Source organism: Vulpes vulpes, chromosome 14 (genome assembly GCF_048418805.1).
Source record: "Vulpes vulpes isolate BD-2025 chromosome 14, VulVul3, whole genome shotgun sequence".
NCBI lineage: Eukaryota > Metazoa > Chordata > Mammalia > Carnivora > Canidae > Vulpes > Vulpes vulpes.
This window is the reverse complement of record NC_132793.1, coordinates 108,929,601-108,997,548: the sequence shown is the minus strand read 5'-3', so window position 1 is coordinate 108,997,548 and position 67,948 is coordinate 108,929,601. Positions and strand designations below refer to the sequence as shown.

At 59.0% G+C, this 67,948-nt stretch overlaps 3 protein-coding genes across 13 annotated transcripts in view; 2 read left to right on the top strand and 1 right to left on the bottom strand.

Annotated features, from left to right (window-relative positions):
• The window catches only part of HGFAC (HGF activator), an 8,338-nt gene extending 6,771 nt beyond the window's left edge, over nt 1-1,567 (top strand). For both annotated transcript variants that reach the window (XM_072737634.1, XM_025999256.2), the window contains exons 12-14: nt 98-238; nt 317-465; nt 1,301-1,567. In XM_072737634.1, coding sequence (XP_072593735.1) covers nt 98-238; nt 317-465; nt 1,301-1,483 — 473 coding nt within the window. In that variant the 3' untranslated portion in view covers nt 1,484-1,567. The remainder of the gene's footprint in view (nt 1-97; nt 239-316; nt 466-1,300) is intronic.
• An 8,204-nt stretch (nt 1,568-9,771) lies between these two features.
• Nucleotides 9,772-40,239, top strand: DOK7 (docking protein 7). Of its 10 annotated transcripts, XM_072737630.1 has the most exons (10): nt 9,772-9,930; nt 10,000-10,045; nt 17,669-17,899; nt 19,060-19,260; nt 28,115-28,234; nt 29,916-30,035; nt 31,116-31,822; nt 35,432-35,474; nt 38,995-39,123; nt 39,366-40,239. In XM_072737630.1, exons 1-10 carry the CDS (start codon nt 9,877-9,879, stop codon nt 39,500-39,502), a joined length of 1,788 nt encoding a protein of 595 aa, XP_072593731.1. In that variant the 5' UTR covers nt 9,772-9,876; the 3' UTR covers nt 39,503-40,239. The 10 variants fall into 10 exon arrangements, with proteins under 10 accessions (XP_072593731.1, XP_072593726.1, XP_025855071.2 ...); XM_072737625.1 differs by having other exon boundaries at nt 9,772-10,045; XM_025999286.2 differs by lacking the exon at nt 39,366-40,239 and having other exon boundaries at nt 9,772-9,906; nt 38,995-39,298.
• A 13,999-nt stretch (nt 40,240-54,238) lies between these two features.
• On the bottom strand, nt 54,239-66,274 carry LRPAP1 (LDL receptor related protein associated protein 1). The gene is made up of 8 exons (XM_025999314.2): nt 65,975-66,274; nt 62,149-62,293; nt 59,948-60,072; nt 58,873-58,993; nt 58,317-58,475; nt 57,239-57,321; nt 55,749-55,925; nt 54,239-54,555 (listed from the first exon to the last, which is right to left on the bottom strand). Exons 1-8 carry the CDS (start codon nt 66,203-66,205, stop codon nt 54,493-54,495), a joined length of 1,104 nt encoding a protein of 367 aa, XP_025855099.1. The 5' UTR covers nt 66,206-66,274; the 3' UTR covers nt 54,239-54,492.
• Nucleotides 66,275-67,948: the final 1,674 nt, after the last annotated feature.

Below are 67,948 nucleotides of genomic sequence, written 5' to 3'. Positions count from 1 at the left end.
GTCTCCCAGGCCACAGCCCCTCTGTCCCTGGCGGCCACTCTCTGTCCAGCAGGGATCCCCATGCCCTGGGCTGACCTCTGCTCTCTCTCTTGCCCAGTCTTGATCCGGCTGAAGAAGAAGGGGGACCGCTGTGCCATCCGCTCCCAGTTTGTCCAGCCCATCTGCCTGCCTGAGCCCAGCAGCCCCTTCCCCGCTGGGCACAAGTGCCAGATTGCTGGCTGGGGCCACCAGGATGAGAGTGAGTCTGGTGGGGGTGCCGGGCCCAGGGCGGTGGTCACGGGGAGCCTTGCCCAGCCTGAGAGCACCTTGTCTGCAGATGTGAGTGGCTACTCCAGCTCCCTGCGGGAGGCGCTGGTCCCCCTGGTCGCAGACCACAAGTGCAGCAGCCCCGAGGTGTACGGAGCAGACATTAGCCCCAACATGCTGTGCGCAGGTTACTTCGACTGCAAGTCCGATGCCTGCCAGGTAAGCCAGGGCTGTCCCAGGTCTCAAGACCACCTGCCCCCCCCCCTTCTGGGGGCTCAGGCCTACGAGGGATCGTGACCCTCATGGTCAGCCAGGGAGCCAGGGCAGGGAGTGCCCCTGCTAGTCGGCGGTCTACACCCCCAGGATGGGCACCCACATATTCCAGAGGCCATCCTGGCCACTGCCACCAAACTCCCCTGGCAGAGGAGAGGACTCCCTCTCACATGATGGGAAGACTGGGGCCCAGGGAGGTCCTGTAACTCTTCCAAGGTCACACAACTCAGAAGTGGCAAGGGGATTTGACACTGGACTACATGATACAACAAACACTTTGCGGGGGGGTGGGGAGTCAGGGATGGCTTTCTGGAGGAGGGGGCATTTGCATTTATTTTGAGGGGTGAATAGGAGTTTGCCCGGCAGCTGGGGAGATTAGCCTGGGACATGAGGACCACCTGGTCCACGTAGGGTGTGTGCCAGTGGGTGGCTTGGGGAGCCAGATTGAGGAGCACATTCCTGGTCACGGAGCTGAGAGGAATCCACGGCATAGCTTCAGTAACTGGAGTGAATGGTCAGACGCTGGTGTCTAGGAGGCAGGGGAAAAAGTGGGGTAGCTCTTTTCCTCAGCAATACCTTGGTCATCTGTCCCCAGGCTGTCAGGAAGTCTGCCTTGGGAGTTCCCGGGGAGTCCTCATGGTGGGGGGTGTGCACTGAGACCCTTCTGGGGACATTTTCAAGGCCAGGGTGAGGGAGGCGGAGCAGGAGTGGGTGGTAGAGTGTTCCTGGGCTATGGGGGAGCTGAGCCAGCGCCTGGCTCTGACCAGCAGCTCTGCCACAGGGGGACTCAGGCGGGCCCCTGGCCTGTGAGAAGAACGGCGTGGCCTACCTGTACGGCATCATCAGTTGGGGTGACGGCTGTGGGAGGCTTAACAAACCTGGCGTCTATACCCGTGTAGCCAAGTACGTGGACTGGATCAAAGACCGGATATGGCCCTCTAAACGCCCTTTGGATCCCTCCTGAGACAGCACCCATCCTTGGGTGGGGCATCCTGCCTCTGCCTTCCCACCATTCCTAGATTCCTAATAATAAAGATGCTTCCAAGAACCCGGTTGACTCAGCCCCAACCTCTGTACCCGCTCCTCCCACCCCCACCACCTACCAGGACCCAGTCCACAGGGCCCCAAGCCTCTGTGCCTGCCCCCTGCTACCCACAAGGCCCCTGGCCCACATTTGTAGATGGTGTGGCCAGGGGTGCCAGGGCCAGTTCCCCACCTTCCCTTTCTCAGTGGAGAAGGCAGCCTGCACCCCCATAGGGAGGGTCTGGCCCCAAGGCTCAGGGGTCAGGATAGGGCACCTAGTCTGGACTCTCTCCAGAGCCCCAGCTGTGGTGAACTTACTCCCCTAGGCCCCTTACCCCCACCCTGGGCAGCTGGGGCTGGAGCCCAGGCACCCTGGCAGGGTCTGAGTCCAGCAGCACATGGACCATGAGGACTTAAGCAGGTTGTTTGGAAATAGCTATGGGCCCTCGTCTTGCTTCAGGAAGGCACCCTGACCCAGCATGGCTTCCTAGAAGAAGGCCAGAGAGTCCCTCTCAAAGAAACCAGCAGGCCCAGGTGTCCGGGGAGTCGAGGGCAGTGGCCACTACTGGCGTGTATGTCCCAGAGCCATGCTGCTGCAGCCAGCTGCCCAGCACACGTGGGGGGTGGAGTCCTAGATGCCTTCGAGAGCCCAGGAGTGGGCACAGGGAGCAGCAGCTGCAAAGGCCCTGGGGCAGCAGGGTGTGGTTTAATGAATCCAAATAAGGAACTCTGGCTGGATGCCAGAGAAGGCAGGGATGGAGGTGTGGGAGGGGGGCGCTGCGTGAGGTACTGGGTATGCCCCAGGGAGCCCTGATGGGGCTTCAGCAGGGTGGACTTGTGCAGCCAGGAAGAGAGGCCTGGGCGTGTGGGAGCGGGCAGAGAGGTGCCATAGATAGCTCCCCGTGCCCAGCAGTGGGCGCCTTGGGGAGCTGGGAGGCTGGTCTCAGGGAGAGGCCTGAGACGGCCCCACATTCAGTGCATCCAGACCCACACCCACCCATCCCATTCTAGGAGGGGGACCTCCTCCAACAGCTGCCTGGAGGGTGGGGGTCCTCTGCACAGTCTCCACCCACCTTCCTGCTCCTCCTCCACCCCAAGGCCCCCTTCTCTCCTGTCATCTCCACAGCCCCCTCTCTCTGAGGTGACAGGCCAAGGCTTTCTCTATGTCACTGTCCCCCCACCTCGGAGCCCCCACCAATCCCTGCAGTCGGACCCCACCTGCCTCCAGCCCCTCTTCTGTCCCGCTCTGCCTCCCCCACCCCCAGTCTGTGTTCTGGCCACTCTGGCCTCCTGTCCATGCAACCGACCAGAGCCCTTGCTCACACTGTTCCCACTGCTTCTGGAATGTTCTCTCCCATACCGCCCCTCCCCCCTTCACTTGGCGGGGTCCAGGCCACTCCTGGAGGCCGTCCCATGAGGCCAGTCTAGCGGGGTCCCCTCCTGGTCATTCTCTCCATTGGCACACATGCACATGGCACAGGGAACATGGGCTTTGCCTGTGCCTCAGCTCTCAGCCCGCCTCAGCCCGACTACGTCCGGAAACCGGCCCCGTAGAGCTAGAGCAAGGGCAGCTCTCTCCCCTCCCCTCCCAGGGGGAGTCTGGCGCTCTGCCGCTCTGCAGCTCGGCGACATGGGACTGCCGGCTGCATCTGTTCCCTGTGCAGGAGAGGACGACCACCCGGAGCCCCCTCCCTGGGGTTCTTGCACTAAGCTTTGGGCGGAGGCTCCCCTTCTGCTGGGACAGAGCCCCATCCTGGGGAGGACAGGCAGGTGAGGCAGGTGTGCAGGGTGACCTTGGTGGGCAGTCCCCGTGCCCTGGAGCTGGCTGAGGGCCTCTGGGGCCACCCGGGGTTGGTGCCACTGCCACAGGAGCGCCAGGGCAGAGTGGCTCCCGGCAGCCCCACCCTGACCGCTGGGCCTGCTCCCCCGTGGCTGTGGGGCTGGTAAAGGGGTGGCTGCCTGGCACCAAGCCCACCTTCATGCCTGGAGTAAGCCCGGCATCTGCCTTCTGCCTCTGGGTTTATCTCTGCTTTCTCCACCCTGAGCTCTGCCCCAGGAGGCTGATCTCCACGGACAGCATCAAAGGGCCCCTGTGCCCTTGGGTTCTTTAGGACATCGGGGAACCTCCGCAGCAGGTCAGGGAAGGGAGGAGGTGCGACTGGGATACTGGTTTCCCTGGCTCCCTCCGTTTGGGGTCATCTCCCTGGAATAGGTGAAACTGTGTCCTCCTAAAATTCAAATGTTCAAGTCCTAACTCCCAGGACCTGAGAATGTGATCTTATTTGGAGGGAGGGGCGTTACGGAGGTGATCAAGTGGAGATGAGGTCGCTTGGGTGCCCTGATCCACTAGGACTGTGTCCCTAGAAGGAGGGGAAATGTGGACACAGACAGGCACGGCACGTGGCAGGGCTGCAGGGGAACATGGCCATCGGCAAGCCAAGGGCAGAGGCCTGGGACAGGTGGTTGTCAGTCTCAGGAGTCCACCCTGCCCACATCTGGGTCTCAGCCCTTGGTCTCCAGGATACATTCCAGTCTGAGCTGCTGTGTTCTGGCTCCCACGTCCCTTCCCTGAGGTCACCGCTCCTCCCACGATGGGAAAGTCTCTCTCCTTCGGGGTTCGGTGACCTCTCCCTCGGGCCTAGAGGTATAACCACTCCTCCTGCCCAGCCTGGGGGCCCCATCTTATCCCCAGGGGCTCTGCTCCAAGACCACCTCTCTGAATTGTCCTGATATTATGTCCCTGTTGGGCCCCTGGCTGACCCACGCTCTCTTACTTTGTACAAGCTTTTTAGGATCTGCTTGTGTTTTGTTCAGGGTTTTACATTTATGTTTCTGACTGAGGTTGGCCTTTCTTGCACTCTGTGAATGAGTTCAAGAGTATCCCTACTATTCCCTAGAGGACTCTGTATTACGCTGGGATGACCTGTCTTTGCAAGTTCAGTAGAACCCTCTATAAAATTCCCTGGGCCTGGTGTTTTCTTTCTAGGACAGCATTTAACAACTGGGTGGGTTCCTGAATAGTCATCGGACTCGACGAGAATTCTGTGTCTTCTGGGGCTGGTCCTGGGAAGTTGCACTTTTATGGATGATCTGAGCTTTCACAGTGGGCTGTGCACAGAGGTGCTGACGGCATTTCCCACCACTTCACGCCAGACATGCCAGCGTCCCCACATTCTGCCAGAGACCACTGCCTCGGGCCTCTGGGGCTGCTGTGGAGAGCCTACTTGCACCGGTGGTTCTTTCCTAAATACCTTTTCTCCCTCCATCTCTGCGACGTGCTGTGGGGTCCCCATGATGCTGGTGCCGACGTAGGTTTCTTCCTTCCTCCCACCCTGCCTGCTGTCCCTGAGACTTCTCGCCTGGCTGGGAGGTGGCTGGTGCCCTTCCTGGTGATGACTGGGATCCAGCCTCCTTGTGTCTGGAGCTCCCCATGTCCCATGACACTTGGGGTTCACCCCTGACACTACGTCAGAACACTTTGTGTCACAGCTGACCCTGAAGCCCGACAGCCAGGCACTGAGCTCACCGTTCCGTGGGTTGGCACCTTGGCCTGCACTTGGCTGGCTGGTTCTTCCGGGCCAGGCTGGCTCCTTCCATCGCTGGAGGCATCGGTGGGCCTTGGGCTGTTCTCCTCCTGGGGGCCCAACTGGCTGTCGGCCGGGGCCACATGTACTTCCTCATCCAGCAGGCTGGCCTGGGCTTGTTCACAGGGTGGAGGCCGGGCTCCAGAGCAGAGTGGCTGTGAACCCCTGATTGTGCTTCACTTGTCAGAGCCAGCCAGATTCCAGGCAGAGAGGCAGACTCGGTCTCAGTGGGAGGGGGATATGGCCTCATTTCCAGGGCTGTGGGAAGAGGGGGCATTATCACAGCCATCTTTTCAAATGGTCACCCCATTCTCTATTGGCTAGGGCTGCCCCACTGGGGGTTGAAATTGATTTTCCCACTATTCTGGAGGCTGAAGTCCAAGATCAAGGTCCAGCAGGGCTGGTTTCTGGTGAGGCCTTCCCTTCAGACTGGAGACAGCTGTCTTCTCGTGTCCTTCCAGGGCCCTTGTCCATGTACACCCGAGAAAGGAGAGATGGCTGTATCTCCCCCTTTACTTGTAAGGCCAAAGTCCTGTGGTATCAGGACCCCACCCTCATGACCTCATTTAGCCTTACTTGCCTTCTGTCTCCAAAGATAGCCATATCTTGGAAGTGAGGGCTTCAACCCATGAGTTTGGGGGTCATGATTCAGCCTATGACACCTTCCCATACCGTGTGATGTATGTGGGAGCTCCTGCCGGGCACCCTTGGATGGGTCTGGGAGTGGTGCTCATCCCTTCTGCCCACAGTCCTCTGGCCAGGCCTCCTTCCTGCAGCCCCACCTACCTGTGGGGTGCTGTGAAATGTGAGTGAGTGAGTGGGGTGGGTGGACATGGGGTGCAGTGTCTGCCACGGGCAGGTGGTATGTGTTTTTCTCCAGCCACGCGGAGACCTGAATGTCTGGATTAAGCAGCTGGCCCTGGTCCTGAGCATCCCTATGTGTGTGAAGCCAGGGTCATTTTCAGAGACCCTCAGCCACAGCCTCATACCCTGGCATCATAACGAGGCAAGAAGAGGATATTGACACCAGGAAATCATGTGAAGGTTCAAGTTCACTAGGTGGTGAGTGGCAGGTGCAGAGTCTGGTGGCAGGTGCTGTGGCTGCAGAGCCACTGATGGGACAACGGTGCCCTTTGGCCACAGACTCTGGTAGCAGTGGCAGTGTCCTTGGCCATGATGTCCAGCACCAGTACCCCTGACTGTCTAGTCAGTCAGGGGTGCAGCTGTCATTCATGGCCATGGGCTTCTTGGAAGATGCCAGCCATGTCTCATGGCTGTGGAGTCCAGCTGTGTGGTGGTGCAAGGCCGGGGTGGCATCCGGTCTCAGGAACGTGGCTGTGCTTCCTCTCTGCTGTGCTTCCCAAAATTCCTGCTGGCTTTCCAGCCTCTCCTGGGTTCTACTAGAGGCCTCACATGCTTCCAGCACATTCCTTCCTCCTGCTTCAGTGGCCAGAGTCTGTTTCTGCCATTTGCAACCAGCAACTCTGGCCATAACAGCTGGAGAAAATCTTACTGCAACTGGGCTGCTACAGCAAAATACCATAGGCTGGGTGGCTGAAACACAGACATTTGTTCCTTACAAATGGAGGCCAGAAGTCTGAGATCAGCGGCCCTGCATGGTCAGGTTCTGGTGAGAGCTACTTCCTGGTTGCAGACGGCTACCTTCTGGGTGTGCTCATGCAGCAGAGAGCGTCTCTCATGTCTCTTCTTACAAGGACACTGTAAGGGCACAACAGCTTTTCCTCAGCTTCCGAAGAGATTATGTTGAAAATATCCTGAGTCCAAAATGCATGGAATGCACCTAACCTACCAAACATCGTAACTCAGCCTGGCCCGCTGTCCATGTGCTCAGGACACTCACGTTAGCCTATGGTTGGGCAAAACCATCTAGCACGAGGCCTATTTTATAACAAAGTGTTGACCATTGCATGTGCCTCACTGAAAGTGAAAACTAGAACAACTGTGTGGGTACAGATGGTTGTCAGTGTACCAATCATTCACCCTGGTGACGAGGGGGCTGACCAGGAGCTGCCTGGCCTCATAGAGTGTGCCACAGATGGCTAACCTGGGGAAAGATCCAGAGTCAAAATCCCAAGTACAGTTTTTACTGGATATGTGTCCTTTACCCATCATCCTGAGGTTGAAAAATCATAAATCGAGCCATCTATAATTGGGTCATGGGAACTCCACCCTCATGACCTACTCATGTCCTGAAGGCCCCACCTCCCAACTCCATCCCAGTGGGGCTTGATCTCCACACATGAGTCTGGGGGGACACAAGCATTTGGTCCACCGCAGGAGCTGAGGAGCAGAGAGGCCTCAAGTCTGGGGGTAGGAGGTAGGCAGGAAGCTTTCCCCGCCTTTCAGCAGCCTGGTGACCACATGGAGGGGAGGAGAGTCGTCTGTCCGTGCTCCAGCCTGCATTTTCTGGGACCAGTGTGAGAGCAGGTGCAGCTGCCAGGCGTGGCAGGAGCCTGGGTCAGGGCCAGCACTTGGGAATGCAGCAGGGCACTGCCCCTCCCTGCGGGGTTGACTAAGTGCCAGGCGCCCGGGGCGGCGGATGTGTCTCTGGCCACAACCCCCAGCCACCATCCGGCTCCAGGCCGGCTGTCCCATGCCAGCCCCTGGGGGCCTGAGACGTGTGGGGGCATGAATGGGGCTCTGTGGCCAGGCAACTGCTCTGCAGAAGGCGGCTGGTGGCTGCACAGGTGATGTGGGGGTAGGGGGAGTGGGGGATGTGGGGGAACCAGAGCCGCTTCTGGGCCTGCTGTGATCCTGCTCTGCGTTAGGCCCCAGCAAGACATCGCCCTAGCCCCATATTCAAGCCTGTGGCCCAGCAGGGACCCCCTAATCAGATCCCCAGGGATAGTGGGGAGGGTGTGCCCAAAGGGGGTAAACCTGGCTTTCTGCACCCAGTGTGCACTGTCTGCACTCCAGACCAAGGCTCTGTGTGCCCCCACTGCTCCCCAGTCCACTGCAGGCTCAGCTGACACGGATGGGCCCTGATGAGATCCCCTGCTCGCTCCCTGCCTGCCACTCTGAGCAGCAGGTCCTCCTTTGTGAGAGGCAAGCCCCAGCCCAAGGGTGGAGACTCCTACCCATGCCCCATGAGCATCAGCCTTCTTGCCTGCGCGGGTTTTACACCTTCCCTCTTCTCCCTGATGGAACTGAAGCCCCTCAAGGTTGGGAACATTGAGTAGGACATACTGCTTTTCCTTGTGTTTCTAGGGTGCTGCCCCCCACCTCTGCCACTGTCCCCTTATCCTGCTGGAAGCTCCTGAAGGCATGGGTGTTGGAAGCTGTCTTAGAAATGGGGCAGATAGGGGATCCCTGGGTGGCTCAGCGGTTTGGTGCCTGCCTTCGGCCCAGGGCGTGATCCTGGAGTCCAGGGATTGAGTCCCACGTTGGGCTCCCTGTGTGGAGCCTGCTTCTACCTCTGCCTGTGTCTCTGCCTCTCTCTCTCTCTCTCTGTCTATCATAAATAAATAAATAAATCTTAAAAAAGAAAGAAAGAAAGAAAGAAAGAAAGAAAGAAAGAAAGAAAGAAAGAAATGGGGCAGATGGGGCAGCCCAGGTAGCTCAGTGGTTTAGCACTGCCTTTGGCCCAGGGTGTGATCCTGGAGTCCTGGGATGGAGTCTCTCATTGGGCTCCCTGCATGGAGCCTGCTCCTCCCTCTGCCTGTGTCTATGCCTCTCTCTGTGTGTCTCTCATGAATAAATAAATAAAATCTTTAAAAAAAGAAAGAAAGAAATGGGGCAGATGTCCAAAGTGTAGACCTGTCAGGTGCCCCAACCCACATGTGCTCTGGAAGAACCTGGGGCAGCTGGGCTGGATCTGCAGGGTGGGGGAGGAAACATCCAGAAGCTCAGAGTCCCCTATCTCCTGCTGTGAAGGTGGCTCTGGGTGGGCCTTTTTTTTTTTTTTTTTTAATTTTCAAGATTTTACTTATCTATTCATGACAGAGAGAGAGAGAGAGAGGCAGAGAACAGGCAGAGGGAGAAGCAGGCCCCATGCAGGGAGCCCGACATGGGACTCGATCCCGGGGTCTCCAGGATCACGCCCTGGGCCGAAGGCGGCGCCAAACCGCTGGGCCATCGGGCTGCCCCCGGGGTGGGCCTTTCGAAGAGCAGCACAGCACCTCGCCGGCGGGATGGCTCTTAGCGGGTGTCAGAGAGACCAGACCGGCCGCGGAGCCCCCGGCCCCTGCGCTGGGTGCACACGGGGTCCCCCTCCCACCCGCCCCCCTGCAGCATCCCGCACTGGGCGCGCGGGGAGCGGGCTCCGTCTCCCCTGCCCCGTGGAGGAGGAGGCCAGGGTCCTCCGAGGTCAGTGGTTGTCAGGGTGTCTGCGGGCAGCCCCGGGGTGCTGGGATCCGCAGGTGCCGGTCCAAGACGCACCCGCGGGCTCCTCGGCCGTGGGACGAGCCCCCCCCCCTCCACCGCGGGCTCAGGTGTCCGCAGGTGCCCCGCCCCGCCCCTCCGCGGCCGCCCCGCCCCGCCCCCGCCGCCCCGCCCCGCCCCGCCCCGCCCCCGCCGCCCCGCCCCGCCCCGCCCCGCCCCCGCCGCCCCGCCCGCCCCGCCCCGCCCCGCCCCGCCCCGCCCCGCCCCCGCCGCCCCGCCCCGCCCCGCCCCGCCCCGCCCCGCCCCTCCACGGCCGCGCAGCGCCCTCCCCGAGCTATTTTGAAAGTGACCCCGGCTGCGCGGCGGGGCGGCGGGGCAGCCGGCGGCGCCGCGGGAACCATGACAGAAGATGACCGAGGCGGCGCTGGTGGAGGGCCAGGTCAAGCTGCGGGACGGCAAGAAGGTCGGGGCCGCGGCGGGCGCGGGGCGGGCGGGGGCGCGGCGGCCGCTTACGCTCCCTCTGTCCCCGCAGTGGAAGACTAGGTGGCTGGTGCTGCGCAGGCCGTCGCCCGTGGCAGGTGAGCGCGGGCCCCGGCCTTCCCTCCCGGCCTTCCCTCCCGGCCTTCCCTCCCGGTCTTCCCTCCCGGCCCTCCCGGCCCGCCCGGCCCGGCCCCGGAGCGCCGCCAGCTCGCCCGAAATAGCCGGCGGCGCCGGGCGGGCGGTAACCGGAGAGCCCAGAGCCCAGAGCGCCGAGCGCCGCCTGCCCTGCCCCGGGCCTGCTGCTGCCCGAGCCCGGCCCCGGCCCCGGCCCCGGCCCCGGCCCGGCGCGGGGACCCTCCGTACCCCCACCCCCTGGAAAAGCAGACAGGCCGCAGGGGCCTGCGGGGCAGCCAGGGCCCGGGAGGGACCAGGAGCTCCGGGGCAGGAGTGCCCCCCCTCCTCCCCCAGCCGGCAGCAGGAGCACCCGGGAGGCGCCCCCCTTGTGCAGCTGGGGGGTTCGGGTGGTGTCCCTGAACCCGAATCCAGATGGGACACTCCAGGCCGTGCTGACCCAGTGGCCCTCCCACCTTTGGGAGGGGTGAAGTGCGGGGGGACAGAGGCTACGCCACCAGGTAGGAGCAGTGTGGCTTCTGTGTCTGGGAGGAGGCCTGTCTGATTGTGTGTGGGGGAGCGAGGTACTGGCACCACGCAGCTCCCCTCACCTGGGTGGGCACCTCGCCGCGTGGGAGGAGGCGGCCAGGAGCCTCCGGGTTGGGCATTTGGTCTCTGTGAGCTGTGCTTGTGCATTTGGGAGGCTGGGAGCCACATGCCTGCAGCTGTTTCAGGGGACAGGTGCCCTGGCGCAGGCCCAGGCACCCGGGGTCTGTGCGGGGTGCTGGGGGTGTGAGCACGCACTGCCTCACACGTGTGGGGCTGCCAGAATGTCTTCCGGGGCGCCTGGGGTATCTGTCATTCCCTAGGAAGGGTTGGGTGGGGGCCGTGCTCCCTCTTCCCTCTCCTGGGTCCCCTCCTGCCCTTTGCTGAGCCTGCTCCAGTTTTAATCCAAGGGCCTACGTTTGGTCATGGACAGACCTCCTGCCTGGCCTCAGCTTCCCCCTCCCCGGGGCCCAGCCTCCACACACTGCTCATTCAGCTAGTTACCTCTTCGTGTCCAGACCCGGCACCCAGTGCCCTGGGGGCCCTGGTCCAGGGGAAGGCCTGGTAGAGAAGGTGTAGGGGCTGCAGAGACTGAGAGGCCCCCAGAAGGCAGGAAGCCCAGGCTGAGGGCAGGGGGCAGCAGGGCAGAGGCCCCCAGTGATGTCAAAAGGGCTTATGGCCAGCATGGCCAGAGGCAAGGGCTGGCTGCAGGTTGGGGGTGTTGCTGGGCAGGACAGCGTGAGCCAGGGCCTGGGGAGGCCTCCAAGCAGGCTCTTGGGGCCGATGCCCCACCTGAAGGGCTGCCCCAGATGTGGTCTTTATCCCTCTTATAGGCCCAGGGGGTGGATTTTATCTCAGCATCAGAGAGCTACCTGAGAGGTGAGCTCCCTGCCAGACCCGAGAGCACCTGCCTGCCCAGGAAGGGCCTTTCAGCATCGCCAGGGGTTGGCCAGGGTTCCCGGCACCCAGAATCTGGATCTGTAGGACCTGGTGGTCAGCAGGCTTTTCCTGGCTTTCCCGTGTGTGCAGAAGCAGTAGACAGAGCCGGCCCAGTGTGGGGAGCACTGCAGGAGCCTGGGGAGGGAAGCCTCACGCACTGGACTGGGTTTGTGGGGTTGTTGGAGGGACGGGGAAGGACGTTCTAGGCAGGATCTTGTGTGAAGAAGCCGCAGAGGCCCTGGAGGGTGCAGGGGATTAGGGTTAGGAGCAGTGCAAGGTAGGCTCCCGCCCTACCGCCTCTTGTCTCTGGACCCAGAGCCTCTGCTGACTCCTGCCCTCAGTCCTGGGGAGTAAGGACCCTGCATCACCACTTGCAGGCAGCCTGGTGGGGGCTGTGAGCCCAGCTGCTTTCAGCAACACCTGGGGACACGCAGGCTCACGGGGGGCAGGCCTTGGGCGAGCACCCCATGCGGTTGGCAGCTTCCCTAAGGTGGGCGTATTCCAAGAGGGCTGGGCACCAGGTGCTGGTGATGGGGAGGGTCTGTGTTCCGTGGGAATGGGCCTGACGGCTTAGCCCCAGGCTGGGCAGGCAGCCTGAGGATGGAGTGCAAGTAGTGGCCGGCCTTCCGTCCTCCTGGGGACCTGGCAGAAGGACCTGGGCTCCTCGCAGCGCTGGATTCAGGACTGGGGGTGGGAACAGCCAGGCTGGGATCTCGGTGCTGCCACATGCTCTCTGTGACCTGGACCAGTCCTGGTGGGGCTCGCCATGGAACCTGCCGGGGTGGACAGGTGGCCTACGGGGGAAGGGCTGAGCTCCCCACAGCCTGTGTGCCGCCTCTGATGTCTGTGCCCCGGGGGTGGCATCCCATGAGCCTCTCGGCCCTGCACACGCCCCCCAGCCCCTCACCCCCGAACACTGTAGACTGGGTCAGATCCTGACCGGGCTGGCCCTGCACCCGATCCTGGCCCAGGGTCAGCAAAGGCCCTCCCTGCTTGGGCCTGGTTCACAGCCCCCATCCCCAGCTGCCACCCTCCAGCAGGGTCCCCATGGGCTCTGGCTGCTCGCTCGCTGAAGGCATGGGGTCAAGGTCACTGCGAGGGAGGACCCTCCAGCAGCCACTGGTCCACCCCGTGGACCTCCGTCTCCATCCTCCTCCATCCTCCCAGGCCTCCCTGCAGCCCGCCCTCCCCCAGGCTCCCCGCGGCCCTGGCTGGGAGCGCCTCTGAGGGCTCATGACCCCACAGTTATTTTTACATCTGCAGACGCGCGTCGCGTGTCCAGCCGCCTGCGTGTGCTGTATCCGGTGGGCCTCTGCCACTCACGTGTCCCCAAGGGCCTGGCCGAGCCCCGCCCCTCAGCCCCCTCCCTGGTGCACCACCCCCCCACCGCCCCACCCCCACCCCCCACCACCCCACCCCCGCCCAGGGAGACTGGCTTGTGGGGAAGCCCCTCCCTCGATCTGTCACCATGGTTACTGCGGAGCCTGGCCCCTGCCCAGGCCACAGCCCCTCTGGCTGACCTGCCTCTGCTCTTACCCTGGGCCCAGCGACCCTGACCAGACAGACACCTTGCACCACTCTTCCCCTCCCCCCACTGCACGCAGGCCCTTTGGTTCTTGCCTCTGGGCCTTTGCACTGCCTCCTCCCTCCAGCATAGCACTGATCCCTGTGGGGCTGCCACACTGGGTTCTTGCATCACTTGAGAGGGTCTCGGTGCCCACCTCCCCCACGCTCAGGCCCCCGCAGCCACTGTCATCCCCTGAACACTACTTCCCATAGCAGCCTCCTCTGACCATCTCCTGTCCTGGGTGTCAGCTGTCCTGGGCTCTGTCCTGGGCTCTGTCCCCTGGGCCCTGTGGCTGCTCAGGAGCAGAATGACCTGGGTGGAGGATGCAGGGGAGGTGCCCAGGCTGTGGGGCAAAGCCAGAGACATGGGTGGGCTCTGAGGGATCCCAGCAAGGGGTCTTTCAGGGAGCGGGACTTTACGCAGGGCTGCCAGTTCCAAAATGGGCACCTACCTCTTGGGCCCTGCCCTCACTCACTGCAGGGCACAGACGCTGGAGGGCAGGGGTGCGCTCGGGCAAGTGACCTCCCTGGTGCGGAGTGATGATGTGAGGCCGTCCCAGGCCTGCACTGAGGTCTGCTGGGCTGCTCTGTGCTTGCCGGCAGGGTGGCATTTGCCAGGGGCCTCTGTGTGCCAGGCCGGGGCTGTGTTAGCACTTGGCCAGGGCAGGCTGGATGGTGGGCTGACAGAAGGCAGGCTGAGGGTGGGCTACAGTGGTGGACGCAGGCTCTGAGTGGGGTTTGAAAAACCCAGAGACCACAGAAACCCATGTGCTCATCTGAGGCTTCCGGTGCATTCTCCCACCGTGGCACCCGTGCCCATGGAGGGGCTCAGTGGCCGCAGCAGTGATGTGCAGTGTGTGCAGGTATGTGGGCAAGCATATGTGTGTGAGCATGCGCTGGGGTGAGTGTGCAGATGGGTGTGTGTCCATGTGTGTGTCTGTGTGTGCACCTGCTGGTCCTTGCTGCCTTGGTCTATCTCACTGCCAAGGAGAGGCCCCCTCCTCCACTCCAGCCTCCAGCTGCCCTGGCCCAGACCCTCTCTGGGCCCTGTGGACATCCCTGAGCTGTGGTGCCGTCTGGCTGCACCCTTCGGCCCTGCTACTGTGAGCAGCGCGCACAGAACCACACGGAGAGGAGCCTGACAGGCCATCTGAGTGGGGTGGCTCGGTGTGCTTCCTGAGTCACCAACCCAGAAACCTCGCCAAATGACCAGTGTTGCTGGGCTTCCTGGGAGTGGCGAGGCCCTAGGGTACCCGGTGGAGCTGTCCAGCTGGGACAGGCTCCGGTGTCTCTGGCCCCATGTGTCTGCAGGGGTGCTGGGGCCCAGGAGGGGCTGGTGATGTTTTCAGGGGTGCTGTGGCCCAGGAGGGGTGCCGGGGTGCTGGGGCCCAGGAGGGCTGCAGGGCTGCTGGGGTCCAGGAGGGGTGTCTGCAGGGGTGCTGGGCCCAGAGGGGCTGGTGGTGTCACTGCTTGCTGGGAGCCCTGGTGCTGTCTCTCCTGGGCTGACCCTGCTGTGTCAGGCTCCTGACCCAAGAGTTCCCATCCCTATGATGCCTGTCAGTATAGCAGCTTTGTGGCAAATAGCTCTCCCATGGAATGGGTTTTAAAAATAGGATCAATTTATTGTCCCAGGTGCTGTAGAGGGAAGAGGGGTGGGAGCAGCTGCGGTCACAGGGACCCGGGGCCCCACACTTGCTGCCCCCTCCCCACAACCCCTTTCCCACGCATGCTGCTGGGGCTTGGGGGCAGCTGCTCCAGCTGAAAACAGGCCGTGACTTGGGTCAGCTTCTACGGTGTGGAGGGTGGGAGCATGTCGTAGCCGTGGCCCTCACCCCATTTTGTTCACATCTAGAAACACAAGCAGTGGCTTGGATAATGTGCTAGTGTCCTGGGGCTGCAGAGATCTGCTCTCCCACCATCCAAGATCAGGGTGTGGACAGGGCTTCTTCCAGCTCCTGGTGGCTCCAGGCGCTCCCGGACCTGTGGCCGCATCGCTCTGTGGCTGTCCTCGTGGGGCCTCCTTCTCTGTGCGGTGCCTTCTCATCTGTCTTGTAGGATGCTCGCCGTTAGGCTAGGGCTCGCCTGGATGATCCACGGTGACCTTGCCCTGAGATCCTTAACTTGATTACATCTGCAGAAACCCCTTCTCAAAGTAAGGTCCTGCTTGCAGGTGCTGGGGGCAGCGCATGGGCATGTCATCTTGGGGCCTGTTTGGCTCATGACGGCGCTCGGGGCTGCTCCTCTCTTATGGAGTGGGATGTGGGCTGCATCTCGCACGTAGCCAGAGTCCAGAATGATTGAACAGGTGCAGGAGGGGGGCCTCAAGGACAGAGGTTGGCTCTCACGTGCAGGCCCCCAAACCGGCCTCACGAGTGTGCACGTCTGAGACGGGAACACTCGCCCGGCCACAGGAGGCACCACGAAGGCGTGAGGGCACGGTGGCAGTTCTGGCACACTCTGCTCTCTTAGACCAGGAGTCAGCAAACCACAGCCCTGAGCCAGATCTGGCCCTCTGCTTGTTGCTGTAATAAAGTTTTATTGGAGCATAGCCGTTTGCTTCTGTGTTAGTCTGGCTGCTGTCATAGTCAGGTGCTGTGACCAAAAACGGTTACTGTCTGGCTCCTTACGGAGAAGTGTTTTGGCCCTGCTAGTGGCTCTATTCCTGGGAGCGTGACTACTAGAACAGAGGAGGTGACAGTCTTGCTCTGCCTTGCAGGGCACAGTTCTGGCCCCGCCGACCCGGTGCAGGACAATGGGGCTGTCACTGTGTAGGAGCAGATGGGGGCCTGTCTGCAAGGGCCCACCCTCAGGGTCCGTGGGGGTGGACACAGCAAACAGACAAGGCACGGACTACACACAGAAAACCCGCTGTGGAGGGTCCCAGAGCCAGGTGGCCGCTATGCTCACTGTGCCTGGAAGTGTGGGGGCGGCCTTCCCAAGTGCGGGGCGGTTGGCTGTCCTGCAGTCCTCAGAGGCCCTTCTGTCCTGTGTGGGGGCCCCTTCCTGCGGCTCTTTTTGTGCCACAGGCCTCTGGTGACTTGTGGGGACATTTCCATAATGACACGTGCCCTTTGCTGCCTCTGTGACTTATTTCTTGTTGGCCTGGTCTGGGTTTCCAAAGGGAGTTGTTTAAACCCACAGCCTCTTTCTGGGTTGTTTTTGAGAAAGAACATTACGGAAGCCTAAGATGAGCACGAGGGTTTCTGTGGGCTCTGAGTTTCCCCCCTCAAATGGGAACAGCTTTGCTTTTTTCTATACACTTCAGACGCTAAGGAGGTGGGAGGAAGGAGGTGAAGACCCCATTGCGGTCCCCAATTGTGTAAATACAGCTGTGCTCTGCCTGTGGCTGCTTCATGCCAGGAGGGCAGAGGGGAGTTGAGGGGAAGGTCAGTGCACCCTGAATGTCCCACTCCCTCTGGGGAGCTGTCACCGTGGGGCCTGCCGGGCCAGAGAGCCCAGCTACAACACCCTGACGTGGCCTTGATTCTGTGGCAAAAGTTAGTGTGCGCTGAGTTCTTGTGGGATTTAGTTGTCACTTGGGTTTTCAGGGCCTGCTCACAGAGGGTCAGAGTGGGAGCATCGCTGCACCCCTTCCACGGGGCCTCCTGGGCTTCCTCCCCCGACCTCTCTGGCTCACACCAGGGACTTGACATCTCCAGCTTTCTGGTGGGATTCCGAGTGGTCTCACACAGAAGCGTACTTAGATGTTCACGTGGGGCCCCCAGCCCCACACCCTTGTTGAAGGCTGGATGCCCGGGGCGCACATGCTGCCGAGGGCCTGAGTGGGCACGGGGACGGCAAGGCAGGCTCGTAGGAGGGAGGGACAGGTGCCATCCAACCGGCTGCGCTGTGCCTGGGGCGGTGCAGGTGGAGGGCGCTGGGGCCGCGTCCAGGGCTGAGTGTGGCTGCAGGCTCTGGCTCGTTGTCCCGTGGGGATAACGGGGACAGTGACTGCATCCAGGACAGAGGCATCACCTGCAGTGAGGCAAGAGAGGCCTGCATCTTGGAGTGGCTCAGCTTGGTGGTGACAATGGGACCCAAGGCTCAGTGGCTTGCCCCCAGGGCTAGAGTCCTGGTCACACTCTGGGGAAGGAGAGATCCAAGAGGCGAGGGGGTGTCTGGATGTGGCAGGAAGGGGTCCGAGCACGTGGCCGGCTTTGTGCCCATCCCCACAGGCCACCCACCACCACTTCTGTGGGCCCTACAGCCCCTCAAGAGTGGCCCACGTGGGCCGGAGAGCCTGGGGCAGGGCGAATGCACGGGTGGGGGACGGGACCCCGCGTGGGGCAGAGTCAGGTGGGCAGGTCCACCTGCGAAGTGTTGCAGGCCTACTTCTGCCCACATGGCCCATGCCCTGAGCGGGGGGCGGGGGGATGCCCTTTGCACGGGATGAGACATGGCCTCAGAGTGGCCGGGTGGCCTGCTCGGGGTCACAGCTAAAACCCGGGCTGTGGGCTGCTGTGGCCTCTGCAGAGGATGCTGTGGGCTTAAGGGTGGCGTCTATGCTGGCCTGGTGTCCCTGACGGCCTCTACTGTGTCTTGCCCGGTGTCGCCCGCAGACTGCCTGCTGATGCTGGCCTACAAGGACAAGTCGGAGCGAGCCAAGGGCCTCAGGGAGCGCAGCAGCCTGACGCTGGAGGACATCTGTGGCCTGGAGCCCGGCCTGCCCTACGAAGGCCTGGCCCACACGCTGGCCATCATCTGCCTGTCCCAGGCTGTCATGCTGGGCTTCGATAGCCGTGAGGCCATGTGCGCCTGGGATGCCCGGATCCGCTACGCCCTCGGGGAGGGTGAGTGAGGCCAGGGCACGGGACTCCAGCGCTACAGGCCACGACCTCAAGTGTCCAGTAGGACCCTCACCCCCCAGGCTGTGGGAACCGTGACATGACTCCAGGGCACGATGCAATAGGGATGCCTCTCCTGCTGTGCTCTGCGATCAGGGTGTGGTCCTTGAGGGCAGGGCGCTGCCTGGAGACATTTGGGCCCTGGAGGGGCACGGGGAGCAGTCAGGGCCCCAGGGCTTTCCAAGCTCCCTGGCTCCAACGTTTTAGTTGGAACCAGAGCCATTACCCCAAGTGGGTTTGTCTGAGCAGAGTGACTGTCCTAAATGCTGTCCTTTGCTCAGTACCCTGTCCACCCGAGTCCCAAGCTGGGGCTCTAGTGGGGAGCAATGCCAAGAGTCTTCATCCCACCAGGGGTGGGATGGGTTCTGTGCCTGAGCCAGGAAGGCCAGGGGGGCTGGTGCTACCAGGGGAGGTTTGTTCTGGAGGACAGAACACTTAGCCCTGCAGGGTGGCCGGGCGCAGGCATAGGGGTGGGGTGACCCTGGGTGAGCTGGGGAGGAGGAGGGCCTGGACCTGAGTGAGGGGGTGTGGCCCTTGCATCAGACGCCAAAAAACACACCCATCAAGATCAATAACATTTCAACCCACTTTAAAAACCTCAGGATCAATGCCCAAAGCCTGTGATGAGCAAAATACTGAAATTTAGGGTAAAAACGGGCTCCGAGCCTGCCCTGCCCTCCCCTTCCTTTCCAGACCCAACCCCAGCAACCCTGACCAGCTTTGTTTTTATTTAAACATTTGATACCTCGCTCATCATGGACTTTTGCATTAATTTTTATTTGTTGAAAATAATCATTACAGTATCACTGACCTCGACCTCTGAGTGTTTGCTGCCTGAAGTGGGGGCTTTCCGGGGGTATCCTGAAGCCAGGCCCGGCTGGCTAGGACAGGGAGGGTGGCCATGGCGGCCCCTTTGGGCACTTGCCTGCCTCTGAAGCAGAGCAGTGTCCAGTTCGTGGGAGAGCTGGATGCAGCCTCCAGGGGCTAGCAGGTGCCGGCCGGGGGGGCAGGGCAGCCCTGCGTTGGGGTCAGACCCCTGGGAGCTGCCTCCTACCCCTGGGGCCTCTGCTCCTGGTGATGCCCTCTCGCCCCACCCCTGCCCTCAGTGCACAGGTTCCACGTGACGGTGGCGCCTGGCACCAAACTGGAAAGCGGCCCTGCCACGCTTCACCTCTGCAACGATGTCCTTGTCGTGGCCAGGGACATCCCTCCAGCTGTCATGGGGCAGTGGAAGCTGTCCGACCTCCGGCGCTACGGGGCTGTGCCCAATGGATTCATCTTTGAAGGCGGGACCAGGTGTGGGTACTGTAAGTATGTGGGGCCTTGGGTGCCCTAGACCTCAGGCTGCTCCCGGGCTCGGCTTCCCCCCAGACCCACACCTTGGAGCTTCTCAGGCATCTGGGGAGCGTGGCGGGGAAGGGTTGTGTCTCCCAAGACCCCACGCTCAGCTGAGCCCAGACCTCCGGCTGCCTCTGTCTGGTCCTGGCCTCCAAGGGTGGGAGGAGGAGCACGTAGCCCACACGTGGGGTGCCCGGACCCCCGGAGCCAGGCCTGCCTGACCCCATGCAGGGTCCTGTGTCTGGTCACAGAGCCTCAGAGCCACTAATGGTAGGATTTAACGAGAAAGGAAAAAAGGGGAAAGGATGTGCATAGACCAAGGATCTCTCATGAGTGTACCAGCTTGCGGGGTCCTTGAGCTCCCACACCAGCCTCAGGACAGGCGGGGAGCTGCCCTGAGGCTGCAGATGAAGGCTGAGCGCTGGGCCCCCCAGGCTCTGGGAGGGGGGTCTGAGGGCCGTGGGGACGCCCGGGTGAGGCGTGCAGGGGAGGAAGGGTGCTGGCGAGCTGAGCCCCAGGGGGAGCAGGGCAGCAGAGGCACGGCCCGTCCCTGGAATGCAGAGCTCAGGCCACTGCGGGAACAGGGGTGTGCCAGCGCCCCTGCCCACTGCTCTCCAGGCATGGGGGTGTGCACACATCTGGGCCTGTGGAGGCTTGAGGGCACGAACCCTCTGTTCTTTCCCCAGAAGGGCCCGTGCCCATCTCTGCTGCTGCCCAGGGCTGGCAGTGAGGCCCAGTGGCCTCCCGATGACCTGTCCCATGGCCAGGGTGACCTGAGTGGGAGCCGTGAACCCCCATCTCAGTTCAGCCTGGGACCCTCAACAGATGGGGGTCATGGCCCCCTCCACGTAGGGTTGTTGATCCCCTGACCGACAGTCTCCCGGGAAGAGGACAGTGGCAGGGGCTTATCGCAGAGTCTGGCATGTGCTTGGAGCGGCCAGGTTTGGGAGGGCGCCCACGGGACTCTGGGACCTTGGCCCTGCCTGGGTCTCCCTGCGCTTGAGCACGTGCTCGTGCTGGCTGGCTGGGCCCCTTGTTCTGCCAAGGATGGGCAGGGTGCCAGCTGGTCAGCCTTGGGGGGCAGCCCAGGGCCCTGCCTCTGAGGACATAAGTCATTAGCTATGAAGATGCAAAGAGTGAGCAGTGAGGTTTGAATTCCTGCTCAAGGCAGCAAGACCTCTGGAGCCGGCTGAATTTTGATGGGCTGGGTCCTCGGCTTGGGGGAGGCTGTTTGAAGAAGCAAAGGCAGGCAGATGGGGTGGGGTGCAGCGGGCTTGTGGGGTGGGAGCCCCGGAGCCTTGGGGGGGCACAGCCAGGCCCCGGGGTGTTCGAGTGGGAGCCTAAGCACAGCTGCTGGGGTGCTTGCTCTGGGCTAGGTGGAGGGATGGGTGAGGCACCAGCTGGAGTTCCCCCTCCGCCCACCCCGCGGGATGTGGCCTTGGGGTACCTTGTTCTGGAACATTCAAGGTGGCAGCAGTCTGCGGTCCAGAACAGTGGAGGGGGCAGGGCACCGAACCATGTGCACAGTTGGAGCTGGGCCACGATGCACTGGGTCTGGGGCAGCCCTCCCCCGTGCGGCCACCTGAAGACGGGGTGCAGATCTCCTGGGGGTGGCACCGGCTGTGCCCTGAGGGAGGCCAGTCAGGAGGACCCGTTTCCTCGGAGACACCTTATATTTGCCGGTTGTAATGTAAGAGGACCTCGGAGTTCATGATCCCGAGCTGGCGTGGGTGGGCTCCTTCCTTCCTGCAGACGCTGCGGCCATGGGCCGTGGCTCCGGGAGGCCCGGCAGCCCCAGGGAGCCCTTGTGGGGCCGGCCGGGTGCTGCTCCCGTGCTAGCTAGGCCGGCCGGGCCCGGGGGTGTGGGTGCCTTGGGATTCAGTCTCCCAGCTGCTCCCTGTGCGCCCCAGAGGCCACCGTGGAAGATACCCTGGGTGGCCCCATGGTGGGTCCCGCTGGGCTCTGTTCTCCAAGGACAAGTTTGCCAGGGCTCTGCCGGCAGAAGCTGGGTTTTAGGCTCTCATGGGGGAGGGGTGTGGGGTGCTCCGCCACGTGATACAGGGCTGGGGTGGAGGGACCGTGCACCCCTGCACATGTGGTCGGACCACCGGGGGGTCAGGCCCTGGGCATCCCCGCAGGCATGTGAGTCAGGGTCTTGGGGCTGCTGTAGCAAATTCCCCCAAATTGAGGCCTCAGAACAATAAAAACAATTCCTTCCCAGTGCATCCCCAGTCAAGGTGTGGGCCGGGCTGTGCTCCTCCAAGGAGGCCCCTTCCCACCTTTTCTGGCCCCTGGTGGCTCCAGATGGCCCTGGCCTTGTGGCTGCCCACTCCAGCCTGCCCTCTGCTGTCACAGACCATCTCCCTGTGATTTCTCTTCCGACTCTGTGGGATTTAGGGCCCGCAGATAATCCAGGATCACCTCATCTCATCTCACTTGGTTAAAGACCATTGTTTCAAATAAGGTCACAGTTACAGGTTTGGGATGTGACCTATCCTTTGGGGACCACCATTTAGCCCATGACGTGGGTCACCTTGACTGTGAAGGTTTTAGAATTTGGATCATGATGGGCCTGTGGCCCTGGGCACATTTCATCTGGAGGACAGAGAGCTGGGCTGGGATCATCAGAAGGCCCTGGCAGGTCTGGGGCATAAAGAATCAGCATCCCCTCCCTCCCCTGGCACAGTCCCAGCCTGACCCCTGTGCCCCCCAGAACCACACACCCTTGGTTCTTGGCCACAGACAGCTCTCCTGAGAGCAGGAGATGGTCCCTGGCTGCCTTTGCCCACCCTGAGTGTAAAGAGGGTGCCTAGAAGGTGTGGAGATGGGGTTAGGACCTGGGAGGGCAAGGCAGAGGGGTCATGGCCCTGGTAGGTGTGGAAGTGGCATCAGGGTGGGTATGACCAGGGTTGTGTGTGGCTGAAGTCCTCTCAGGGCCTGGCCAGGTATGTGGGGGCCTGGGGTGGATCTGGGTCCCTCCCAGATAGGCATTTCTCTCTGTGGCCTCCATGTGGACAATGGCCTGCTCAGAGTCAGATGGGAGTAGGCTTGCTGGGTGGGAGTCCAGGGTCTCCCAGCGTGGCCTGATCCTCTGTCTCTGGGTCGGTGGTAGCCCACTGTGTGTGGTTAGGGATTTGGGGCACCAACAGAGAATGGGAGAAGCAGTCCCCGCCCAGAGCCCCGGGAGGGCAGGCTTTGGGGAGGGGCATGCAAGCTGGGCCTAAGGGTGAATGGAAGTTTCTAAGAGGGGGCCCAGAGAAGATCTGGCTCTTGCATTGGCTGGTCCTCCTGTCAAGGGCATTTCAAGGGCATTTCCCTGTTTACATGAGCTAGCTGCATTTGTAAGAGGTCAGCGTCCTGGCATGCTGAGGAATTCAGCAGGTGGTGGAAAGGTCCCCAAGCCTGTGGCAGAGGAGTGTCATGGACAGTGGCTGTCAAAAATGTACCCCCTTCGTTGTATGTGCCGGCCATCTGTGCTGGCTCCTCCTCCACTAGTGCCCGGTTCCTCTGGGTGCAGTCCATCACTTCAGCCTCTTGGGACATGGTGGGCATTTTTTTTTTTAAGATTTTATTTATTTATTCATGAGAGACAGAGAGAGAGAGGCAGAGACACAGGCAGGGGGAGAAGCAGGCTCCATGCAGGGAGCCCGACGTGGGACTCAATCCCAGGTCACCAGGATCACACCCTGGGCGTAAGGCGGCACTAAACTGCTGAGCCATCCAGGCTGTCCATGGTGGGCCTTTTTAAATGCCTTTTTTTAAGTGAGTAAAGGATGACGCCATAAGCTAGGAGGAACTCTCTTGCTGCGTATCTATCTATATCTATTTATTTTTTTGAGTGAAAGAGAGAGTGAATGTGTATACATGAATAGGGGGAGGTCAGAGGGAGAGGGAGAAGCAGACTCCTCACTGAGCAGGGAGCCCGATGTGGGCCTCCATCCCAGGATCCAGGAAGCCATGGAAGTGAGCCGAAGGCAGATGCTTCACCCACTGAGCCCCCCAGGTACCCCTCTTGCTGCGCCTTTAAAACACTTGCATCATCCACATCTGACAAGTCCTCTGGTGCCTCTTTTGGACTTTGTGGTCTGAATGCTGGGTGGTCTTGACAGAGCTGACCGAAGCCCTGGTCTCTGACCCCAGCACAGATGCGTGACCTGCATGGCGTGTGCAGGAACCCTGTTAGGAGGTGGTGGCAGAGGCGAGGTTGCAGGAGGAGGAAGCCCAGTATGAGGACCAGAGTATGCTCTGTCTTCCCAGAGTAGCAGGGAGCCTGAGCAGCACAGTGCCACCAGCAGATCTGTGTTCAGGGTGATGACTTCGGCCCTAGATGCCCGTGGGGATTGAAGTGGGGGGCATGAAAGCAGCCGTGAGAAAGCTCTGGATGTGGCCTGAGGCTGAGTCAGCAGCATGTGTGAGAGGGGGGTCACTGGGAATTGCAGGAATGTTAACTAGGTGGTGGTTGAAATGGGGAGAGAAGGAGGGCCAGCCTAGGGTGGGCGGGAGAAGGAAGAGTGCTTGCTGGGGTGAGGGTCCCAGGAGGATGGAGCCCCTGCCCTGGGCCGGGCCTGCTCCAGTGCTTTGCCCACGGGGAGGCATCCTGGGTGGGGTGGGGAACAGCAAAGGCCTGGGCTCCCCTCCACTTGGCAGCATGTTCAGGGACATTTATGAACTGGGGTCATTTGATGGGGGTGGTTTCAGTTTCCTACAAGGAGATCAAAGTCTGCCCTCTGGGTCTAGACCACTAGTCACATTTCAGGTGGTTTGGGGTCCATTCCACCCCTCTGCTGTGAATCTTCCACTCTGGAGGAGGGAGTGAGCCTGGAATCCGTCAATCCCTTGTCACTCACTAGGGGCTGGCCTCCAGGCTGGTCCTGGGTGCCCTGAGTGTCCAGGATGACGACCTGGACACGGAGGTCACACAGTGGGAGAGCGTAGGCTGGGCGGGGAGAGCGTGGAGAGCAGTAACCGCAGGGGTCCCACGCTTGAAGTTCTCTGTGCTCCCCTGTCTTCACACCAACCATGACGTACGGGCACCAGCCCCATTTTGCAGATGGGGAAGGCGAGGCACAGAGCCACTGGTGACTTCTCTGGGATCTGGCACTCCGTGTTCCACTGCACCGCCAGCTAGCCCAGGGCCAGCCCAGCACCAGGTGAAGTGGGGATGGGACTGGCTGTCAGCAGCGCCCAGGCTTCCTCCTTAGGGGGCTTTGCTCTGCTCTGTTTCCTCCCAGGCAGGAAGGCCCAAGGGGAAGGCTCCGTGTGCCCCTGCCCCTGGGGAATGGGCAGTGTGGCCTCAAGGGACGGTCCAGACATGATGGCATGCCAGCCACCGTGTGTTTGTGTGTGCACACGTGTGTGTGTGTGTGTGTACAGGGGGTGGTGTCACAGAGATTGGGGCATGTTCCGGGCGCGGAGGGGTGGCGGCTGCAAGGCTGCAGTGCGGGCTGCTTTGTGTGGTGGTGCCTGCGAGAGGGCGCTTTGTTTGTGTCTATGGTGGTAAAATATATGAGGCAGAGAATCTGCTTTTTACTCGTTGTTGAGAGTACAGCTCAGAGGCCTGAAGCGCATTCAGTGTCCTGCAGCTGTCCCCACCCTCGGTCCCCAGCAAACACAACCCTCCTGACCCCCGGCCCCTGACCCCCACTGCCTACCTTCTGTATTTAGGATCTGACGCCTCTGCGGGCCTCACAGAGGTGGGGTCACATGGTATCTGTCCGCGCCTACCCAGGTCTGGAGTCGCTGGGTCGTCGGGTGACTCTGCTTGTGAGTTCTAGGGGACCCTCCGCGCTGTTTTCCTCGGTGGGCCCCCAGCAGCGCACCCTGAGAACCACTCAGTTCTGGTTTCCCCATGTCCTGGCCCTCCTCTCTCCCCATGTCCTCGCTGACACCTGTTGCATCCTGCTGTTTGGTCTTCAGTCAGTCCTCCTGGTGGGAGAGATGATCGGGTGAAATTTAAAACTTGATTTCGAATGAACTTGTTTCCTTGAACGTCGGTCCTTTCTTGAAAACTAAGGGCAGAGAGTAATGAAGTTCCAGTTGGTCGATGTTTGGCTCCGTTAGGAAGCCCTGTGCAAAATGATACCCCAGGGGCCCGGGTCAGTTGCATTCTGAGTGAAAGTCCAGCACCAGCCAGATTGGTGCTGCCTGGACAGAGCTTTCTAGAACCTTCTCCAGATGCTTGCAGGCGCTCGGTCACCACTAGGACTTCACCATCCGGTCTCAGTCTCCACGGAGCTGGGACACTGAGCATTGGCAGAGCTCAGGACGCTGGAGGTTACCAGGATTAACTTGCAACAGGAATCTACCCAAGGAACTGGGTGCATGGAACGTGCGGATGGAAAGTGCTTCTTTCTCAGGGCTGGGGACTCTTTCCGTGGGGTGCATTGGCCTTTGTGCTGGAGATGCTCTCCTAGGGACTAACTGCATTTATAAAGCCCATGAGGTTTGCCTGCAGCTCCCAGGAACCCACAGCATCTACCCCAAGCAAAAGGTGGCTGTCACCCCACCAGCCGCTGGCTTCCTGCTCAGCAGACTTTGGCTCCTCTGTATCCCTGTCTCCCCATGTCATGATCGTGCAGCACTTGGCGGCTGTTTCACTGCTTATGGTTCTGTGGGTCGGGGATTTGGGCGGGGATGGCTCGTCCTTGTTGAATGTGGTGGACGGGTCACTCAGTCAGTGGCGTGGGTGGGTGGCCTGGAGGATGGCCTCTGGCATGGATCCTACCCCAGGGTGGGGCTTTATGAACCAGGATGGAAGGAGGTAAGCTTGTGGCAAAGTGGGCCAGGCTCTACTTCCTCCGGCCCTGCAAACAGGCAAGCAAACAGAAATTCAAAGAACACTCTCTTGGGGGAAGGCCCGCTGGCCTCTGCTTCCCTCTTTCTACCACACTGAGTGCCTGGGTCCCCCAGGCCCCCGGCCCTGGCTGAGGCACTGGGGCCAGGATGCCTCAGAGGTGGCCTGCCTATAAGACTCCGGCCTGGCAGCCAGGACAGCATCCACTTAAGGGACATGCAGAGTAAAGGATCACAGGGTACATCTCAGAGGAGGTGCTCCCTCCTAGCAGCACCAAATGAACCATCAGGGGTCAGGGCTGGGAATAGTGATGTTAGGTGAGTGGAGTCTGGACAGCTGAGGTGACATTACCAGTGGTGGCCTCCTGGGTGGAGAGCTTGGGTGAGTTGCCCCCACTTAGGGAGCTCCCAGTGTCCCCAAAGCCTGGGGTGCAGGAGGGAAGCCCACAGAGGGCTGGCCAGTGGTCAGCGAGCTGTTTCTTGGAGGCTTCACGTGGGGGCTCGGGCCACCCGTCTCCAGGTAACCTCTGTGGTTAGCTCGCGGGTCTGCGTGGGGGCAGCAACCATGCTCCCAGGCCTCACCGGCTGCGTCTTGGGGAGCATGACGTCCAGCAGACGCCTGGTGGAATGCTGTCGGCTCCCCTTGCTTCGTAATGTGGTTTTTTATAGTCGGGGGACTGGTTGTGCCGCGGCCTCTGCCAGCTGACTGTAAGCTCGGGATTAGAGGCCCGGCCCTTTGTGCGAGCTGGCGCGGCTGCTGGCGCGGGGCGGCGGGGAGCGGCCCTCTCCTCCCCTGCCCTCCCGCCACCGCCACCGCAGGGCAGCAGCTCCCAGCCCTTCCGTGCAGCGGAGGCTCTGTGGGGTATGCCCGGGCGGCCCACCGGCTGGGCTGCTGTCCCTCTCGGCCCCCTCTGGGGTCTCTAAGCAGGCGCGGACACCCTTGGGCGGCCTTGAGTGGGTGGATCAGAGGGCAGGGTGCTGCACCCCCGAGAACCCCAGGAGAGTCACTAGAGTCACTGTGGCCTTGGCCGGTGACAGAGGTGTAACTGGGAAGCCTTCCCCCTGCAGCCCCGTCCGCCTGCAGGGCCGCCCCGGGACCTGCCCTTCGGGAGCCAGCGTGCCTTTCTTTGGGCAACGGACGGAGGGCAGGGCTCGCAGGCATTCTTGTGTGGTGACGCCAGCCGAGCATGCAGCCCCACGTGGCCCGGTGTCCCCATTCACTGGGCGGTGGTGCGGGATTTCATTCACCCTGGCGGGGCTCCGGCCCAGCAGGAGGCCTCCCCCCTCCACCCCCGGGCTGTGCTGACTCACGCGGCCTGCCCTCTGCTGGCCCAGGGCCTGTGGGCACGTTTCCCACCCGAAAACAGGTCCCGGAAGGGGGTCTGTGAGGTGGGCACTATGCATCACTGACTGCAGCCCGCGGCCACCTCCTGTGGGGGGCAGGCCCACCTCACACACACACTCACCCTCGGAGCAGCCCCGAGCCAGGAGACCGGGTCGGGGGGCACCTACTGAGACCCAGACCCCCCTGGCTGCTTCCTGGCAGGCGAACCTCACGCTAGGGGACCTGCTCCTTGCTTCTGATGAGCCTGGACATGTGAGAGAGCTGGAGCCCCCTCCCGGCCTCCTCCTGGGGCCACGGCCTCCTGAGGCACCCCGGCTCCTCGTCCTGGCCAGTGGAGGCCCACGGAGAAGACCGAGGGCCAGCAGGGTGGGACGCCTCCTCCCAGCCGGCCTGGCGCACAGCAAGCTTGCCTGGGTGGGCTGGTGCGCACAGGCCCGATGGCCAGACGTGTGCCCAACTGCTGCGACAAGTTGTGTGGGCCTGAGGGACAGAGTGGGGTTTTCCCCAGGCCAGGCACAGGCTCCTCCCGGGCGCTCGGGACACTCACGCCACCCCACTCCCGCGTGTGCAGGGTTCGCTCGGGGTTTCTGCGTTCTCCATCTGGTGGCCCCTGGGCCCATTCTGCAGCGGTCTGGCCCCGTGGATGCTGGGGCCGGGCCGACACGGGGTCTGGCCTCCCTCTGCAGGGGCCGGAGTCTTCTTCCTGTCCTCGGCCGAGGGAGAGCAGATCAGCTTCCTGTTCGACTGCATTGTCCGCGGCATCTCCCCGACCAAGGGCCCCTTCGGGCTGCGGCCGGTTCTCCCAGGTGCGTGTGGGAGTGTGGCCTGCGGGCGAGGGGCCGGGGGTGGGGGGGGGGCACTGATGGGTCAGCCAGGCTACCCATGGGGAGGGATCGGCCGCCGGGTTCCCGAGGGGACTGCACACACCGTCCTCGCCCTTCCTCCATGGGGTCACAGCTCCTGGGACCCACACACTGGCTGTACCAGGTGGGGCCCCAGGAGGCCAGAGACCCCGAGTGGGGCTCACGGAGACCTTCTGAGCTGGACTGGTGTGGGGTCTTGCCCCACGAGGCTGGGACTGTGGGCTGGGGCCAGAGCCAGCTGGGTCCCAGGTGGAGTTTGTGTTTTGGCTGGAAGCGGCCATGTGCGCTTGCCTGGTGGGTGGCGGGTGGGGTCTCACTGGTGGTGGGTGTGAGGCTGCACTGAGCTCCCCTCATCTTGCCCCCACTCTCTGGTTGTGGCTGGGGCGCATTCTTCAAGAGCCCTGGGCAGGACAGAGCCGGATGCCGGAGGGGCCACCCTACCCCGGGCACTGTGGGTCCCCAGCAGGGCGGGACCCCCGAGATCCTGGGCACTGTGGGGCCCCAGCAGGGCGGGATCCCAGAGGTCCTGGCCCCTCAGGGATAGCCCAGGAGGGACAGAGGCTGGTTCTTGTCCCCACAGCCTCCTTAGAGGCTCACTGGGTGCGTGGTACCCAGGATTGCTGGTATTCCCCGCAGCGCAGGGAGGTGGTGCTTGTCACAGTGTCCAGGTGGGAGACGTGGCAAGTGGTCAGTGAGTTTGCGCCTGTGGTCTCCTTGCACCGGTGCCACAGCCAGGGGGCGGGTCGTTCAGGGCCCCTGGGAAGGACTGGGTCCACCTTTGCTCAGCAGATCCCTCCCCCCACCTCCACACCCCACAGGGGCCCTGGGGGGACGGGTTGGGGGCGGGCTGGGGACTGAGGAGGTGGCTCCTGTGGCCCATTCTTCTCCAGCTGGGCTCTGCTGGGTGGTGCGGTGGCGCCCTCTGCTGGCGCTCTCCTGCCTGGCAGCCACCGGTCCGTGCGGACAGCAGGGTGTGGACAGCACAGTGGGACAGGTGTGAAGGCAGGGTGTGGACGGACCAGTGTGGACGGGCTGGTGGGGCTCTGGGTGGCATTGGGTCTAGGCCCTGTGATGATCGGGCTCTCCTGCGAGGTGGCCTCTCCTGGGTCAGCAGCCTCACACCCCGGGCTTTCTGGGGTGCCCCTGCGCTCACGCCTGCTCAGCCGGACCCACGGGGAGACAGTCAGGAGGGGAGAGATGAGAGTTCCGACGTCCGCTCTGCCCTAAGCACAACCCTGCGCGCCCCCATCCTGGTCCTGCCCTGACTGGGATGCACTCTCTCCACACCCCCACTTTGCAGATGTGGACAAGGGGCTCAGGGAGTCCATCCAATGCCAGTGTCCATGGGCATCACCTGCTGGCTTTGGGGCACCAGATATGGGCTGCTGGCTGGGGGATCTGGAGGGGGCAGGTGCCCTGAGACTGGTGCCCCGTGGCTGGGGAGGAGCTGGGACTTGCAGGGGAGGGGGCCACCCGGGGCCCTGCCATGGCCTTGAGCCCCAACCCCCAGCACATGTGTGGCCCTGGTGGTGCTGGATTCACTCACTGTGACACCTGGGTGGCGCCTGCGGCCGAGGGCTGGGGGTGGGAGCAAGGAGTCTCCTGACTCTCCTCTCTGCTGCAGACCCGAGCCCCGGGGGTCCTGCCGCTGCAGAGGAACGCGTGGCCCAGGAGGCCCTGGAGGCCCTGAGGCTGGAGAAGCGGCTCAGCCTCCTGTCACACGCGGGCCGTCTGGGCAGCGGAGGTAGGGGAGGTGGGGAGGTGGGGGAGGTAGGGGAGGTGGGGAGGTGGGGGAGGTAGGGGAGGTGAGGAGGTGGGGGAGGTAGGGGAGGTGGGGGAGGTGGGGGAGGAGGGTGCAGTGGGGGAGAAGAGAGAGAAGGGTAGGAGGAGGAGGAGAGGGAGGAGGGGAGGAGGGACGGTGGGGGAGGAGGGGGAGGGGGAGGTAGGTGGGCTGCCTTGCTGCTGTGGGGAGGGGCCCCCGCCTCTGCCAGGCTCCTGCTTTTTGGTCATGCCTCCCCTCCTGCTCACTCCTTCATTCCTTCCTTCCTACTCACTCATTCCTTCCTTCCTCCTCTTTGCTCACTCATTCTTTCGCTCACTCATGATGCCACAAACATCATGAGTGGTGCTGCCAGAGAGCTGGGAGAGCTGGGAGAGATGGGAAATCTGGGAGACCTGGGTGCAAACTCTGCTTGCCCAGCAGCCCTGTGGCCTGGGTAAGGCTGTGGGCTCCTGTGGGCTTCAGCTTTACCCTTGGTGCCCAGACAAAAGGGCTCCTCCTCAGGAGCCCGAGGACTCTCCATTTGCTGGGAACTGGACAGAAGGAGCTGCTGCCAGGTGGGGGGGGAGGGGAGGGGGGCTGCCTGGGGTGGGGGTGGGGAGCCATGCTGTGGGGCCTGTCTGTCCTCTCTACTGCTGCCAGTCCAGTCCGGTGGGGTGCACTGTGAGCCTGCCCCCAGAAGTAAGGAGCCTCTGTTGGCACTGAGCCGTGATCCTCTGATTCCCAGAGGGCAGTGACCAAGGGGGCAGCTGGAGGACGCGGGTTCCAGAGAGGGCCAGGGGTGGGAGGGTGGTGGTGGTGGTGCAGTGTGTGTGTATGTGTGTGTGTGTGTGTGTGTGAAAGATTGGTATTCAAGGAGGGGCCTGACCTGGTGAGCTGGTTTGTGCACAGGCCTCTGGGTGGGGGTGGGGGGATGCTGGGGAGGGGGTGATGGGGGGCCTGGAGAGTGCTGGTCCTCGGCCGATGTCGCCCCCAGCCCTCCCTGAGCCCACCCCAGCCCCCAGAGCAGTGCCAACACCCCGACCGCCCTGTGCTCTGTCTCAGGGGATGACCGCAGCCTGTCCAGCTCTTCCTCAGAGGCCAGCCACTCGGATATCAGCGCCGGCGGCCGCCTCACGGCATGGCCAGAGCCTTCCTCGTCCTCGGCCAGCACGTCGCAGGAGGGTCCAGGGCTGGCAGCCGCCCAGGCCTCTGCGGAGACCGTGCCGGGCACCTCCAGGCCGCCCCCCAAGCCGCTGCGGCCTCGGCAGCTGCAGGAGGTCGGCCGCCAGAGCTCATCGGACAGCGGCATCGCCACGGGCAGCCACTCCTCGTACTCGGGCAGCTTCTCCTCCTGCGCCGGCAGCAGCCTGGATGTGTGGCGCGCGGGCGACGAGTTCGGCTCCCTGCTCAGCCTGCCGCCTGCAGCCGGGGTGTCCGAGCCCAGCCTGTGCGCCTGCCCACCGGGGACAGCCGAGTACCAGGTGCCCACGGCCCTGCGGCACCATTATGACACGCCGCGCAGCCTGCGCCAGGCCCCCGGGGACCAGACCTCGGCTGTGCAGGGCAGCCTGGACGATGGTGGGGCCGGGGACTCGGGTGGCCAGATGTCCGCGGGGTGTCCCTCCGGCTGGCTGGGCGCGAGGCGGCGGGGACAGGTGGCGGAGGGCCCGGGCAGCGAGGCCCCTGTCGAGACCTGGGAGGCAGGCAGCCCCCATGCAGGGCCTCCTCCAGCTTTCTTTTCCACCTGTCCGGCCTGTGGAGGACTCAAGGTAAACCCCCCTCCCTGAGAGCCACAGCTCAGGTTCGCTGCTGCGGGGGTTGGGTTCTGTCCCTCTCGGCAGGAGGGGAAAGGGTGCCCTTGGTGCTGTTGGTGAGGCACAGTGGGGAGGGCCTGGGGGGAGGGATGACAGTCCCAGAGGCTGCCCTCTGGGGAGTGGAGCCTGCAGGGAGGGCCCCCAGGACATGGAGAGGGTGACTAGCCTGCAGCCAAGTGCCTTCTGGAAAGTGGGAAGCTCTGGGTGGAGCAGGCAGGGGGCGTGCACAGTCCCAAAGCCTGAGGATGGGGTGCAGGGGACACAAGCCGGTGCTGTGTCCCAGCCGGCTTTAGCCAGGCCCTCGGGGTGATCAGGGCTGGGAGGCCCCTCGCGGGCCACAGCCACCTCCCCGCCCAGTTCCCCTGCCTACCCGGTAGATGGCCATTCTTACTTCTCAGATACATCCCTTCCGTGGTGCACAGTCAGGTCATCTGCTAAAAATTCGCTTCCTCTGCAGCAGCTGCAGACCCAGATTCCCAGGACAGGAGCGTGGCGCGGTGCGTGTAGGACGAGCTTTACCTGTCCACTCCACACCTCCTCTGTGAAGCAGCGCCACGGGTGGCCCGTCTTACAGGGGAGGAAACTGAGGCTCAGGAGGCGCAGGGACTTGTGGGGTCTGGGTCTCATGACTCAAGAACCTCCAATGCTCACCCACCAGCCTGTTCCTCAACCTGCAGGCTCCCGGGCCAGGGGTGGGCAGGCAGCAAGGTGGTGACGCCAGGAGGTCCCTGGGAAAGCTCTGGAAGCTGCGCCTCACCCCCTCCACCCTCCTGGCTGAGCTGGAAGGCTAGGGGTCAGGACCAGAGGGGCTGGGGCTCCAAGGCTCATCCGTTTGCGTTTGGAGGCACGTGGGTCGCCCGGGGTAGAGCTGCTTCCGGCACCCTCCGTGGCCTGTCTGCTCACCTGCATGGGGTGCAGCTGCGTTGCCTGGTTTCCTACACTGTTCTGCAGTTTCGTGCACCCCGAGAGGCGGGCCGGTGCCCGTGCGGCTCAGGACCTGGGCTGGCGCCGTCCTGCGCTGTCTGGCACCCGCCCCCATCCAGGGGGCCAACGGCTCACCTGTAAATATTTTGCTTTGTACCTTTACTGTCGGCTAAAGACCTTTGTTGCTCTTTTACATTTTTAAAATCGGACCTGTTTGTAATACATTCTTAGATTGGAAATAAAATTTTCTTTTCTTACCATCTTCTCCTTTTCCATTTGCTAGCCTCCCCACCTCCCGCCAGGCCCTCCCCGCGGGGCCTCTGTCTCCAGCCTGTGGGTCTCAGGGGGCAGCACGGGGCCTTGCCTTGAAGCCTGCCATGAGCCTCAACGCACTAGGGGCCTGAAGCAGGAGAGGCAGCTCCCGACAGCCCATGGGACGTGTGTGCGTGCGCACTTGCATTCGCGTGTGACGTGTGCATTCAGCTGCATGTGTGTGCACTGTGCGTGGTGTGTGTGACCTGTGTGCGTGTGTACGTAGTGTGTACAGATGCTGCATTCATCTGCACGGTGTGTGTACACGTGTGTGCATGTGTGGTGTGTGCACAGGAATGTGCATTTGTGCATATGCATACATTTGTGTGTGGTGTGTGCATCGCACATGTGTGATGTCCGTGTGTATGCTATTTGCACAGATGCACATGTGTGTGTGTGTCTGTGTGTGTGCACATGTGTGGCATGTTCTCTGCTCACTGGAGACCACAGTGAGGTCCTCGGTGGTCACTTGGGCTCAGGCAGGTGGCTTCCCATGTCCAAGTGAGGGTGGGCACTGCTTTCTGGGCCAATGAGAGTCCTGGCTCTGAGCCTGGAGCCCCCCTCCATCTTCCCCATTTGGGTGGCCGAGCTCCAGGGATCCCACCTCCCATCTCCTGCACATCCAGGGGCCCCTGCCCTGCCCTATCACTCCCATTTTACCCTGCTGGGGGGCCAGCTCTGTGGAGGCCGAGTTGGGAGCTCTGGGTGCGGTGCCTGTGAACTGTAATGTGAGGAAAGCCAGGCTTTGGGGGCTGAGCGGCACCCCGCCATGCCAGCTGGGTGGCCTCAGGCTAGTTTCTACACCTCTCTGAGCCTCTGTTTCCTCCTGCGTAGACGGGGATACCTACCTCCCTGGGCACACGGAGAGGATCCAATGAGGTGATAGATGCGCGTGGGCAGTAGATGTCTATTCACAGCAGCGGTCATTAGATCCACTGTTGTCACCTCCACCCCTGAGGCACCCCAGCCTCTGGCTGCAAAAGTAATAAGGCTGCGAGCTGCCAGCGCCATGAGTGAGGTGGGGTGGCGTCTGCCCCTGCCAGGGCCCCTCGCTGTCCGGGCGCCGGGGCCTTGCCTGGTGGGGCAGGGCACAAGCAGAGTGGGCAGATCCATGCTGGGAGTCCTGCCGCCTTGTCTCTCCAGGGCGTGTGCAGCCCACTGGCCCAGACCTGGAGGTTGGGGTCCTGGCCCCCAGCAGGGGGAATGGGCTGAGCTGCACCCTGCCCACGCTCAGCGTTGGCTTTGATGCTGTGCCCGCAGGAGCGGCCCCTGGAAGCAGGTGCGGGCTGTGGTGGGGCCGTGGGCCCTTGGCACTTGCTCCGCGGCTCCCGTGGGCAGACGGTGACCTCCTCTAGTACCTCAGAGGCCTGTGTGTGAGGGCTCCCGGTGGGCAGCCAGCCTCTGGTCTGCGACCAGACTGGGGGCCCTTAGGTCGGGGGTCGGGGGATTGGGGGGCCAGACACGCTCTGCCCAAGTCCCGGGCCTGCACAAGAGCTCCTTTAAGAGGGTGATGGGTTAGACCAGCTCAGTGTGTCCCTTGAGCCTGGCCAGGACCTGGGTCAGGCTGCTGTGTCTTGAGTCTGGGGCATCAAGCAGAGGCCCCCGGGGCAGGGTTGGGGTTTCCACACCCCCATTCCAGTTCCCAGCTCCTCACAAGGCCCTGCCGCCAGCCTGTGATCCCCAGACTGCTGGGGATGCTTGATCCACTTCAGTCACTTGCCCTGGGCCCCAGTGGGGACAGGGGCGGGGGTAGGGAGGCATCCCCCAAGGGCTGTGGGAGGCCCAGGCCCAGGTGACAATGAACCTGCTGGCCGTGGGCCACTGTCCCTCCCTCCTGATCAGATCCTGTCCTCAGCTCTGAGGCCCCCATGGCCCCATACTCCTGCAGGCCCCTCTGCACTTCTAATCAGGGCCCCCCCAAGAGGCCGTTGTGCAGTTCAGGGGGTCCTGGCTCATCTTCATGGCCTCTGTGGGCCCCTCCACAGGTGCTGGTGGGGCGGGGCCCGCAGGGCCCAGGGAGCACCTGCTCCAACCTCTGAGTACCTGACAGCCACACCCCCTTCTGCACAGCCCTGAGTAGACCTTGGAGGACCAGACTTAGCCTAGGGCCCAGAAGAGGGCAAGCAAGGGTCAAGGCTGCCAGCTGGGGGTCCTGGGACACGTGGGTACGGGGCCCCCTGGGAGATGAGGAGTCTGGGCTGGGGTCTGCCAGAGGCAGCCAGGCCCCCAGTGACCTGGGTGTAGCTGGGTTAGCATCAGGCTGGTCAGGCTGGGGCAAGGGGAATGGGGTCCAGATGGACAGGTTGACATGTGTTCTCTTTGGTCCAGGGAGCAGCTGCCTCACCCCCCGGCCTTCTGACGACACACTCAGGTAGGCCCCAGCTTTGGGACCAGCTCCCGTGCGGCCTTGGGACAAGGGAGGTGGGGGGCATGGCGACTGCAGTCATGGCCTAGCCAGAGGCTCTGCAGCAGATGGGGCAGTGGGTGTTAGTGGCCATGATGGAGACAATGGGCAGAGGGTGACATGGACGGGGGAGGGGTGGCCGTGGGGTTGGGGGACAGAGTGCAGCCGGAAGGAGCCTTGGCAGGGGCGGGGCAGGCCCAGCTGGAGGATGAGGACAGGGTGGCTAAGCGGGCCAGCTACCCCGGAAGGCTGTGTGCAGGGAGCGGGCAAGGCCAGGCTGCCTCGGAGCCTTGGCCTGCGGGGGGGAGCCCCATCCTTGAGGTGATGGAGAACAGGGTTGAGGGGTCCTGGTGATAAGCAGGGAGTGAGGGGAAGACTTGAGGTCTCCAAGCTCAGTTAGAAGGTGAAGGGTGGGCAGAAGCTGGCTGCTGCCCAGGGGAGGGCCTAGAGGGTTGAGGGAAGCTGAAGTTTGGGGAAGGTTGGTTGGCCTCAGGGTGGAGGGGTCCGGGAGGCTCAGGGGTTAGCTCTGGGCCTTAGCCTTAGGACTGGGGGCCCTAAGGAGCTCAGATCCTCTGTCCTTCTCGAGACACATGACACCTGTTGGGGCCAGACCTGCAGGCTGACCTGCAGTAGACCTCTGGGGGCAGGAGGGGGCGGGCAGGGCAGGCCGGGTCCACAGGAAAGCCCCAGCAAGCTGCTCTTGGGTTCTCTGGGTCAGGATGGGGCACTGAGCTCCACCCCAGGACAACCTATCCCCTGACGCCCACTCCGGATGGTCCCAGACACCTCCTCCTGCTGTCCACTCAGCTGCCCCTAGGGCCCTGTGGACGTCTTTTACCCAGACAGCGGGTGGGCCCCCGGGAACAGGAGGGGACGGGGGCCCAGGTGTCAGGATCTACTGGAGGATACAGACCCTCTCTTTCCACTGAGGCCAGGGGCTGGGGAAGTGGGGCCTGAGTCCGGCAGAGACGGGGATGAACTGGGCCTGGGGCGGTGCGGCCAGAGCCTTGGTGACGGCGGGGGCGCCTCGGGAAGGCAGGAGAGGTCAGGCTGCGCTCCTCCGTTCTCGGCTCTGTTCCGGCTTCTAGCAAGGCTGGGAGCAGCTCTACCTGAAGGAGCCGGAGGGTGGAGGGTGAGGGGTATCTGCCCCCCAAGAACACTGCTTAGACACGGAGGCCAGGAGGGAGCCCCTCCCCTGCTTCCTCCTCCCCTGCCGGCTGTGGACTGGGCAAGACATGGCTCCAGCCCTAGAACCAGCTCCAGGCGTCCTTCCTAGCCTCCCCTCAGCTCCTGGTTCCGCCCCTGAGGGCTCTCCCAGATGCACCCGGGCCTCTGCCTCTGCCCTTCCTTCTTTCTGGTCCTCTATCCCTTGGCACATGCCTCCTTCTCCAGGCAGTCTGCTTGGATTTTCCCCTGGCCTCACTGGTCTAAGTGTCTCCCTTGGGTGCTTCTGCCTATCACCTCGGGGTACATGGGCGAGGGTCTGCGTCTGCCCCTCTGTGTACCCAGGTCCCCTCCAGGCTGCTTGATGGAGAGTCTCACACTGTTGGTGTCCAGATGGGTGTGCAGAGCCCAGGTGGACACGGCGTGCCCGGGGGGTGGTGGGGAGAGGGCCCTCGCCCTGCTCTGCCTGCCAAGGCTGCACCCCTTCCTGTCCTAGGCTGCATTCGGGGCGCTGCAGGTGCGGTAGATCTACAGAAACCCCTCGCCTCACAGCTGAGAGGCGGAAAGCAGCCCGTTCTTGGCTTGATGAGAGCACAGGACACGCTGAGCTGCCAATCGGAGAAGCCCAGCGCCGGGCCTTGGCTGGCCAGGGCCGTGCGCGAACAGGCAGCCAGGGCCCCAAGCCTGGCCTGGAAGCTGAGTGTCCAGAGGGCCCTCCCCGTGTTCCCTGGGGTCAATGCGTCCAGCCTTGCCCACCCTGTGTCCAGCAGCAGCCTCTGGCCTCCCTCCTCGAGGACCTCCCTCCCTCGCTCTGCAGCAGGGCCACCTCCTCATCAGGGAGCACCCCTGGCTCTGTGCCCCTGGAGCACCCCTGCTGCCTGTGTGCAGACTCTGCCGGGGTCCGGAGCCACTCCTGGGAGCCCCACACCCCTGCACCGGCCGGAGGGTCTCCCTGCAGGGTCAGCAGCAGGAATGTTTGGGAACAGCAGTTTCCTGGGGGCATCGGTGTCCTGTTTTTGACGTCAGGGACGTGGGCACAGCATCCTGACGGGGCCCTGCCCTTCAGGGACCGTGTAAGGAGGGGGGTGGGTCTCCTGGGCCCCCAGGCTGGGAGGGGCAGGAACCGTGTGACTGGCTTTGGTTCATGGGATCTGGCTCCACTTGGCCACCGTCTGACCCTGGCCCTGGCCGGGGTGTGGGCTCTGTGGCCTTCACCCCCTCACCGGGAGCAAGCAGGCAGTACAGTGTACCCTGCACCCCTGGCCTTGCTGCGGCAGCTAAGGGCACAGCGGGGAAGGCACCATGCAGGTGAGGACCTTCAGGAGATGCCCCCTGGCAGCGGGTGCCCTGTGGTGGGACGGGGACCTGAGGAGGCAGGGTCACTGCCTGCCGGGAGCCCAGAGCATCCTGAGGTCCTGGCCCTGGGCTCGGCTCCCTTGACCCCTGCGCAGGGGCTCAGAGACAGGGTGTCCCCTGCAGCTTCAACCCTCTATCTGATCCCACCCTCTATTCTGAGCAGCAGAGCTGGTCACCCTCTTGTGGCTGTGCCCAGGGGACCCTGAGAACAGGGGTGTGGGGGAGCCTCTGGAGAACAGCCAGCAGGACGTCACCCTTGGTCCCCATGGCTGGGCTCCTTCCCTGTGGCCTTGGTGTGCTGGGCTCTCGGGCCAGTGGGGAAGTGTGGTCAGGTGCACAGCCAGGTGGCCCACTATGGGGTCCCCCCAAGCCCAGCCCGGGCCAGGTCTTCAGGTGCCCTGGGTGCTGCTGCACCTCCCATATACCCCGGGAAGGGGTGCACAATGAAATCTGCTGCTAGGAAACAGGGGAGGACTCGAGGTGCCTGGGGCCATCCTGGAGGAGATGTCACTGTGCATGGAGGTGTGGGCCTGCACTTGGGGGAAGGGATTTCCTGTGGAGACTCGCGGGTCTAGAGTGGTCCCGGGAGCTCAGAGCTGGGGTGGGCATGGGGATGGCCCAGGAGGACTGAGAGGGTGAGGGTGGGTGGCAGGGGGGCTGAAGACGGAACAGTGGGGTCGCTGACGGCAGCAGGCCTTGGGGCATCCATGAGGGCAGCTCAGCAGGGATTAGCTTGTGGCAGCAGACAGGGGCGTGGGGGGAGAGGGGCCCAGGGTTTCTAGAAGCTCACTGGTGAAGGGGTGCAGAAGGTGGTGCGGTGTTGGGGGAAGGCAGGTGGACCCCAGGGTGGGCAGTGCTGGGCCAGAGATGGTCAGTTGGCAGGACCAGAGAGTGGGGGCGGGGGGGTGGAGCTCTCTGCCGGGAGGGTCCCCCGGGTCGCCCACCCGCACTGTCCTTCTCGGCGCAGGAGCCCCGGGGCCCGGGCGACCGAGCAGCGAGGCGCCCCCCTACCTGAACATCCCCGTCAGCCCCTCCTCCAAAACGCAGCTGCTGTACCTGGGCTTGGAGCTCCAGGGGGCCGGTGCCGGGATCCGAGGTGCGTCCCCATGGGTGGGGGGGCTGCCTCCAGGCGCCGGTGGCCCGGGCCCCCCATTCTCTGCTCTTGCTGAGCTGTGCCCCCTGGGGCGGGGCCCCCTTCCTTCCAGCTTGCCCTCCACCCCCAGGCTCGCGTCCCAGATCCCCTCACCTCTCCCAGCCTGAGGCTCTGCGGGGGCGGGGGCCAGGGGCCTCCCTGGAGGAGGGTGGGGGTGCCGGCCGGCTCACCGGGGCTGCTTTCAGGGGCCGGGGCCTCCCGCTACGCACAGATCGACATCACGGCCACTGAGGCAGCCCACAGGGTGGGGGCCCAGCATGCACAGACCCGGGAGCAGCGGCTGCCCGAGCTGGAGCAGAGGAGGAAGGGGCCCCCGCGGTGAGGACCCCCCAGCCCTGCCACGACCACGACCGGGCAGCTCACCGCCGTGACCTCGCTTCTGTCGCCAGCAGCCGAGGGCACCAGGGAGCCCGTCCTCTGCCTCGCCCACGGAGGCCTGGGCTCCGGGCCGGTGGCCTCCTGGCTGCAGGGTGGCCACAGCCAGTCCTCACCCTTCCCCGCCCCACCGGCCACGGGGGCCTAGACCCGACCCTTCTTCGGCCTCAGTAAGCCACTCTGGACCTCCAGCACGTCAGGAGGAACCGTGCGTCCAGGTGTCAGGCAGCCTGTGGTCGTCACCTGCCCCTGTGCGGCGTCTGGGCTGCAGGGGCCCCGGAGGGATTGAAGACCAGGTTCCACTGCTCTGGGCCACAAGGGGCCCTCCCAGTCCCTGGAGGCGGTGGCCACCTGACTGATGACAGGCCTGCCCTTGGAAAACACATATCCCCAAAGCACAGCGAGGCCGGACCAGGCGCCACCTATGCCGAGTGTCCCACCCTGCTTGCCTCTGCCCTGCAGCAGCCTCCAGCTGTCCGGGGCCACCACTGCCCTGTGCCTGGGGACCGTGCTGCCAGCGAGTCCTGGGGGTGGCAGGACTGTTCCACCTTCAGACCTGTCAAGCTGCCGGCAAGGCCCCCACATGGGTTTACTGGCTGCACTGCTTCTTAGGACCCATTAAGTTATGTAAATAGTTTAAAATCGTTAATATTCTATTTTTAACGTGCACATTATTTTCCTGAAGGATGAAGTGCCTTCTCTTGTGCTGTGTCTGTCATGGGCTGCTCCTGACCATGGACTTGCTTCTGTTGTCTTGACACGGTGCAGGTGCTCGGGGCCATGTTATGCCCATGTTGGTGGGTCGGCGTGGGGTTTCCATGTTTCCTCCCAACAGGGCCTGTGGCCTTGGGGAAGTTGTGTGCCATTTCCATGACTCAGTGAGCTGGAGGGAATGGTCATGGCTCCACAGGGATGGGTGCTGGGAAGTTTCCAGAATTGGTGGTGCGGGTTCCTGACATTCCTCCCTTGTCATGAAAGGGAAGCATCAGGCTAGGCCCTCTGACCCTGGTCTTAGAATGTGAGATGGGGCTCGGCTCTGCCTGGCCAGGGTCTCCAAATATAGTCCACTCAGGCACCTCCTTCCCTTCTTCCCTCTCCTTCTCCCTCCCGTCCATCCATCATCCACCCATCCACCATCCATCTACCATTCACTACCCATCATTCATCCACCATCCACTCACCATCCATCCATTTACCATCCATCCATCCACCATCCAACTACCATCCACCCATGTATCATCCATCCACTATCCATCATCCACTTATCTATCCATCATCCAACTTCTATCCATCCTCCATCTATCACCCGTCCACCATCTGTCATCCATCCATTCATCCATCTCCATCCATCCACCATCCATCCATCACCCATTCACCATCCACTCACCATCAATCCATCCATCATCAATCCACCACCCACCAACCATCCAACCACCATCCATCCACCATCCATCCATATCCCTCCCTTTCACCCTACCCCTGATCCACTAAGGACCCAGCGAGTCTGAGGGTAGTGTAAGTGACTGACATTCCTCATATTCTCCTCTTCAGCTGAGATCCCTCAGGTTGATGGGTTTCAGAACACCAGCGCCCTTTTCCTTGCCTATCTTCTAAGCTGACACCTGTTGGGGAAGCTTGTGAGTTGAGGCAGAAGGAAGCAGGTCCAGCCCTGAGCCCATGAGGGCAAATGTCCTGGGTGGGATGCAAGGGCCTCAAGTGTTGATCCTACAAGCAAATCAGGTTCTCAGCCTAAAGGGCCCCCACTAGCACGCCCTGGACAAGATTCTAGGGTGGTCAGATTTCCCTTTAAATTACAAGGGGGGAGCAAAGCCTGGGCTGCACACCCCAGCCCAGGGTTCCAGCAGTAAGGGGCTGCCCTCTGGGTGGGAGGGGGCCCAGACGTCCACGTGCATCAACTCTGGGATAAACAGCTTGGAGTTCTTGTGACTTTGAGTGGCTGGCGTCTGGGGTCTCTTGTGTTCAAAAGGAAATAGGGCTGCTGTGTTTTTGTATTGCTGAAGCTGGTCTATGGATGTGTTAGGCATTCGTGAAGAACAGCTCCCCGAGGGGCTCAGCCAGGCCCGGCCCAGGCCACCGCGAGCAGTGTGCTTTGGCAGGTAGAGGGCTGCATGCGGAGGGAGGCTGCCCTCCAGCCCATGAGGCCTCTGGGGGTCTGTGGCAGCCACACAGCAGAACAGGGCCAGATGGCCACCTGTCCTTCCTCCAGAGCTGTGACCGGCGGCACTGCGCTCAGTGGCTCGAGCCCCGCACTGGGGCCTATTAGGCAGAGCTGTTGCAGCTGCTGTAGGTGAGGTGCACGGGCCATCGTGTGGACGTGGAGGGAGGTTTTTGGGGACCCTGTGTAACCGAACCCAAGTTCCATTGGCCTGATGCCCAGCGGAGACATCGGGTCTGCGGCAAGAAAAGGGTTTATTCAAGAGGCAGCCAGAAGGGGAGATTGGGGTGGGGCTGGGGGTATGTAGGGGAAGGGGTGGGGTGGGGGGCAAGCCTCCAGTCTGCCTCCTCAAAGGGGGAGAGTCGCCTCCTCAAAGGGGGAGAGTCGAGGAAATGTCTGGGTGACAAGTTGCAGCTGCACTTACCAGTCTCAGCGATCGGTCCTGTTAATGCTCCGGTTTACTAGTTTCACCTGGACCCCAACTTGAGCCCAGGAAGGGTGCCCCACCTTTGCAGAGAGGTAAGAAGTGTCCCTGGCCAGAACCCCGCAGTCCACCTGTGCTGCTGCCGGTCCCCACCTCCCCATCTGCAAGTCCCTCCCCCCGCCCCCGTGCCCTCTGCCCTTGGGGGCCCCCCCTCTGGCCTTTGTGGGGCTCAGGGTGGGCTCCCTGAGGGGGAAGTACTGCAAATACAGCCGGAGGCCCAAGGTTCCGGGCTTGGATTTAGGGTATTAATTCTGGAATATCGGCACCAGACAGGAGAAAATAAAATAATTTTACCCTGAGGTGTAACTGACATTGGACTTTTTTTTTTTTTAAGATTTTATTTATTTATGAGAGGGAGGGAGAGGGGGGCACATAGACACAGGCAGATGGAGAAGCAGGCTCCATGCAGGGAGCCGACGTGGGATTCATCCCGGGTCCCCAGGATCACACTCCGGGCTGAAGGCGGCACTAAACTGCTGAGCCACCCGGGCTGCCCGACATGGGACTTTACAGTAGTTTCAGATACAACATCCAGATTCGATATTTGTATATATTGTGACATGATCACCGCGTCCAGGTAATACCCATCACTGTGAACAGTTACAAAATCTCCTTGTCTGGTGATAAGAACTTTTAAGGTCTACTCTCTTAGCAACTTTCAAAGATATAGTATTTTTTTTTAAAGATTTTATTTATTTATTCATGAGAGACACAGAGAGAGGCAGAGACAGAGGCAGGGGGAGAAAAGCAGGCTCCATGCAGGGAGCCCGATGTGGGACTCGATCCTGGGACCCCGGATCACTGCCTGAGGTGAAGGCGGATGCTCAACCACTGAGCCACCCAGGTGCCCCACAGTACTGTTGTCACTGAGCTGACTTGTTTTATAACTGGAAGCTTGTACCTCTTGACCTTTACCCCCTGCCCCTCCGCTGGCACCCACTCTTCTGTGCCTACAAGCCCCGTTTGTTTTGTTTTTATTTTTTTTAAAGATTTATTTATTTATTTATTTAGATTGAGAGAGAGAGAGAGAGGCAGGGACACAGGCAGAGGGAGAAGCAGGCTCCATGCAGGGAGCCCAACCTGGGACTCGATCCCGGGTCTCCAGGATCGCACCCCGGGCTGCAGCCGGCGCTAAACCGCTGAGCCACCAGGGCTGTCCTTGTTTTGTTTTTAAAGATTCCACATATAAGTGAGATCATACAGTCTTTGTTCTTCTTACTTATTTCACTTAACATGATGCCCTCAAGGTGCATCCACATTGTTGCAGATGGCAGGATTTCCTTTTTTGTGGTTGAATAGCATCGCATTATATGTGTGTGAATGTGTGTATATATATCTCTGTATGAGTGTATACGTGTGCGCGTGCATGTGTACACCACAATTTCCTAATCCACTCATCCATCAGGGACACTTAGGCTTTTGGGTTGATTCCCTGTTGGCTATTGTAGATAATGCTGCCGTGAACACGGGAGTACACGTATCTTTTTGAGTTAGTGTTTTTGTTTCCTTTGGATAAATACCCAGAAGTGGAATTGCCAGGTCATATCTATAGTTTCAGTTTTCCTTTTTTTGAGACTTGAGGAGTCTCCATCCTGTCTCCACAGCTGCTGCACCAACTTACCTTCCCACCAACAGTGCACAAGGGCCCCCCTTTTTCTCCACGTCCTCACCAACACCTGTTGTTTCTTGTCCTTTTGATTTTGGCCATTCTGACAGGCGAGAGGAGAGGTGCTATTTCATGGTGGTTTGGATTTGTCTTTCCCTGATGGTTAGTGATGTGCAGCACCTCCCCACATACCTGTTAGCCATCTGTAGGTCTTTGGGGAAAAACATCTATTCTGATCCTCTGCCCATTTAAAAAAAAAAGATTTTATTTATTTATTCATGAGAGACACAGAAAAAGAGTCAGGGATACAGGCAGAGGGAGAAGCAGGCTCCCTGCAAGGAGCCTGATATGGGACTCGATCCCGGATACCAGGATCATGCCCGGAGCTTAAGGCTGATGCTCAATTACTGAGCCACCCAGGTGTCCCTGCCCATTTTTTAATCAAAAAAATTTTCCATTGACTTGTCTGAGTTCTTTATATATTTTGGGTAGTAATCCCTTATCAGATGAGGCTTCTTTTCAATTTGTTGATGGGTGTCCTTTGCTTTTGTGTTTGATGCAGTCCCATTTTTCTTCCTTTCGCTTTTGGTGTTAAATACAAAAACTCATCACCAAGATAGATGTTGAATACTTACTGCCTGTCTTCTAGTTTTATGGTTTTAGGTTTTATGTTCAAGCTCTTACTCCATTTTACATTAGATTTTGTCAATGGTGTGAGGTAGGGATCCAGTTCCAGCCTTTCACATGTGGCTACCCAGAATTCCCAACATTATTTCTTGAGGAGATGGTCCCTTCCCTGTTGTATAATCTTAACCCCTTTGTTGTAAATTAATTGACTATATATGTGGGCTTCTTTTAGGGTCTTTATTGTATTCTACTGATCTATGTCTGGTTTTAAAAAATGTTTATTTGACAGAGAGAGAGAGAGGGTGGGAGAGAGCACAAGCAAGGGGAGGGGCAGGCAGAGGGAGAGGGAGGAGGTGGCTCTCAGCAGGGAGGACCCTGGGATCATGACCTGAGCAGAAAGCAGATGCTTTTTTTATTTTTTATTTTTTTATTTTATTTATTTTTTATTTTATTTATTTTTTACTTTTTTAGAAGGCAGATGCTTAACTAACTGAGCCCCCCAGGCACCCCCTATGTGTCTGCTTTTATGCTAATACCATACTGCTTTCATTACCACAGCTTTGTAATATAGTTTGAAATCAGGGAGGATGATGCCTCCACCTTTGTTCTTCTTGCTCAAGATTGCTTTGGATATTCAGGATCTTTGTTGTTCCACACAAATTAGGATAATTTGTTCTATATCTGTTAAAAATGTCATTGGAATTTTGATAGGAATTGCACTAAATCTGTGCATTGCTAGGGGTAGTGTGGACATTTGAACAATATTCATTCTTCCAATCCATGTGGATGGAATCTTTCTGTTTATTTGGATCTTTGAATTCTCTCATCAGTGTCTTATAATTTCCAGTGTACAGGTCTTTCACCTCCTTGGTTACATTTATTCCCACATATTTTATGTTTTTTATGTGATTACAAATGGGATTTCTATTTCTGATAGCATGTTATTAGTGTATAGAAACAAATTTCTGTATGTTGATTTTGTAATCCTGCAACTTTCCTGAAGTCACTGATTAGTTCTTGCAGGTGTGTGTGTGGACTTTAGGGTTTTCTGCATATAATTATCATGTCATCTGCAAATAGTGTTTTCCTTCTTCCTTTCTGTTGTGGATCCCTTTAATTTCTTTTTCTTATCTGGTTGCTGTGGCTAGGGCTCCCAGCACAGAAGGCTAGGGATCCTAGTAGGACTTCCATACACTTGAGTGTAGTACTGGTGGGCTTATTACAAAGGGCCTTTATTGTGTTGAGGACCCTCATCTTGGGAAAACAAAATACTAGAAACAACTGCCCATCAGTAGAAAACTGGTGAAAGCAATGTTGTACAGCCATTAAGACAAAAGGCTGCTTTTGTGTGCCTGGATGGGAGACCCCACAAGATATCGCTGTGGGGTGGAAGGTGAGGTGTGCAGTGGGGCAAAAGTGGCAGTTTGTTTATGCACCTGTGTACATGAGTGCTCGCTCTCCGGAGGATCCAGGAGGACCATGCAGTTTCTCTTTGGGGACGGAGGCCTCACTGAGACACTAGGACACATAGATAGGAAAAAAGAACATTGCACATGCATGTACGCACAACCCAGTGCAGGAAAAGCTGAGGCCTCTCCCACAGGCTCCCTGTCCTAGAGGTGACTGCCATGCCCAATCATCTCCCCAAACCTCCTCCCCATCATCCCTTCACACATTTTTAGTCTGTGTGAGCAGCACACACAGTGGGAATCCCCGTGGCTTGCCTTCCCCTCCATGACCATCCTTCCTCTGCAGTTCTGACCTTGAGGTGCTGTCCAGTTGTCCCAGGTCCACATGGACACCCTGGGGCCATGCACCATCAGGAACAACATGGCTCCAATATCCCGAAATGGCCTTCATGAGAGTGGGCATGCAGGTGGGCTAGGGCCCGTGGGGGAGGCCGCAGCTGGGTTGGAGGCCATGTGTCCTGGCTTCCTGGGCTTTGCCAAATTGCCCTCTGACCTGGCCACAAATGCACGGCGAGAGAAGAGGCCCAAAGACAGGCTGCTGCAGTGACCGAGATGGCATCTCACGGTCACTCCCTCTCCCTGTCCAGAGTCAGACAAACATGCTCGTTAAACGAGGGGTGTGCTCTCCTGGGGTTGCCTGCTTCTATCTTTGACCCTTCTTCTACTAGTTGTTTATCAAAAGACAATAACATTGGTTTGTGGAATGTTTGGGTGTTTTGTATCAGAGATCCATTCCACGTGATTTAAAACTGAATCTTCTTTCCTTCATCCCTCTCTCCCTCCCTTTTTCTCTCTTTCATTTTTTTAGAGAGAGGAGGCAAAGTTGAGGGGCAGAGGGACAGGGAGAGAGAGAATCTTAAGCAGGTTTCATGCTCAGCAAGAACCCGATGTGGGGCTTGATCTCGTGACCCTGAGATCATGACCTGAGCTGAAACCAAGTTGGATGCTCAACCGACTGTGCCACCCAGGCACCCCATCCAGCGCCATTCTTAAATTCTGAGTCCCCTCCTCTCTCTTCCTGTAATACTTGGAACCTGATCTCTGCCTCCATCGCCCTTAAGTCTTGCAGTTATTACTTTCATCTCTTATTGGGGCCTTTTGTTTTGTAAACTTGCTCTTCGTTTATGTGGGTTTTTTTTTTAAGATTTTATTTATTCATGAGAGGCATACAGACAGGCAGACACACAGGCAGAGGGAGAAGCAGGCTCCCCGCGAGGAGCCCTATGTGGGACTCAATCCGAGGACTCTGGGATCAAGATCTGAGCCAAAGGCAGATGCTCAATCACTGAGCCACCCAGGCGCCCTATGCAGGCTCTTCTTGGACAGTTTGATGTCTCCTTTCTGGCTTCTCCTGGGTCCTGCTCCGACTGCTGAACCCCCCACCAGCTTGTCCTTTGAGTGTGTGTATGATATTCCATCTCTCTTTGTGGCTCCTTGTGTGATTTCCTCCACTGTCATCTCATTAGTCTCCGGGAGTTTTTCTTTTGCTATCAAATGTTCCTTCCTGCTCCTTATGGTGCCCCATCATTGTTCAGATGCACTTTTATCTCTTTGAGGAATTTTTTTTCTTAAAGATTTTATTTATTTATTCATGAGAGACACAGAGAGAGGCAGAGACAGAGGCAGAGGGAGAAGCAGGCTCCCTGCCGGGAGCCCGATGTGGGACTTGATCCCAGGACTCCAGGATCACGCCCTGAGCCAAAGGCAGAGGCCCAACTGCTAAACCACCCAGGTGTCCCTCTTTGAGGAACTTCTTAGTTACAATTTACAAACAGAAAGCCACATAAATCTTATGTGGACAGCTTGACAGACTTTTACATGTGTGTGAGACAGAGGGCATTTCCCATCACAGAAATTCCTCCCAGTCCTTTTGAGGCAATGCCCACTCTCCAGGTCACCACTATTTTGACCTCCATCCCTAGCAACTAATTCTCTTTTCACACTTTGCCTCTTTTGCTCAGAATGTTTTCAAGATTCATCTATGTTGTTGTAGACGAATACACACCCATTCCGCTCTACAAACATATCAGAACTTTTTGTCTATTCTGTTGGTGAACATTTAGATTCTTTCTTGTTTTGAATAAGACCAAGTTGATCATGAATTGGGCAACTTTCTTGCGTAGGTCTTTTGTGGGCACACACCCTCCCCTCCCTTGGAAACGTGTGTGATCAGCAGAGGAACTGCAGAGCACAGGTGAGAAAATGCCGAAGTTCTGCACGTGGTTTTACCATTTTGCATACTCCACCAGCAACAGAATTCCAGTAGGTGCCCATCCTTGCTGACAGCTGGTGAGGGCCTGTGTAATTTTAGTCATCCTTATGGGTGTATAGTGCTGGCTCATTGTAGCAATTTGCATTCTTCTGATGACTAATGATGTTGAGCACCTTTAATATGCTCGTTGGCCATTTGGAGGTCTTCTTCAGTGAAAGCCCTGTTTAATTCCTGTGCCCATTGAAATACTGCGTGTATAATTTTGGATCTGAGCCCTGTCTTAAACGCAGGCATTGTGATTGCTCCTCATTCTCTGGTTGGCTGGTTTACGTTCTTAATGATACATCTTGATGAGAAGTTTCTGATTTTGAGGACATACAACACCTTGTTTCCTTATCTTTTGTGGCCTGTTTTATGTATTTCTGTCTACCCTCTGGTCAGAAAATGCTCTCCTGTTTTCTAGAAGCTTTACAATTTCAGCTTTCACATGCAGGCCTATGAAACACTGTAAATCATTTTTTGCATGTGGTGTGAGGTCGACTTTCCCCCCAAACATAACAAGTTGCTCCATTTACTAAAGAGAATTTCTCTCCTCAAACTAGAAGTTTCTAGTTTTCCCCTCCAGAATCTAGGTTTTATTTGGTTCTCTAAATTGGTTAGGTGATTCTGTTGCTTCCTGTTCTTGGAAATAGTTTTGAGTTTGTCCTCTATTCTGTAAACAATGCATGGGACTGCTCTATCATCATGTGTTACAGTTGCCACTGGTCACCCCAATCTCTCGTCTTCAGGGGGCTGCTTATGCTGGGACTTCCCTGTTCTCACTCAAGGGGCCTTGCTGTCTTCTTCACCTGGTTATTTTCAAGTCAATGTTTGTGAACAATGATGCTTGGGTTTTTTTGAGGATGACAGTTTCTCCCAGAGAGGGGTCTTTAGCTTCTGCCAGTCCAGGAGCACCAGGGCCAAGTCATGGGGGCCCTCTTGTCTTCACCCTCTCTGAGCAGGATCCAGCCAGCCCCCCTTGTCTGGGGCAGGGCAAGGGGTCCAGGTTCATATGGAGACTCTCCCTTTAGACACCCACCTTACACCAGCCTGTGGCCCTGAACCCAGGACACCTGGATGGCCATGTCCTTGGGGTGGATGTGCAGTTTCATGCTGCACCACCTTCCTGAGCTCCCATGGTCCATCATGCCTTGGTCATACCTTCACGGGCTGTCAGATTTCCACGGCTCCTCAGGAGAGGGCTTTTTAATCCCTAGTGCAGGGGCTCCTTTCAGTCAGTTAGAGCCCCCAGCCCAGCCTCTCATCCCTGGGGTCAGAGACCCCTTTGTTCTTTCCTGTCAAGTGCATCTGTGGTTGCACAATTTGCCCCAGAGGCTCACCTGGACCACGTCCCCCAAACTTGGTGTATAGTATTTCTACTACCACTCATTTTTTTTAAAAGATTTTTATTTATTTATTCATAGAGACACACACACACACACACACACAGAGAGAGAGAGAGAGAGAGAGAGAGAGAGAGGCAGAGACACAGGTAGAGGGAGTGGGTTCCATGCAGGAAGCCCGACGTGGGACTCGATCCTGGGTCTCCAGGATCCCGCCCTGAGCTGAAGGCAGCACTAAACTGCTGCGCCACAGGGGCTGCCCTCTACTACCATTCAATTAAAAGTATTTTCTACCTTCTAATATCATTCTTTCTTTGGTCCATATGTATTTTTAGAGTTCCTGAATAAACTTTTAAAAAAGATTTTATTTATTTTTATTTATTTGAGAGAGAGAGAAAGAGAAAGGGAGAGAGAGAGAGAGAGAGAGAGAAAGAGAATGAGCTGGGGGAGGGGCAGAGGAAGAGGGAGAAGTAGACTCCCTGCTGAGCAGGAGCCTGATGCTGGACTCAATCCCAGGACCCCAGGATCATGGGCTTGAGCTGAAGGCAGAAGCCTCACTGACTAAGCCACTCAGGCACCCCTAAAGTTCCTAAATGTACTTATTTTAATTGTCTTTTTATTACTGAGTCCCTCCTTAGTTGCAGTTAGGTTAAGGAGGTGATCTGTATCATCTAGCCTTGCTGTGGAGTTCTGGAACTTGCTTTGTGTCCTAGGACAGTTTTTAAAATGTCCCATGTGTATTAAGAACATGTTTTCTCCAGGAAGCGTGAATAGATCATGCTTGTTGACTGTGTTGTCCATCCATCTGTGTTCTTCATCAGTGACCTGAGCTTCCACGGTGTGAAGCCGGCACAGCGGCAGCAAATTAAACAGAAATGAGATAAGAAAAGACATGTAGAAAGTAAAAGCTGATGAAAGCAAGCTAGCAAATGACAGAGGGAAATCAGTGAAGCTGAAGCTGGTTCTGGAGGATATTATGTACAACGGGTTAGAACCTCAGCTAGCCAGACGGGGGGAAGGGACCAGCTATAACAGCACCAGGAACAAAAACGGGACATCACCACAGATCTAACAGACATTAAGCAGGGAACAACAACTTTACATCTATCGTTTTAACAACTCAGATGAAACTCCTCAACAAACATATAAAGACACAGGAAGTATTAGAAAATCCAAACAGGGATGCCTGGGTGGCTCAGCGGTTTGGTGCTTGCCTTTGGCCCAGGATGTGATCCTGGGGTCTTGGGATTGAGTCCCACATTGGGCTTCCTGCATGGAGCCTGCTTCTCCCTCTGCCTATGTCTCTGCCTCTCTCTCTCTGTGTCTCTCATGAATAAATAAATAAAATCTTAAAAAAAAAAAAAGAAAGAAAATCCAAACAGCCTTGTATCTAGTTTTAAAAACAGTTCTTAATAAAAAACCGTGGCATGAGGAATATTTCAGGCCCAGATGGCTCCATCCAAAAAGGCTGCTGTGCACTGAGAAAGGAAGGAGGCCAAGCCCACACACAGCACAGCAGAGCCTAGCATGGGGTGCTCCCAGCTTGGCTCAGTCCAATGTGATACCAAACGTGACGAGAACAAGAACCATGGGCCAGTGTCCCTCAGGCGATACCAGCAAACGTCCTTAGGCAAGCATCCACAAATCTAATCCAGCTGTACAGAGGAAGGACAGTCATCATGACCGTCCAGAAGTGCAGGTTATTTTAGCATCTGAAAATCAGCGAGGCTCACCACAGTAAGTCAGTCAAGAAGCAAACCTTTATGATCATCTCAATAAATGCATGAAAAGCACTCGACAACTTTCAATACTCATTCACAAAAAACTCCTAGCCAGCTAGGATAGAATCCCTGCAATCTATAATAAAGCATCTATAAAACTCCATAGCTCACAACATGCAGGGATCTGTGGTACAGCATGTAAGGTCATCTTATGAAAACAACTACACAATGAAGCAGAAACATACTATTGACTGTAGCATAAAACATCAAATTCCCAGGAATAAATCTCATGAAAACACGCAGGGTCTGTGTACAGAGAGTTGCAAAATGAGCTAAAATAACAGGTACAGACAAGAAAGGCTTGCAAGACTCGATACTAAGATGTCTATTTTCCTCAAAGTGAGCTACATATTCAAGGTGATCCCTGTCAAAATTCTAGTTGTTTTATAAAAAATGAGAAGCCGATTCTAAAATGTATATGGAAATGCAAAACACCTGTAATGAATCTTTAAAAAAGAAGAAAATGCATACCGATTCCAAGCTTAACAATCAAGACAGCGAGAGTGTAAGGATAGACATTCTAGAAACAGAGCCACAAATGTATGCTCACTTGATTTTTGATGCATTGAACCAAGTAATAGGAAAACATCTGTATGAAAAACGGTGCTGGAACATAAGGAAACAAGTGGGCATTGGTCGGCAACCAGACCAGGGGACATCCAGGCACAGGACGCCCTTCAGCAATGAAAGGATCCTGTTGCCACTGCTGGATGAAGCACAGATGCTGAGTGGAAGACACCAGACACGCAAACACAGCCTCATGGTCTGCTCCCTTGTGTGTGAAATGCATGAGCAGGGAAAGCGAGCTGAGGTGAGAAAAGCTGACGGCTGCCTGGCAGGTGGGCAGCTTGTTCTGGAGACAGCCATTTGGGCACTCACAGCCATCAGCACACATGGAGCAGAACACTGCACCCGTGCTTCTGCCCACGTACTCCCTCCTCACCGCTCAGTCACCCCAAGCCCCAGGGATAGGCAAGTCTACAACTGGAAACCTTGAATGTGCAGCTGGAACATCTGACTAAAGACGGAAGGCAGAGTGCCCTCACGCCGTCCTGCTGCTTGGTGGCAGAGTGCAGGTCCTTGGCAAAACCAGTTGGGACCATCCTCTGCGTTGGAACAAATGCGTCCTGTAGGACCGTCACTGTTGCTCCCGTGAGCCACACGTGTGCGTGCACAGGAACCTTCACCACGGCATTCCCAGGCGCGCTCTTAACCACAATGGGATACAGCTCTAACACATCGTACATTCATACAGTGCGACACTATGCGGCAACAGAGGCACACGTTTCCGCTAGATGGCATGGCTGAATCACATCGACACACCAACTAGAAGCTGGACACCGCACCGCGACACACACGTGTGTGTGCTATAATTCCCCATTTGTGTCAAACAAGGAAATCCAACCTAAGTCAAGAAAGTGGGTCTGTTGGGGCTCCGTTAACAATTCAGACAGGCGGGGCAGCTGTAACGGGCATTTGACTTAGTTCTGGAGGCTGGAAGTGACAAGGTGCGGGCAGTCGGAGTCTGCGAGGGCCTGCTTCCTGGTTCTCAGACGTGGACTGCTTGCTCTGTGCTCACACCTGAGGGCCAGGTAGCTCTCTGGGGTCTTTTCTTGTCAGGACACTGATCCTACTTGAGGGCTCCATCCTCACAATCTGATACCCAAAGGTCCCAATGCTTGCCCCCTCACCATAGGAATTGGGTTCCAGTATATGAATTCCGGGGGACACAAGCTGAGCGGTCAGCAATAGAAGAGTGTGGGGGTGTCCTAGTATCCAGGTACTCTGTTGACCTGGGGGTGGGCTCCAGAGCACTCGCTTGGAAGGACTCACTGAGCTGTGTTTTGTGCCCTTTTACGAATGTTTTATTTCACAGCATCACTTAGAATCTAAGGCAATGTAATGTGGCCCCTGGCCCCGGGGGACTGCCGCTGTTAACTGTGGCCTCCAGTAGCAGAGCAATGACAAGTCATTGAGACCCATCAGGTCCTCTGGCATCTCTGAAGGCCAAGAGCTCCCTCTAGTTGTCAGTTTCTGAGATAGTAAACCGAGTCAAGTGTCCTATTCTGCTTGCCTCCCAATCCCGGGCCCAATCTCCTCCCAGGCCTTGGGCCGCCCATAGGCCGCTGTGTGGAAGCCTGGCAACGAGCCCTTCTCTGGTCCTTGGCCACTGCCTGAGGGGTCAGTCACCCTGCTCTGCCTGTCAGGCATGGCCACAGCCTTGTGTGCTACTGCATGCTGCAAGGGACACACCAGCTGCCCTGGACAGTGGCAGACATGACGTGGAGGCCCAGGGTGAGGCTCCTGTGCTGGGGAGCACAGCAGGAAGGGCTGCCCCGTGCCCAGTGGCCCGGGGATTGGGGCGGGGGAGGGCCTGCACTGTGCCACCACCTCCCTGCTCGGTTTCACTGCATCCTGACACACAAAGTCCTAGCATGCACCCCATGGACTTGATTCTTCTTATAATAATGGCTAACAGGGTATCTGTATTTGGGGGATCCTGACGTGCCAGCTGAGACTGGGTACCGTTGATGCTGAATGCAGCGCTGGGTCAAGCCCTTTCAGGTTCCAACCTGGGTACTGTGTCAGATCCTCACGTGACTGCCTGCTATGAGGCCAGAGAAGGGTTGTTGTGGGGTTGTCACACCTCAGCGAGACAGACACTTTCACTGGACACGACCCCCTCAGGCTTCTGGGGCTCTTCCTGAGCCTGTCCTCAGAGCTGGGCAGAGAGCTGGCAGCTGGGCCAGCTGGAGCCCCCCACCAGGCCCGTGCCAGAGGTCACCTGTCCCAGCGAGGTTCAACTCCACAGTGGTCTTGGGTATCAGACCAGGGAGACTGTGGCCCCAGATGGTTCCTGGGCCCTCCCATGTCCCACAGAGAAGACGGGGAGTGAGGAATGGGGATGGAAGAGGAACGAGTCGTAAACGCAGTGAGACCACCGAGTGACAGGTTAGATCACGACCATTTAAACCCCGTGACATGTTTTTAAGAACACAGTACTTCCAGGGGCAGAGTCACACGATCTGGCACACCACTGCTCACTGTCCTTCCTCATGAAGGACGCCTGGCCGGTCCCCCTCACACCTCCTCCAGGGTCCTGTCCGTGTCAGGTGCCACCCCGAAGCACCCGGGCCTGTCCTCAGGCAGACGCCTGGCCCCGGCCCCCACTTCTTCCCGCCAGCGGGCTCCTGCGGTCTTCAGAGTTCATTGTGGCGAGCTCTCGAGATGCGGCCCGACAGATCCTGCAGGTGCTTCTTTACCTGAAAACAATGACACAGTGTAAACCCAGCAGCCGTCTGTCCCATATCATGAGACACACAGACTTCAAACTGCAAACTCCTCAGCTCCCCGCTTTTCTTAATTTACAAGTCCACCCATCCGGAAACCGTCATAAATAAATCACAAAAGCAGCTCCACGCTGACTAGAACATGACCGCCCACTAGAAACAAACAGCGCAGAGGAGATCACGCTGGAGGGAAGAGTGACGTTTCTATCGTCAGCCCCAGCCACTTGCAAAGGCAGTGAACAGGGACGCTGCCTGGCCGGCCCCCAACCCCATGGAGCCGAGTCTGTTGCACATCATTCTCTACCCGGCTTGTGTCTTTCTGCCACGGCAGTGAGCAGGGGCCAGCCCTCGCTTGCCCCTTTCCTCACAGCCCAATTCCCCGCTGCAAGTTCTTTTGCCCTGTGACATCACTCTGGAGCCGACCTCCCACGCCTGCTGCTTACCTTCTTCCTGATATGCTGCCAAACGTGGGCAGACCCACGCACCCTTCCTCCGTGGCACTTCTGCCTCATTTCACTCTAAAGTTTTTTTGTGTTTGAATAGATGGCACATCCCTGTGGCTCCAGAGAATGAGACACAAAGGAAGGTCCCTCCTCCCTTTCTCCCTCTAGAGACAACCCACCTCATCTGCTTCTAGACTGTTCTGTGCACCCTAGTGCCACCTTTGGCTCCCACTCCTCCTACTACTACCAGCTCCTTGGAGCGTCCACACTCCCTGCTGCTTGTTCCTGCCTAGTCCGACCCAGAGGCTCTTCTGCATGCAGAGCCCACGCTTCAGTGGCTGGACGGGCACCTGATCTGTGGGTGACCATGAATGATCTAACCAGACCCAGAGTGACCCCATTCTGCTCAGGCTACCTGCCACTGCCCAGGGACGGTCTCTAGTCCATGAGAGGAACCACATGGGATTCTCAGGGGACCGTCCTCCTGTGATATGGACCAAAGCCATTGTCTCATGCTCATACCCTGTGCAGGGTCACCTGGCTGAGAGCACCAGTTGGCAGCACAGGTATCCCCTGGCTCTAAACAGGCTCAAGGGGATGGCCCAGTGCTGGCCCCCGTGGGAGCGGGTGTGTGGCTGCAATGGGCACCCCACCAGGTGCCACCAGCCCACACAACCACCAGAGAGGAGGGAGCAGTACCCACACAGAGCCAGGTGCACACACCTTGTAGCCCAGCTCCTTGGTCTTCTCCTCCAGCATGGCATACTTCTCCTTGTTCCGGCTCACGTGCTCCCGGTCCCCAAAGCTCTCCACGTGTTTCAGTTTCTGATGTGAGATTTCCAACTGCTTCTGGTAGTGGTTGTGCTTTTCAATTTTGGCTTCAAAGTGCTTAAGCTCCTCCTAGAATAACATTTCAACAGCTGAATGTCCCTCAACGGTTCCTTGTGTCCCGGCCCCTCTGACCCCTTAAGAGCACGGGTGGCAGCTGCAGGCCCAGGGCAGCAAGCCAGTCCTGCTGGGTGACAGCGCTTAGCATGGGGAGGCAGGGGCTACCCTCTCTGAGGGCACACACCCCAAGCCCCTCAACGTGTGACCTGCCCGGGACACTCAGGGTGCCATCCCTGCTGCCACCCAATCTCGAAGCAGCACACGTGGAAGCAAGGGGGAGGGGGGCGCCCCCACCTGCCAGAGATGCGGGCCCCCCCTGCCCTTGCCAGGCATCTGGTTCCCTCTACCCCTGAGCCCAAATCCAGCCTGAGGCCTGGGCTTGGCTGCATTGCCCTATCCTCTGGACCCACGGCCTCTGTCCCATCTGGAGCAGCCACCACTCTGGAAGACTCTGCAACATTGCCTTCCTGCTGCTCCTACCTGCACAGTGCTCTTGGGTTAGTCTCACTGGCTGGTCCTCCACACCCTGGTCTTGGCTGAGCTGTTACCTCCTCTAGATCTCCAGAGCGGGGCTAAGTGGCCTGCCTGGGGTCCACAAGGGCTGACAACACATATCCCTCTGAACTGGGCTGAGCTCCACAAGGGTGGCCCTGCCCACTCAGCTCTGGATGGATGCGGATACAGGGACCTTTGCTGGACACTCACTGACCTCCCTGCTGTGTCTCCCACCTGCCGATGATGCCCCCACCCCCGTGACTATGGGGCCAACTGTGGTGAGCTCAGCAGTGGCTTCTAGGACCCACGTGGCAGAATGACCTCAGTCCACAGGTCTCAGCTGAAGTGCCCACCTCGGGCTCCTGTCCTAGCCAACAGCAGCCTCTTGCCCACACCCTTCGGATCCCTGACACACTGGCCCAGAGTGGTGTGGTTATGGCTTGACCCACTGAGGTGACACTTGGGCAAGTGAAAGGCCCCTCCCTCCAGGCCCATTGCCAGAGCCCCACACGGGGTCTGCTGTTCTCCTCCAGATACTTCTCAACCCACAATGCTGCAGCAGCCCTCCGTCCTCACACTCAGTGCATCCAAAGCTGGGCACACGCCCTTGGAGCCAGACCCTCATCCCCTGGAGCCAACATGTCCATACAGATGCGAACATGGCGGTTCCACATGGCTGCCGACCAGCTTGGCAGAGGAACACAAGGAAAAAAGCTTGTGAACACACCGGCCACTCACACCGCAGTTCAGAGTCTTTTCCACGTTAGAAAGTTCAACAGAAGAGGTGTCACTAGATACTGTGAGCCAGCGCCACCCAGCACCTTCCTTACCCGGAATGACTCCAGCTCCTTCTCAGTGAAGTTGGCGGACTTGGCCAGGTCCCACAGATCGATCACTCGGGGCTCCTCGAATTCTGGCAAAGAGGCAAAAGCAGGCCTAGTGCTGGATGGTGGCATCCCATGATGCCCAGGGGCCCTGACAACACTGGGAGTGTGAGCGTCCCTGGACTTGGGCATGTGCCACATGCACCAATGCCTGTGTATGTGTGTCCAGTGCCATCTGGCAGCAGACTGTTGTTCTCGTGCATGTCCAATCTGTGGCTTAAGGCACCACTGGAACGTGACCTCAGTGACATTCTCATTGCCTGCAGCACCCACCAGCATTTCCCTGCACCCCTGAGGAAGGGTCCCCCTTGGCAGAGCCGTCTGGGGGTGGAGGGGCAGCAGGAATCAAGAGACAGCAGGGTTCCTGGGGCCTCTGGGCCAGGACTGTGTCAGTCTACCCATAGTTCTGGGCTGAAGCTTAGGCCACCGTCCATCCTTCAGGCTCCAAAGCAAAACCAACCACCAAGGAAAGGACTCCTTGACCTCAACCAGTGCTGATGAGCAGATGCAGTGATGGGTGTCCAGCTGGGCCACTCACCTCTCCTTCCCCCCGGAGCAGACTAGGAGCAAGTGAGTCATAGCTGCCCACCTGGGGGCCATGCCACCAGCTGCTACCTCCTCCCTTAGCTGACCCCTTCCTGCCCGAGACCCTCAGGGGCCCGTGGAGAATGTTCCTGAAGGACTCAGCAGACTCCAGGAGAACTGAGGAGCTGGCCAGGTGCGGCTCCTAGAAGGTGGTGGTTCAGGTGCAGAGGGGCAGAGGTACAGTGGCCACCCCAGCACCGTGTCCCTTGACCCGCTATGTCCCCAGGTGGACAGCAGCACCTGCCGCATGGATGCCCCTGGGCTCATGGTGGAGAAGAGATGACTAGCCAAGAAGCTGGAAACAAAGGGCAGCCTGGCCTGGGGCGGGAGCAGGGTGGACAGCAGCTGGCCACGGGGATGAGGGCCACACCACAGGGCAGTGTGGGCCACATGGCCATGATCCCCCCACACAGGGCCTGAAGTGGAGCAGTGTGCTCACCGGCCTGGGTGCCGTAGCCCCGGTGGCTGACCCTCCGCAGGCGGTCGTAGCCCTGGTTGATGCCCCGCAGCCGGTCCTTCAGCTCCGCGTGCTTGCTGTGCAGCACATCCTCCTTGATGCGGCTTGTGTCAAAGGGGCTGATGACATTCTCCTGGATTTCTGTGTGGAACAGGCACTGTGAGCTGTGGCCAGGACCCACCCTGCCCTGCTGCAGGAGCAGAAGTGCTCCAGGACTGCCCTCTGAGGAAGGGGCCCTGGGCTGACCCCTGTGACGCTGCACCCTGACACTCGGTTTGCTGATGTGGCTTCTGGGTCCAAGAGGATGGTGCCCTCCCAGAGCGGCTTGCCCTGGGGCTAGGTGGCACTCATGTATGTGCGGGATGGGCAGCAACAGTGGCCCATGACCCAAATCACTGCATCTGACCAAACACTCTTGTCAGAGGCGCCCCGATGAATCCCCCAGAAGGGAGTACCACTCAGAAATGGGGCTGACGTTGAAGGAAGCTCCCTGCCCTACCCATGGCCCCAGGACTGCTCTGGAGGGTGGGGAGGGCACCTTCAGTTCTGCTCAGGGTCTCCAGCAGGACGTGGTACTCGCGCACTTTCTCCTGGTGGTGCTGGAACTCCCGCCACAGCTTGTCCAGCTCCTCGCTGGAGAACTTCCCTGAAGTCTTTGCCTGGGAGGAGTGAACACTGTGAGCCTGCCCCGCCCCGGGTCACCCCTCAGGCTGTTTGCCGTGATTCCACAGGCGCCACTGCTGATCATCCCTCAGATGGGGCAGGACCCCGCTCCTGTGTGAAATGCCCGGTGCGTTCTCGCCTAGATGACCCTTTAACTAGGGGATGCAGCAGGACCTGTTGCCAGGCTCGATGGAGAGGTGATAACCATCAAAGTGTGTGGAGCTGCAGGATCCCCCAGGAGGGGAGGCAGCGTCCCCTCCTGGGAGGGACCTCAGGCCAGTCGCCTCATCGGCATCCTCCTGCTATGCACAGCCATGTGGTGACATGAATACTGTGGGTCCGGGGCTCAGCCCCCTCCACAGCAGACCCTCCCTCCCTCCTGCTCCAGCTCCACCCCTTGGACCAAGGATGATGGGCTGCTGTGAGAAGTCTGATTCTAGGCCCCACTCAGTGCGGTCCAGACAGAACCTGGACAGGAGCTGGAGGATTAAGAGCAGGACAGTGAGTGACTTTCTGCGGCCGGCCACCACCTGGTCCCACCACCTGCCCTACCCACGTGGGGTTTCCACCCCCAGAGATCAGATGGTGTGAGCTCAGTGCCCACACACCCAGCCCACACTGTGAGCACACCTTTCTGAACCAGACACCACACAGACTCAAACCCAAAACTAAATGGGACACCATAAAACACGCAGCCTATGTGACACCACAAGCCTGGGTGTTTGCAGGTTATCCAGCCCGTTCTGTCATTCGAAGCTCCATGCCACACAGAATTCCTTCTCTGAGCAGGTGAGACTGTGGCCACAACCCCATGGTTCCAAGAAGAAAGCCCTGCTTCCTGAGATGCCCTCTAACAGGCTCCTATGCGGAGCAGCAGCCCCTAGCAGCTCTCCTGAACGCTCAACGCTAGGGTGCACAGTTCAGGGTTTATGGGAAGCAGTGAGGGTTACCTTGTGCCATAGCTTCTCCAGCCGGGGGTCTTCCAGGCTGTCGTCCTCGGTGGCGTCACTGAGGGAGTTGCTGCTCACAGCCCGGGCATCCTTCCTTCCGTCCAGGCCATATTTGGCCAGGATCACTAGGAGAGACAGGGAGGTATCACTCCAGTCCTGGCTACTACCTGCCTGGCACTGAGGACAGCCTGCACCCCCAGGCTCTGCGCTCCCGACAGGTGAATAGCCCCTGAGCACGCAGAGGAGCAGCAGGAGGGGCGGAAGGATAACCAGGTCATTGGGCTCAGCCTGGCCTTGGCTTCCATATCTGAAGCTGCACCAGACCCCTCACAGGGCAAGTCACAGGAGTCTCAGGGTGTCCACCAGCCTGGAAGGCAGAAGGCTCTGGATTCCAGCTGTGCTGTGTTCAGCAGGAACTGGAGCCAGAAATAAACACTGGAGCTGGAAGAGGCCCATGGAGCCTCGAGCCCTGCCTCTTCTGCTCTCGGGTGAGGACATCTGGGCCCTGGGTCCCCTGCGGTGCACCTGGGGATCTGTGCTGGGCATGGTGAGGGTGGCCGGTCTAGGCAGCAGAGCAGATTGCTCAAGAGCATCTGCCTTAGTGCTCCAGCTTCCCAATCTCTGGAGTCCTTCTGCCCTGTCCCCCTGGCACCCGGGAAGCACACACCACCCAACAGAATGCAGATGGCTCCACCGGGAACACGGACTTAGATGCTGTCTGGGTGGGAAGCTGTGCCCAGGAGGATGTGCCCAGGCAGTGGGAGTCTGGGGTGAATGTGCCCCAGGAGGGAGAGGAAAGCTGGCTGACCCCTATATACCCTCATGCTCCTCTGTCCAGGCCCTGGGCCATCCGCTGGGGGCTATTTTCTTCCAGAGCTTTCTTTCCTGGCCCTTCGGATGGCCCCCAAACATTCTGACTGGGTGCAATTATCCTGCATCTCCTCACCTGACCCTTCTGTTACCTTGTTCTGGTTTCTTTATATGTCTCACCATTCTAGAATGAGGTCATGTAAAATGGCAGTTAGACCTATGTCCTCACCCCAGAAGCAGATGCCCAACGTCACCTAACAACTGGTAGGTGTCTTGTGAAGTCTGACGGTAAGGATGCAGGCTTGCTGGGGAAATGTCACGAGCGGAGTCTGAAAACCCTGGCTTCATGTCCTGCCGTGCTCACAGCTGTGACTGCGGGCAGTAAGTACCTCAGAGGCTCAGGTGGACATACAGCATTTGGTCTCAGGAAAGGACTGTTACCACAGATGGCGTGTGCTCCACGTGCTACCATGTCCGAGGAAGCCAGTGTCTGGCTCTGTGGGCATGTGGGATGGTGGGTGGCCTACAGGGCAGACTCTGGGTCCAGCCACACCTGTGGCCAATGCAGCCATGGCTACTCCAGCCCCCAAGCTGGGCTCTGTGGGGAGCTGCAGCAGGCTCAGACTGGTGAGGGTGTGTGCACGTCCTGGGGCAGGTGGCAGGCCAGAGCACCAGCAGGCAGGATGGGGACATGACTTCTGCTCTCTGCTCTTCACTAGAGGGACGACAGCAAGACTGGTCAGCGCAGGAGCGGCCTCGAGACTCAGCTGCACACAGGGGCTCTTGGGCAGCGAGCTCAGAGTCCTAACCCCCACCTGAAGCATGCCACAGGAGGGAGGCGGAAAGGGAGCCTGAGAGACCTCTCAGTCCTGAGGACGCACATCTTTTGCATACTGGAGGCTGGGAAGACAGTTGCTCTGTCTTGAATACCCACAGGAACAAGCAGCTCACCACATCCCATCTCAATACATTCTATTCTGTTAGAAAGTTATTTTCATTACAGGTGATCTGAAATCGACTTCCCCCAACTTCCAGGCTATAGGACCATCCCAACTCTCTCTTCCAGGTGAGACAGTTCCACCCTAGGCAACCGGGTGGCCCCAGCCTCTCTCCTGGGCCAAGGAGTTGCAGGGCCTTCCACTGCTTGTGTGTCAATGTGCCTGGGAACCCTTGCCCTGACTATGCCTACCTTTTGTCAAGAGCCTCACAAAATGGCCCAGCAGCCATGCCCACAGCTGGTTGCTGGTCGGAGGTGAGCCACTGTACAGGCTGCAGCAAGGTGGCCCTGCTCCCCTCCTGCCATGAACCACGTCTGCATGGGCAGCCAAGGCTACAGGGCCCAGGAGATGCCCCCCTAACCCTCTGTCATGCTAAGGGGGAAAGAAAGATACCACTGAGGTTGCGAGTGAGTTTGGCCTGCTTCTCTCCGTCTTCGTCCAGGCCCTCGGCCTTCAGCTTCTTCCAGGCGAACTCATCCCTTTCTTGCATCTTCAGATCTGCGTGGAGTTCGGACAGTTTCACAGGAGAAAGTTGAAGCTACAGAACAAGAGCAGAAGATTCTGACAACTGGCCCCAAGATGAACCAATGGCATCACCCGGGAGACAGTGACCCTGAGCGAGGGGCACTCAGGAGAACCAAAAATGAGCAGGGGGATGCATGGTCCTGGCAGGTCAAAATCCCACCCGTGCTCCCGGGCAAGACCCTCGGGGGACTGCCACCCTGCAGAGGGAGGATCACCAGTTTGTATGTGAAGCCTTCTTTCCAGCCTCAATGGAAGAGGTCCAGGCAGGGCATGATCCAGAAATGCCCAGTCTGTGAGGAGCTACCCACCATCAGCGGCCTGAGCACGGGCTGCCAGTTCCTCTCGATAAGGTCAGCTACGGCTGCAGGGCCAGCTCCTGCACCAGGATGTCTCCCCCCGCCCCTTGCACCTGGACATCTGTGGGGACCGGGTATAGGGGTGGGAGGATGCAGGGACATGAATGCTGGGCATGGGAGGAAACTGCTACCTTTTCCTTGTATCATGCAAGTATGATAAAAAAGTAACTTGGATGATTAGAGGATGGTGGACTGAGTTGTGGCAAACTTCCACAATGAGATCCATTAGTGAACCTGCCTGACCAATGCCTCCACCTGCAAGGGACTCACTCATGACACAATGACAAGAGGCTCTAAGTGTGGTGTCTCTGCCCCATGACCCAGCCCACAATGTGGTGGGGAGGGGCCTTGGCTTCAGGCTGGAATGAGACTGTGCCTGTGTTAGGTGGTCCTGAGGCTCTGGAAGCAAGCCCAAGGCCCAGGGAGGCCAAGAGGAGACTGGGCCCTGCTCCTGCCATTCCTGCTGACTGGTATCAGCTCAGCTCAAACCGGCGGGACAAATGTGCTCCAAGCTGGTCCATCTGGCCACAACATTCCACCAGTCTTCATGAGGCCGTACCTGCCATTCAGGAGGTCTCAGGTGAGACGGCACTTCAGGCACCATGACCTACCGCAATGCCACCCTTTCCTGCAGGTGTTCCCTGGGTACCCAGTGTGACTCTGGCAGGCTGCTGAACAAGCTACAAGATGGAGCAACCCCCTGCCAACCACACGGGATGGGGAGACTGCGGCCAACGTGCTTTTTAGATTAAAAGGGTCATTATGGTGACCCTGGTTCAGCTTCTGCTAGGCCTCTCTGTTGATGCTCAGAAAACCTGGGCCCCACCCTCCAGCAGCTTGAAGACTGGTCAGGGAAAGTTCCTCAGGAGTAAAAAAGCACCAAATGAATGGCAGGGCCTAAGGCGGGAAACTCTTCTCATTCTCTAGAAGTTTCTTTCACCCTGCTCCATTGGTTTGCCCCCTCCTTTGCTGGCTCTTTGAGACAGGCATGTCTCCACAGTACCCCACTCCTACCACCTCTCCTGAGACCCAAACCCTTCCTTTCAAAGCCTCTTGTGTGCACCTAGATGCCCTAGGCTCCTCAGATGGCATCCAGGGTGGGCTTACATAATAATCTCACCTGCCCGCCTGAGCTCTGTCCTAGGATTTCTTCTGTGGGCACTCTCAGGAGTACATCAGACCCTGGGGAGGCTGGGGCTGCAGCCTCACGGCGGAGAAACTGGAATGGTGTGGGGCAGGCTGATTTCCCAGGAAGGGTATGTAGGGTGCTAGGACGTGAGGAGTTGGGAAAGGCAGGCCTGCAGTCCACCCAGGATACCAAGGACATGACACTTAAGACCAAGCATCCACAAGGTCTGTCCTCTAAGCCTGGGACCTATCTGCTTCGAGAGCCACAGCCAAGGACAGGGAGGGCCCGGCTCCTGGCTCTGCCCTCTGTGGTTAGTGTGACAGTGCAATGGCCCTGATGTCCCTCCTGGGGACTGCAGAGGGAGAGGACCTGAGTGCTCTCTGACTGCCAGCTAGTACCGCCGTCGGGGGACAGATCTGAGGACCTCAGCAGAGGTCCCCACTCACCTCTTACTTTCTTATCTGTCCATGTCTCCAGGGCCCTGCGGGGAGTCAATCTCCCAGCATCCAGCCAGGAGCCCTATGGGCTGCAGACTCTGGTGCCCACCTGTGTGCTACTGTCTCAGCTCCTGTGAACCACTGCTTCTCACGTCTGAAGCCTCTGGGGATCTGAATTACACGCTGTGTCTCACAACTCGGTCCTTCCTTTGACATACAGAGGCTTGTGAGCTCAGTGCAGGAGATACCTCCTGAAGTGGTAATGCCTGCACACAGCAGCCATCGTGTCCCGTCAAAAAGGAGGAAAAGATACAGGTCACGTGCAGACACTTGGCACCCACTCTCTGGATTCTTTCAACCTCTTTAACTTCAAGTTAAATGTTAATGCCTCACACGAAAAGAACTAGTCAGTAGAAAATCAAACACAGAACAGAATGTGTTCAATATTAAACAGTTAGGTAAATCATCTAATCCAGAGACAAGCCAACACACAGGAAGGCAGGCACTCGTCACAAACAAATGGTATGTTTATGGCTCCCGAGGCGGGGACGGTGTCACAGTTATATACTTGATCTTACTGGTACACGGTGAAGCAGCTCCAAGGACACAACAGGGCCTGCCTGCCTGGGAACTGCTGTCAGGACAAGGACCTCGACCTGCACCTCCTGCTCCAGGAATGTGGCCTACAGAGAACCAGGGGAGGGAAACAGGATCTCCCCTTCCTTCTGGCCCTCCCACCTCAGAGGACAACACTTCAACACATTTTAATCACAAGGGCAGGATAAGAACCCGACAGGGGGGGATCCCTGGGTGGCGCAGCGGTTTAGCTTTGGCCCAGGGCGCCATCCTGGAGACCCGGGATCAAATCCCACATCAGGCTCCCAGTGCATGGAGCCTGCTTCTCCCTCTGCCTGTGTCTCTGCCTCTTTCTCTCTCTGTGACTATCAGACATAAATAAATAAATATTTAAAAAAAAGAAAAAAAAAAAAAAAAAGAACCCGACAGGGGCTTGGAGCTCACAGAACTAGGTCTGTGAGCCTGCCCAGGATGTGTCCCCAGCCCCGTCACACCACAAACAAGGCAGCCCTGAGCAGGGTAACACGGGCCAGAGACTAGTGCGCAGGTGGGTGGGTGCCGCCCACAGAGGAACCCACTGAGGAGAAGCCATGGCTTCACTCAAACCCCAAAGCTCTAGGGACAGCCCTCTCCCTCCCCCCACACTGCTCAGGAGTCTTGCAACACTGGAAGATGTCACAAGACCCACAGTACTAGGCAGAAGTAGCCCTATCTCGTCCCCCGCCTACAGCTCTCCTAAGCACTTCTATCAAACAGGAACTGGATAATCTCACAGAAAGTCAAGGCACCAAGGTGGGATGATGCAGCAGTAGTTCCCTGCTCCCAGTCGGGGCTCACTAGGCCAGAAGTGACATTCAGGGTCTTCTCAAAGGACCCCAACCCCAACCGCGGCAGCTGCAAACCAAGGCAGGCATCATGGCACTAGCCTAGGCTATGGCCCGCAAGATAGAGGAGACCCAGGCCCGGTGGTCCCCAGGATCATAAGAGAGAAAGGACCAGGCCCCGGAGACCTCCAGGACTAGAGGAGACCCAGACCCCCTTACCCTGGAGACAGGGGACACCCCCAGGACCCTGCTGGCCCAGGGTCACAGCAGACAGGGGATGCCCCAGGGCTGCACTCCCCGGGGTCACCGCAGACCCGGACGCCCCCGGCCCGACAGCCCCCAGGACCCCAGGAGGCCGCGGCCGCCACTCACCCGCTGGGCCTTCTCCCACAGCTGGTTGAGCTTCTCCATGCGGAACTCCCCGCCGGACTCGCGTTTCGGCGGCAGCTCGGGCTCGTTCTTCTCCCGCGAGTACTTGCCGCCGTGGCCCGCCGCCGTCCGGGGCCCGACCAGCAGCAGCAGCAGGAGCAGCAGCGGCAGCAGCAGCAGCAGCGGCGCCGACAGGAGCCCCCGCGACCCCGGGCCGAGCCTCGGCGACGCCATCTTCCTCCTTTGGCCGCCGGGACCCCGCGCCTGCAGCCGAGGAGGCCCCGCCCCCGCCTCGCGTTGGGACCGCCCCCGCCGCGCGGCCTCCTGGGAGTTGTAGTCCCTACTGGCGCGGGCCGCCCAAGCGAGGCTGTCGGTGGACTACGAGGCCCACCAAACCCTGCGGAGGCACGTGGTCGTTTCCTGGGCAACCACCGCGGCCCCGAGTTGCCAGGCGCCCACGCGAGGCAGAGCGCGCTGGGGCTGCTCGGCCTGAGATGGCGAGGTTGAGCAGGTCCTCCCCTTGACCACCCGGACCCGGGCTCGGGGATGACCCGAGGCCCCTCCCCTCTGCTCCATGTTCGGGAGTCAGGACAGTCTGGCGGAAGCCTTAGATGGTTCCTGTGTCAGCGGCAGTGATAGGGAGCCTTCTGCGTCACCCTGGGTGGGGGTGGGGGGGGGCGCTGCACCCCAACAATGTGTGAACTGCATCCCATACACCTCCATGCACTTTTTCTGTATCAGAGATACTTGTTTACCTGCCTCATTCCCACCCTGCTACATTTTAGTACAAAAAACAGGTTCAGCCTAGAGGGCCCATGTGTTGGGGTTGGGCCCGCCCTGGGGGGAGCTGCAGGTCATTGCCCTCAGGTGGCTCCAGGTAGATGGCTCAGTAGGAGCACCAAATAGGGGCTTTGGGCAGGAGAGGGGACTGGGTGAGCCCACCTGGTAAGAGTGACCTCCAAGACCTCCCAGGGCATCAGATTATGCCTGGGTGGGAGGGCTTTGGCATTGGAGGGGAGATGAAGATAGAGGAAGGGTGGAGAAAACCTCAGCAGCTTGGGAGGAATCCTACTTAGTTACTTCAACCTTGTGCCCTGTGTGGTCCAGAGAGGGTTGAAAGTCCCTGGAATCAAGGAGGGCTTTGCTGTCCTTTCCACCTAACCCCAGGATCTGGAGAGCCATTGTTTCACGTATTTTGCCTGGTTGTTTAGTTGTTTTGGGCAAAGGTTGACTTCAGTCCCTGTAGTCCAGTCTATCCGGACTACAGGCTCCAGCAGCCGGGCTGTTCATATTGAATGATGTGTGAAACAAAGTCAGAAGAGAAATTATTAAATTTCCTTACTCCCTACAGCCTACTGACAAGTCCTTGAAACAGGCCGAGTGACATTCCTTTAGGAGCTCAGCTGCCTCAGTGTTGATACTCTGCTGAGGGCAAAAGGCAATCCTAGCCCAACCCCAGGATCCTGTGAGTCTATTGGAACATACAAAAATTCCTTTGGAAACTTCCTTTATGTCTAACCCCCAAGATACATGTTGGTGATCATCCCTCAAACCTATGGCCCACCGACATGCGTCTGAAGGGTCTGAAGACTCAGGTTTTATTAGACGGCAATAAATGACCCTTTCCCAACAATAACTAGTCTCCTCAGGTCCTGGAAACCTTGCTTCCAAAATTCCTTAGAAACTTAACACTCTCCTCAACCCCCTTCCAACTGGAAAGTCTATCATGGGCCACCCCTCATGACCCCAGGGCAGCTTTTCCTGACCATGGATCCTGTCCTCTTGCTTTAATGAAACCACCTTTTTGTGCCAAAGATGTCTCAAGAATTCCTTCTTGACTGTCAGCTTCGAACCCTGATGTCTTTTCTACATCATTTAATGCACTTATCCTCTTTATTAGTTACCTAATAAATGCATACGGACCCCAAGAGGATAGATGTTTATTCTTTTCCGTGTTCACGACAGATCAACGGAAAG

Excerpts from the sequence above, each read along its gene's own strand:
- DOK7 (XM_025999267.2), top strand. The coding sequence starts at position 9,877 with ATGACCGAGGCGGCGCTGGTGGAGGGCCAGGTCAAGCTGCGGGACGGC. Across the intron at positions 17,900-19,059 it reads CCGCTACGCCCTCGGGGAGG|TGCACAGGTTCCACGTGACG; the intron begins GTGAGTGAGGCC and ends CCCTGCCCTCAG. Across the intron at positions 35,475-38,994 it reads CCTTCTGACGACACACTCAG|GAGCCCCGGGGCCCGGGCGA; the intron begins GTAGGCCCCAGC and ends TTCTCGGCGCAG.
- LRPAP1 (XM_025999314.2), bottom strand. The coding sequence starts at position 66,205 with ATGGCGTCGCCGAGGCTCGGCCCGGGGTCGCGGGGGCTCCTGTCGGCG. Across the intron at positions 58,994-59,947 it reads TGGAGAAGCTATGGCACAAG|GCAAAGACTTCAGGGAAGTT; the intron begins GTAACCCTCACT and ends CACTCCTCCCAG. Across the intron at positions 58,476-58,872 it reads GACCCTGAGCAGAACTGAAG|AAATCCAGGAGAATGTCATC; the intron begins GTGCCCTCCCCA and ends TGTTCCACACAG.